General features: G+C 40.5%; 3 protein-coding genes and 1 long non-coding RNA gene across 7 annotated transcripts; 1 reads left to right on the forward strand and 3 right to left on the reverse strand.

The window, feature by feature from the left end:
• The first annotated feature begins 3147 nt into the window (after positions 1 to 3147).
• cdhr2 (cadherin related family member 2) lies at positions 3148 to 19836 on the forward strand. 2 transcript variants are annotated; one of them, XM_038700284.1, is made up of 30 exons: positions 3148 to 3211; positions 3321 to 3380; positions 3525 to 3664; positions 3762 to 3815; positions 3904 to 3993; positions 4347 to 4436; positions 4530 to 4652; positions 5407 to 5553; positions 5810 to 5885; positions 5977 to 6086; positions 7668 to 7880; positions 8023 to 8172; positions 8308 to 8469; positions 8557 to 8618; positions 8732 to 8975; positions 11621 to 11860; positions 11971 to 12040; positions 12113 to 12697; positions 12840 to 12911; positions 14044 to 14093; positions 14183 to 14334; positions 14776 to 14872; positions 14954 to 15042; positions 15174 to 15245; positions 15572 to 15707; positions 16684 to 16805; positions 16997 to 17110; positions 17186 to 17269; positions 17606 to 17663; positions 18596 to 19836. In XM_038700284.1, the coding sequence occupies exons 1-30, from the start codon at positions 3148 to 3150 to the stop codon at positions 18746 to 18748; spliced, it is 3879 nt and encodes a 1292-aa protein (XP_038556212.1). In that variant the 3' UTR covers positions 18749 to 19836. The 2 variants fall into 2 exon arrangements, with proteins under 2 accessions (XP_038556212.1, XP_038556213.1); XM_038700285.1 differs by having other exon boundaries at positions 3157 to 3211; positions 18599 to 19836.
• LOC119889351 (G protein-regulated inducer of neurite outgrowth 1) lies at positions 19813 to 23722 on the reverse strand. Of its 2 annotated transcripts, none has more exons than XM_038700287.1 (2): positions 23529 to 23722; positions 19813 to 22959 (listed from the first exon to the last, which is right to left on the reverse strand). In XM_038700287.1, the coding sequence occupies exon 2, from the start codon at positions 22932 to 22934 to the stop codon at positions 20733 to 20735; it is 2202 nt and encodes a 733-aa protein (XP_038556215.1). In that variant the 5' UTR covers positions 22935 to 22959; positions 23529 to 23722; the 3' UTR covers positions 19813 to 20732. The 2 variants fall into 2 exon arrangements, with proteins under 2 accessions (XP_038556215.1, XP_038556214.1); XM_038700286.1 differs by having other exon boundaries at positions 23455 to 23721.
• A 2582-nt stretch (positions 23723 to 26304) lies between these two features.
• Positions 26305 to 37448, reverse strand: sncb (synuclein, beta). Its single transcript, XM_038700337.1, has 6 exons — positions 37284 to 37448; positions 36129 to 36262; positions 32671 to 32700; positions 32348 to 32433; positions 28594 to 28680; positions 26305 to 27106 (listed from the first exon to the last, which is right to left on the reverse strand). The coding sequence occupies exons 2-6, from the start codon at positions 36247 to 36249 to the stop codon at positions 27077 to 27079; spliced, it is 354 nt and encodes a 117-aa protein (XP_038556265.1). The 5' UTR covers positions 36250 to 36262; positions 37284 to 37448; the 3' UTR covers positions 26305 to 27076.
• Positions 37449 to 38850: 1402 nt separating this feature from the next.
• LOC119888993 lies at positions 38851 to 50044 on the reverse strand. Of its 2 annotated transcripts, none has more exons than XR_005441979.1 (4): positions 49806 to 50044; positions 48010 to 48134; positions 47865 to 47904; positions 38851 to 39132 (listed from the first exon to the last, which is right to left on the reverse strand). It is a non-coding gene; the product is annotated as an uncharacterized LOC119888993 (long non-coding RNA). The 2 variants fall into 2 exon arrangements; XR_005441980.1 differs by lacking the exon at positions 49806 to 50044 and adding an exon at positions 48995 to 49207.
• Positions 50045 to 72089: the final 22045 nt, after the last annotated feature.

Here is a 72089-nt window from a genome sequence, read left to right on the forward strand (position 1 = left end):
CCATGGAAACATTCAGTCATTCACATTATATTCCTTTTTTAAACTTTGGTATCTGTTTACTGGAATTGCTTTGGCAGTGTATAATATTCCCTCCCATGTATATATTTATTGCCCAGTCAGGAGTGGCAGTGTTGCGTTCAATACTGTTAGTCATAAACCAAAGTCTAATTGGATTAGACTTTAGGTGTCTGTCATCCAACACCCAGATAGATGAGTATGTGAATGATAAATTGCATGTCGTTTATTAGCATGTATCTTTGGTCCCATATTCTGTTCAACTAACTGAAAGCTTGTCATCATAAACATGAGCTTCATATATCATGTATCATATATCACTACTCATCAATTTGACCTACTCTGATACTTCTTGTGACATTTGACACATTACAGGACAATTCAACAAATTAGCTATTATAAAGAACTACATTTTTCAGTAGTTCTTTAATCATTTTTCAATTTCAAAAGAGCAAATCATTTATAAAAAGACTCTTATCTTTCTTAAGTAGCCTACAGTTAGCATAAGAGCTGAATATTTTACAGTGAGTCCCAAGTACCTTTATGCTATATATATATATAGTTTTTTTTTTACTGCAGAAGTAATCACTTTTGTGGTATCAAAAGGATTCTTTCAAATTCCAAAGAACCCTGTTGAACTAAATAAGAACCGTTTGTTTGGAACACAATCAACATTTACTGTAGACCCTTTTCAGGCCGTGCTTTTGTTTTGAGGCAAATGTCTGATCATGAACGTTGGTACAAGTGAAGATAATCCTTTGTGTGATCCCTTTTAATTAGGAGGGCAGGCCGAAAGGGGGTCTTATTGGGAAGAGCTCATTAGTGAGGTACATGGGTCTGTGCTTTCTGAAAAACGCCTCGGTCCACTGATTGGTTCTGATGAGACACGTTTTAGAAAGGCCCCTGGCCACATCTTTCCACATTTTCTTAATGGAAGCAAAGAGACTGCTGACAACAGAGGCACCTAATCAAACAAAAGAGCAGTCCGAATGCTCACGGGATCTGGCATGGACACTGGTGACCCAGGATGGCACGATGCCATGTATTTATGGTGATAGAGCTGGCCAGCCAATGATGGGGAGAGGAGTTTGCCTGGCCCTGTCTCTCATTACTACCCAGGCTTCCATAATGTACCCAAGTGTGAGAGCAAACAACAGGTGGATATTCTGAGATTTGCAGAGTTGATGCATATGCGTTTTTTTTTAACAAACATACACAGGGAGGAGGTTTAGTGCTGTGTTATTGGCTGTGTGTTTCTTGCATGTGTTAATCATTTATATTTACAACTATGAGAAGATAATCACTAGGAGCAGCCAAAGGTCTCATCTAGACAGTTAAGGAGAAGCTCCTCTGTGAATGTCATCCGGTAAGACTGCTGTATTTTAAGTTGGATTTACATTTTTAAAGAGTAATCGTGATCTTTTTAGTTATATGGCATGGTTAATTTTGTTGTTTTCTCATTATAGTATGTGTGCTTAAATGCGCTGATGTTGAATAAATAGGAAATATGTGCTGGTGTTTTCAATCTGACATGGTCAAAGTATCTTGTATTATGCTGTTTAAATGTAGGATCATTTAGAGCTTGTACTCGTCTTTTGATAGATACAAATTAAAATGAAACTATTCTCAGAAACAGGGAGATACTTCAGAGTGATGAATCCTCTGAAACAGTTCTCATATTTATTATGAACTGATAAATGCTCATTTCTTTTGTCTTTACACCAAGTAGAAAGTCTAAGATAGCTTTAATCATTCATACAAAGATTCATTAACATAAATGCGGGGTTCCTTAAATCCTTGAAGGGGACAAGAATTACAGACTGATTTATGAAAGTAAAAATGCGGGTCTCCGTCTAATTACCTCTTCTTTACCTCTTAATAATATCAAAGAGGAAATCACAGGGCAGAAAGCTGGCGCTGCTCTCTCCATAATGAAACTTTCCAACATGTTATGGCACTTCGCTCAGTGATGTCACAGCAGGCGGTGGTGGTGAAACCAACTGCTATGATGTTGTTCATTTGGGTGCGGCCATATGCAATAAATTTCAACCCATAAAAATAATGACAAGAGCATTTTTTTCCCTCTGTGATTCCCTCCACGTAACCTCAAGTTTTTCTGTCCAGCTGCTAAACTGAATACATCTGGTTACGTCATACATGTTAGTAATATCACTTTCTATAACTCTGATCACATATTGTAGATAAGTGAGACAGATGAAATGATGAATGAATGACATGCCTTATGCAATAGGTAGGGCTGCAACGTACTATTATTTGCATTATTGATCAATGTATTAATTATTGTTTCAATTAAGCGATCATTTTGTCTATAGAATGCCAAGAAATGTTGTCACAATGTGACGTCTTCAGATTGCTTGTTTTGTCCAACCAAAGTCCAAAACCAAAAATATTCAACTTACAATGATAGAACTCAGAGAAAAGCAGCAAAGCCTCACATTTGAGAAGTTGGAACTTGAGTTTATCATCATTTTAACGGATTGCCTGGATGTCTGTTAGTTGTAGGCCGATCAACCACTTTGGGCCAGATATTAATACTATATCTGACTCATTTATTCACTATTGAAAGGATTCAACAAGTTTGATTGCCTTGACAGTTTGCTCGGACATTAATGGTTCCCAGAGGAATTCCAAGCACTTCAATGATCACCTGACGTTTTCCTCTAGGACCACCATGAGGTTGACCTTTCTGGTTTATTGTGAAATGTTGACTATTGGATAGACTGCCCTGAAATTTGGTACAAGCATTCATGGTCCCCAGATGATGAATTGTAAAAATCAGGTCACATTTGTAATACTTACGATATTCCCATCATTCACCGCAGTACTTTGTGTTTAGAGCTAGTTAGCAAATGTTGGCATGCTAACACACTAAACTAAATCAGTGGACATGGTAAACATGCTAAACTTAGCATTTTAGCATGCTGACATTAGCATTTAGCTCAAATGTATACGTACAACCCCACAGGAATCTTATGGTCTTGTTGCTTGATTATTGACTATTAATTGATTTTTAAAATAGCTGCCAGCTACATTTTGTGTTGATTGACTACGGTAATTGACTAATTGTATTGGCTCAACTTATTAGATTCCTTTTTCTTTTCATTTACAGACATGGAGGGGATGACAGGAAGTGTGTTGTTGTTGTGCCTGTTGTGCCTTATCAGCCTAACTAATGGTAAGTGTTCAGTTAATTTGATTGGGATTTTGTCATTATGTCTTTATATCACTACGTAACATTCTACTTAATAATAATATGCTGTGTGTTTTAATGTGTGTTTCTACAGCAAATACCAGTCCTATAATCCTCAATGTTATTGAAAGTGTATGTGAAGACATCCCCATAGGTATATACGTGTGTGTGTGTGTGTGTGTGTGTGTGTGTGTGTGTGTGTGTGTGAAATATTGTAAACTGTTTTTATTTCACTTGTGACATTATACCTCAAGAAATGATGAACAAATGTATAAATGTTCCTCTGATGTCTTCATAGGTGCCGTTGCGTTTACTATAAATGCAACAGATGCAGAAAATGACCCATTGACTTATTCACTCAGTGGGCCAAATGCCGCATACTTCAAAGTTGACAGCAAAACTGGGAGCGTATCAGTCATTAGGGAACTAGATAGAGAGGTATGGTGTGGTAGAAGAAGAGACCCTTCAGTTGTCAACAGTTTCATTTTGATTCTGTGTGTATGTGTTTTATCAATTTATTTTATTTTCATTCTAGGGGGGTGGTGATGTAATGACGGTTGGAGTTGCTGTCTCTGATGGTCTCAATGATGTAAGTGACATTTCAGTTGGTGTTAATTATCCATTTCATATCCTTTTGCTCATTATATTCATACAGCACATCATGCAATGTCTTTCAGGTGAAAAAAACGTTAACCATACTATTAGCAGATGCCAACGACAACAGACCCATATTTCAGGAGTCTTCATATGATGTTGAGATCCCAGAGGTAAGACAAACATATACAAATTAATCATTGTCTTAACCTATTTGTTTATCAGCTTCTCTACTCCAGGAAGTTATGTTAGTATATATAATGCAGTGGTTCTCAAACTTTTTCTGTCACTTCAGCTTTTAAAAGCCTAATAAAGTTTAAGCTCCCTGGCTCCGCCAAAAGTGGATTTCATTTTAATCAATCTTTAACAACACAGCAATAAAACAAAATATTCAGGTTAACGAAATAGCTATGCCCGCCCCCCAGTTTGAGAACCACTGATATAATGTCAGCTATGTACTCCAAGCCTCTGTGTTTAATTTCCTGTTTTTTATTTCTTTTGTTTTTATCTCCATCCACATCATCAGAATACCAATGTAGGGAAGTCTCTGTTTAGGGTGCAGGCCAACGATTTAGACACTGGAAATGCCGGTGTTATTCACTACAGCATTGATGAAGTAAGCTTTCTTTGTAAATCATGTAATTGATCAATATTATATTCTGATCTTCCATAAACTTTATTGAAGCATCATTTACACTGTATTTTCCAGGTTTCTCCAAATGAAGGATTCAGTCTGTTCAGCATTGTAAGCATAACTGGTGAAGTCAGACTTAGTGGACGTCTGAATTATACTGCATTGAACACTTTCTACCGGCTGAAGATTAACGCAACTGTAAGTATTATTCTTCAAGATGAGTTTGGCCGTTAATGACACTGAAAAAGAACAGTGATTAAGGAAAAATGGAACTTGTAGCAATGCATCCCTTGAAATTTAAAGATGTTAATCATCAGTTCAAGCAGTCCTGAATATAATCTCAAGGTTCCACTAGTTCATGATTTTGGGAAATGCGCCTATTTGTTTTCTTACCTAGAGTTGGATGAGAAGATCGATGCTACTCTCATCTGTCTGTGCGCTGAACATGAAGCAATATTGAGCACCCTGTTAGCTTTGCTTAACATAAAGACTGGAAACAGAGGCAAAGCAAGCCCAGATTACTACTCTAGTACATAATCCCTATAAAACCACAATGTGTACCGGTAGTTCTTTGTTGTTTGTATTAATTAAAATCATGAGATAGTGTGTGAGTGAGCTTTAGAGCTTTAGAGTTTTTTCCTTTGGACATGGCCAGGCTAGTGGTTCCCCTCTGCTTCCAGTCTTTATGCTAAGCAAAGATAACTGTTTCCTGACTCTAGCGTCATAATAAACAGACGGATATGCCAAATAACACTTAAATGTCATAATTTATCACGTAATACTTGGTTATCAAACCACTAAATGTGTAGATAGATTTCCCTGATTACTTTAAAATGTTTGATTTTTAATTATCACTTTACTACTCTATAATTATTACTGTGGTAAACAGAATTCTCTGGTACAAGTGGCATTTGATTTTTTTATTTCAATGTGCTTGTGTGTCCCACAACAGGATGGTGGAGGTCGATGTTATTATAAAGAAAACAAATTCTTCTCAAGCGTTGTTTTTTCCTTCATTACGGTTGTTGACGTCCCAGACCTTGACCCACTGTTCATTGGGCTTCCCTACGTCGGGAGAGTCGCAGAGAATTCTACTTTAGTGAGTGCTGATAGATTTTATTGAAGGTGCTGCATTGGGTAATGTGCCCAATTAGATTGATGATATGTAAATGTGTATATATATATATAATGTATATGTGCTACATACATGTTCTTGTGAGAGCCCAGGTTTTAAAGTATATTTTTGTCCATTTTGCGTGACAAAGCTGCTGCAAATCGTGGTGTGATGTGACACAAATCTACAGGCAGTTAAACAGCTTCTTCTGGTTTCAGAAAATACTTTTTTTCTTTGCCAGGGCATGTCTGTGTTTAAAGTGACTGCCATAGACCAGGACACAGGAGTCAATGATGTTGTCATTTATAGTATTGAAGGTGAGCCTCATCAGTTTAATTTAAAACACTAGCACAAATTGCACTGAGTGAGAAAGACATGTATTTGTTTTCCCCCCTCTTTGTTTGACAGATTCCACGCCAGGTGGCTTGTTTAAAATCTCAAGAGATGATGGCATCATATCTGTACTGTCACCAATTGACAGAGAAGATATTGGTGACATTGTTACCCTGACTGTAAAGGTAAAGTTTGATTAAGTAGTCAATTTTCTTTCTCTTTTTACATTTTCCATCACTTTAGTTTAAGATAAGATAAGATCAGCCTTTGTCTCACAGGTGAGAAATTTCAACATTACAGCTGCAAGTGGATAGCATTGAATAAAGTAAAGTGATAAGTGACATAGTCTCCAGGATAAGCACGCCAACATGCATATCTTCTCTTGCACTGTTTTATTTTTGTGTTATTATTATTTGTTTTATAATTGTAAAAATATAGTTTCTTTTTAATTTTAGTATTGTATAATTTATTTTTTATTTTTGATATTGTTAGTATGATGTTTAAAACAGATAAAAAGAAATTATAATATTAAACAATGCAAAGTGACATTGTGCATAGATTTTCCCTCAGTGTCTGAGTTGTGGTTACTGCTTACGCTTAACAGTGTTTAACACTTATGTACCACTGCATGCAAAAAACTTGTTCCAGCACATAACTCCCTGTAAAAAGAGTGTTTTTATGTGGATTAAACCAATGAGACATGACATGTTAATAAGGTAGCTTTAGATAGGCTGGTACACAGATCTTAATCATATTTCCCAAAATGTTGAGCTGTTCCTCTAATCAGTTTTGCCAAACCTTCACTGTTCTTTGTCCATTCCTTTAAGGCACATAGGCACAGAAGATTGGATTACAACAAGGCGTGATGTTTTTTCCTGAACCTAACTTGTAATAACGTTATGCTAGAAACACCAGCCTTCTCTCAATCTGCACATAAACAACAAACCAAAAAAAGATGCCTGCTACAGTCTGTGAAATGTAACCAAAAATAAGGGGTGATTTTACACAATCATGTACTGACGTTTCTGCCCTTGTTTTCACCCCAAGAACCTTAAAACATTTAAATAAAAAAACAAGGAAATACAATTTCATACAAGTAGTCCCAATGATCAGTTTTTTGATCACTGTTACCGTTGTTTGGCTTGATGCAATGTGTTGTCTGAGCGGTGTAGTTAGGGCTGGGCGATATGGCCAAAAAAGTTATCTCGATGAAAAAATTTCATACCATTAGATATCGATAATTATCACAATAAATGTCAAATCATTATTTCTTTTAGTTTACAGGCCGATTTTTGCTCCAGAGTTAAAATTTTTGAAAACCAGATGGTTAATTGTGGGGTTAAACTATTCTTTATGGTCAGAACGTGGCAAACACTGGATGCCAAGCAATGGATCACATCACAAATCTAAGGTAGAACATTCAAAACAATTTTGATAAAATAGTTTTTTCTAAAAATATGATTAGTAAATATTTTTTCAGTCCCTTTTCCTCAACAAAATGAACATCTTAATAGAAAAATTAAGTGTTAATTCATTTGATTTAATTCATCAACATTTATTGGCAATATATTGAACATTTGTTATAATGTTACAGGAAAATTATATTGTGATTATTATTGTTTTATTGCCCAGCCCTAGGTGTAGCCCATAGACGCAAAACTGAACTTTAATTCAAGAAAAATTACACCAAGTCTTCCCGAGTTTTGAGAACCTTTATTCTGGCAAATGTATAGACAGTGAAATTATTATTTTTTGTTTTATTTTAGGCAACGGAGTCTAAGACAAACATCCAAGACATCTATGCCAGCACCACAGCAAGTGTACAGATCAACATCATCGACATCAATGACAACAAGCCGGAGTTTTATAAGTGTGGAGACGAGCTCTCCTGTGTGAAGGCGACTCACTTCACGGGAGAGGTCTCTGAACACTCGTTGGGGACTGTTTCCATCAACATGACGGTCAAAGATCTGGATAAGGTAAAGAAAGAAAATCAGGAGGAGGAGAGAGGACAGTCTTCAACTAAAAGATGAGGTTTTCCTGTAATGTGTGTATAATAAGTGTCCAGTTCCAAGTAACATTAATGATAAAGCATGAACCATTTTTGTTGGCTTTTCACAGATTTCCACTACTGTACTATCCCTGAAGGGAGCTGACAAGGATGTGTTTTCTGTGGAACCCCAATCTACCATGTCGGACAGCATCGTTCAGCTTCTGGTCAAGCAGCCCCAAGCACTGGATTATGAATTAAAACAGAAAATGGTTCTTGAAGTAAGAAAAGTGTCATGGCCATGAGTCACAGACCATGAGTCTGTGATTATAATATTAGTGACATCCTTTATCTTTTGGTTGTCATAGATTAATGGCATTTTACCAGTCTAAAGTGTTTCCTGTGCTGTGGTGTAGGTGATTGCCATAGATCAAGAAAAACCCAGCTTCCAGTCCACTGCTACAGTTACAATTAAGATCAAGGACATCAATGACAACAGCCCTGTTTTTCCAAAGGAAACCTATAAGCTGAAGGTTCCTGAGCACTCTCCTGCTGGGACAGAAGTGGCAGTCATTACTGTAAGTCCTTTTTTGTCTGGATTCATGCTCAGTTTGAGCTTGCTTGTATGAAACTCTTGAATCAGAGGAGTTATCTTTTCTTCCCAGGCGGAGGATTCTGACACAATGGATCAAGGCAACCTCACCTACAGACTTCTTCCAGACAGCATGTATGTCTACACTTGAACCAGTTATTCTGGCTATTTGAACACATCCACCGTCTAGCTTTTGCCGTCATGCTATCTGAGACGACACAGCTGAACAGTTTTTATCTGTGTTTCAGACTACCATATTTTGACGTGGAGCCACATACGGGCAAAATTTATGTGAAAAACAAAACTCTGGTGGATCGCGAGGTCAGATCTCTGTTTTCAGCAACTCTGCAGGCCAGGGACACGGACGAAAAGCCCGGCACCACAGTACTGGAGATTATTCTAACTGACATAAACGACCAGCCTCCAGTCATTAGCAGGGACTCTTACCGGGAGTTTGTTAATGAGGGTGGACAGCTTGAACTTAAGATAGAGGTAACTGTGAGAGAGCAATATGACAACAGTAAATATTTCCGTCTCATATTTGTTGATGCTGTACTTGAAAGGATTTTTGATTTCTGTATCAGTAAATAGTTATAGCACCTAAATTCAACAGGTTTTGTGTTAATGGAAAATGAAAACACTTTGTGTTTTAACTTGGGTAAATAGAAACAGTATAAGTTACAGAAAGCAATTTGAAAGTCAAAACTATGGACTAATTTTTGTTATTCTAGGGATGGAAGGTGTGAACACCTCTGTCCACCACTGATGTAGCACTTCAAGAACATTGTCAAACTGGATGGTTTAAAAATCAAAATTGTGGAAGCAGAACGAAGGTTACGATATGGTAACCCTAGTTCTATAAGCACAGGCTCCGCCCTCTACTGGACTCTATGGGTACTACCTCCTCCAATCACACGCACGCACTTGCCCACTGAAATTTTATCGTGCACGTAGCCGACCAATAGGATGTTGTTACCGATATGTGCATTACGCATAAATAGCAGTGTCCCTACTGCCTCAGCATCCGACCGCCTCTTCAGCAGACGGCGTCAGAGCGGCCAGGCTCATTGGTAGAGGGCTCCACGAGATCCCGAGAAGGAGCCCGACATATCCAAGAGATAGAAACGCACAAACGGGCACAGTAAGGGCCAAGATGCCATAGTGCAGATCTCTTCGACACACACCCCGCTGAAAAAAGGTTCAGTTTCCGACTTCCGAGTGGAATGTGCACGCACCGCTAAGGGTGGGTCTGTTCCCGCCCGTGTACAGGCTTGGGAGATTCACTCACAAAGCCAGCTGGCCAGGCTCTTCTTGGACAGGGTTTTAATGACTATCACTGAAACAGACGAACAGCTGACCAGTGCATTGAATGGGGGCTGTGTGCTCTACATAGGACGTTAGCATAGCACACATGGACACAACAGATGCACTCTCACCTCCCTGCACCCTAAGTGGGGTAGGGGGGTAGAAAGCACCCAGATTTATTGTCCTGGACCTGAACATGCTCCTTATGTCTTAAGAAAAAGGAGGTGTGTTGTCTCAATCCGGCTGCACTGTGGACACCAAGAACCAGCATGCAGCTGGTGTGGACTGACAGGCACACAGCTCTTAGCTTCTTAGCAGAGGTGAGAGCAAGGCGCAGGGCTGTTCGAGAGATAACATTTTCAATGAGGACTGTTCCAGGGGCCATAAGGTGCAGATATTAGAGCCACCAACACAAGCAGCAAGTCCTACTGAAGCGCAGAGAGACACGACACAGGTCGCTGTCTTCTCACACCCTGCAGAAAGCATATCATGAGGTGGTGGGCGAAGACTGTTCTGTCACCAAACCCCCTGTGACAGGAGAGATAGCTGCAGCGCGACAGCCCCTTCTCCATCAGACCTTGTTTCTGGGCTGTCACGTCGTGGAAGCGGACCATTATGGCCGCGCGGACTTGGTGGTCAAGCTAGCGAAGTGGACGCCCGGGCCTCACCCACCCTCTCACTCGGTTCTGACCAGGGCGAGCCGTTAACTTCGCAGCGGAGTGTTCGACACGGCTAGCTCAATGGGATGGGGTTGGTGGTGGGGAATTAGCACTTTTAAGAATGTAATGTGTTTCTAATAAACAGTTTAACATTCACAAGCATCACCACAGTGTACACACAAGCAGCAAATGCTAGAACAGTGGCTTTGTAAACACAAGGCCGCAGTGTGAACCCTTAGCCTCACCTCAGGAGTTAATGTTAGCTCTTTGATGAGAGGTTAACTTAACTCTTTGAGGAATGTAAATTAACATGTTTTACTGCAAAAAAAAAAACGGTTTCCACATTCTCAAAAGCCTTACCGTAGTGTACACAAGCAGCACATGTAAAACAATGGCGTCTTGAACCCCAGACGAGGGATTGTGGCAGGGTCAGCAGGCCTCTCTCCCTCCATAACGGTCACTTGGCCAGTCGCTCTCTTCCCCAGCTGCAGGTTAGTGGGCGGGGGCCTGGACATGGGTCACCTCGCCCGGATGCAAAGATAATTTTCTAGAAGTGGCAACTCCATCCCTGGAGGTGGTGAATTCAGTGAGCAGGTGTAGGTGTCATATTCTCTTATTTATCCTATGCATTTGTTTTCCTTGTCAGAGCTTGGTGCTTACATTACCCACAACGCAACTCAACTGCCAACAGTGTGGTCAAAGATTCAGGCTAAACAGATCTGTTTCATTTTCAAACTTGTAGTCTTCTGCCCCAACCGACGTGGACTCAAGTGCCATCACTTGGGGCAATTCACCAGATTTTGCACACTTTGGAGCCACAAAAGTTTTTGCATAACCGTTCTTCCAACATAGTGGCAACCGTTTGGGTAGGGCCCTCTCCTGCTTCAACATGACAATTCACAAATGTGGAAGAAACTGATTAGCCTGCGCAGATCCCTGACCTCACCCCCATTGGGATAAACTCAAACCCCGTTTGTGAGCCAGGCTTTATCACCCAACATCAGTGGTCGACCACACTAAGGCTCCTGTGGCTGACTAGGAGCAAATCCCTGCAGCCAGGCTCTAGCCTTCCCAGAAGAGTGGAAGCTGTTATAGTAGCATATTAATGTTCAACAATTACATATAGGTGACCACATGCTTGACCATTTCTTCTACTGTTTCTCATTTTGACAGGCTTCTGATGCAGATGACCCAGGTACGGAAAACAGCCAGATAGTGTTTGGAATCGTACCAAGCAGGTACAGTGATAACTTCACCATTGACCCCAACACCGGCATGTTAAGAAACAAGGGTGAGCTTGATCGTGAGGCCATAGACCCGAAGCTGGATGGGAGGATCGAGCTCAATATAACAGCAACTGACAAGGGTATTCCCCCATTGTCCAGCATGGTCACAGTCATCATCAATGTAGAGGTAACTCTTCCACAATTTTAGCAAATGATTGGTGCTATGTTCCTACTGATGCTGCCACTCCTGATGAGGATGATGACAGTCATTCTTTGTTTTTTTTTTATGCATCCCAGGATATCAATGACAACTCACCACAATTTAAAGCCTCTTTTTACAATTTCACTGTTAAAGAAGGAGAAAAAGGTCAGTATTTATTTTTGCAAAGTGTTCATAACTGTGTGGCTGGATTTTAACTTTATTCTCCCATCCAATCAGGTGCATTTGTGGGTTCTGTTTACGCTGAGGATTTGGACCAAACAAGCACACATAACCGCATTTCTTTCAGCATCGTTAATGGAAGCTTCGGCAGCTTTATGATTCGCACCTTTGCAGAGGGTCGAGGTTACAGGGGAAAAATCAATGTGGACCAAGACATTGAGCTGAACTACGAGAGCACTCACAAGCAATTCAGACTGCTGGTAGAGGCAGCAGATCTGGAACAGAAGAAAGCTGAAGTGATGGTGCAAGTGAACGTGTTGGATGTGAACGATGAGAGGCCCGAGTTCAAACCGACCAAGCCCGTGACCGTGAAGGAGAACACCAACATCAATGGGGCTGTTGGAAAATTTACAGGGTATGACAAAGATGGAAACCACTCACTGGTCTATGAGGAGGAATCTATCAAATGCAGATGCAACGGCTCTCTGACACCCTGCAGTAACTTTATTCTGGATCCGACGGGGGAAGTCCGACTCAATCTGACCAACCTGGTGGATTATGAACAATGTGACCAGGTGGTGATAGAGGCTCAGGTGGTGGATGAGTACACAGAGAAAGGAGAGAAAAACAGTGTCACAACAGGTCAGTACCGGGTTGAGATTAGAAACAGATAATAAAAGCAAAATAAGAGCATCGAATAAAATCAGTAAAAGCAAGAAATTGTCAAATAAAGACCTACAAACACATCTCACATTACTTGACTTAATTTTCTATATTATTTCAGGACAAATGGTGATCAACATTGAAGACATCAATGACAATGCTCCAGAATTCATTGTGTCCAATTCTGTATTTGGTGAGTTTAAGTCTGAGATTGTATCACTCTAAGTATATTTTACCTAAAGTAGCATGTTTGTTTTTTGGCTTGTGACCCTTTACACTGAAGCCTGCCTACTCATGACCCATCGTCACTGCTCAAATACAGTATGTCTTTGGTTCATGACCAGGTCAACCAAAGACTGTTTTCCCCCACATTTTAATTTGAATAATTAATAATTAATTTTATTTTCCATTAATTATCAAGAGAACACAATTTGTCCCCCCCGTCCAGAGAATGTCTAAAGAAATAGATATAATTTTGATGTTTTTTTCCCCCTTGCCCTGTAAGTTGTCTGATGACCCCTCACATCCATCTTGTGACCCCTTGCAAGGGTCCTAACGCAAAGTTTGGAAACCACTGATCTAAAGGGACATTGTCCTACTCAATTTTAAGTTATGTGTTAGGTTCAGCTTACATCCTGACACAATGGGCCTGTACCGTGAAGCAGGATTTGAGCTTATCAAGGTAACTTTGGGGTTAACCCTGGGTTTTCAGTACCACGACGGTGGTTCACTTCTTACCAGGGTAGATCGCCATGGTAACTTATGCTGAACGGCTAACCTGCTCTGGAGAAGGTTATGTTCCAGATAAGAGATTAACTATAAAAATGCAGCCTACTGACCAATCAGCTCTCTTGGAAAATGACATCACCATCTGTAGGAGACACCACAGACTGTTTGATAGGCTGATTTATGCTTGCTGTGGTGATGTGCAGAAACTCTTGTCTATAGCGATTTAATCGTACAGAGGCTACCATAGGCCTACAGGTTTTTACAGTAACGGCTGGATTGGGAAACCCTGGGTTGACTTACAGAGTTGATAGCCAGCTTTGTGGTACGCTTATTCCAACTGCGATTGTTAGGGTTAGTTAAGCCAGGTAACTAAAAGATATCCTGGCTAGGTCCTATGTTGAACTCGCTTAATGGTACAGGCCCCTGGGACAGAATAGAAAATACAAAAAAAATTAAACACAAACACCAACACCCCAGAACTGTGACATTATCAGTTTTTTGAGCAAATGTAAAAATTGCAAATATAATTGATTTCATTTTTTCTGTTTTGTCAACATTATACCATTTCATAATGATTTTCTTTCTTTGGATTCTAGTTGTGGTGTCAGAAAGCGCAAGTAAGGGGACATCTGTTGCAGCAGTCACTGTGAGTATGAATGAAAAACAAATAGCTCCTTAATGAGATATGTGACATGACACCTAGACATTGTTGCTTGTATCTCTTGCTGCTCTCAGGCTACAGACCGTGACTCTGGAATAAATAGGCAGATTGAGTTTAAAGTAACAACAGTCCAATTTGAAGAAACCAACAATCATACAAGTAACATGAGGACGATGTTCGAGGCCGTCACCACACAGCAAAAGGACATTTATGTTGGAATTATTCAGTGAGTACATCCATCAGTATCATCCTGCTATGATGCAATCTGCTCTCAACATGTGCTTGGGATTTTCTAACAAGCTTTGGTGTTTACTGCTGAACTCTTAACCACAAAGAAACACAAAACAATTACAAAGTGGTGCAAAAGAACTACAAGAAGATGCAAAGTGACCATAAAGACACATAACAACAACAGAGAAACAAAACAACTACAATGAAACACATAGAGACAACAGAGATGCAAAACAACTATAAAAAGACACAAATCTACGACAAAGAGACACAAGACTGCCATAAAGACACACAAAATGACCTCAATGTCTCTCTTTCAGCCTGGGTGTCTCGGCTCTAGGAGGGATGAGGTGGGGTTATAGATGTCTGTGCCTGGGGGCTTGTTGTCTTGTAATTTGTTTATGGCTGCACTCATGATTTCCTCCACATTCCACAGAACTACAGAGGGGCTTGATATTACACTGAAAGGGAAGTACTTGGTAACAGTATCTGCAACTGACACCGGCGGCCTCTCCACAAGCACTGTGCTGGAGGTGAGTGACTGAAATCCTGCAGCTGGATTTTCATTCATGAACTGCAGAGAAACCTGTCTGTTTTTGTATTTTTTTGTGCAGATTTTCACAGTTGATGAGTCCTATAAAGTTGAACTTGAATTTACATCTTCCCAAGCTGATGTTGAAAAAAACCTCAATGAAATCAGAAGGTACAATTCTCCAAGCTATTCTGCGTTTTAGTAAAGTTTGAATCTGATGACAGAGAATTAAAGAATTACATTTTTATTTAGTTAACATTTTAGTTAACACTTGGTATTTTCTCTGATCTCTACATTTCCAGGGCACTTACTGCTGCCACCAAGTCCGCTGTTGAAATCGTTGCCATCAGGTCAGACACTCCTCAAGAATCCAGGCAAGTTCCTTTTCTCTTCACCTCTAAATGTTAATCCCCATACATCAAAATAAATTATACAGTCTGTGAACGCAGATACAGATAATAAATTATTGGCTGGTGCTGACAAGAACTCCAAAGTAATCTTCACTTACAGACACAGACTGTTGTCCACTAGGTGGAGCCAGTGTTCCTGTAAACAATCATACTGTTGAGAATAAATTATTTGCTGATAATTGTGGACAATAATTGCAGCATCTCAAAGGGATTTTAGATTTAAAACAATTCAAATAGTTAATTTAGGTTCATTATTTTAAATATGTGACTAAGTTGTATTCTTCTCGCAGGGATCCAGGTAAAACTATTATAGTGGCATATTTTGTCTACTCCAACGGGACTGCTCTTACTTCTAATGAAGTGGAAAAGATGCTCTCTGATCCTGAACATTATCCTGTGCTGGGGCAGCTTGGCCTCGCGAACATTGTAAGTACGAGCAATTTTAGAATTGAACGTTTATTTTCTGAAAGGGTCTCCTCTCTGTCACATATACTTTCTTTTAATTACATGATCAACTTAATTAAAGCAGTGTTACATGCCCCTTGTTCATTTTTTTGTAGTTTCCATCATTTCATATCTCACTGCTCTTGTTGCATCATTTTCCACTGTACTGGAAAAGATTTTATTTTATATGGGACACTGAGTCCCTGAAAAACAAGAAGCACAAGAACTGCTACTGTTAACTGCAGCTTTTTTTTATTGTCTTGTTGTATTTGACTTCCATATGTTGAAATCACTGATCTAAATGAATTGAAACAATTATGATCATTAGAAGTACTTGCTGTAGGAGGACATCTGTTTCTGTGAGAGATTATTGCAAATATTTAAAATAGCAAGCAGAACTACATACAACATAATGATAATATTTTTCAATTTTGCTGCATAGTCATACATTAATTTTACTTGAGAACACTAACAAGAACATTAGTATTATCACAATAATGATTATACTTAATTTTCCTTCTGGAATTTGTTTAGCTGAACTAATCAGGAGCAAAAGTGCAGCAGGGGAGCTAAATTTGGGGTTTGAAGCCCTAAACACTATTGTGATAAGTCATATTTTATTATTATTTTCAAATAATATTTATACAAATTTAATGACAGAAGATTTTGTTGCCTGTGACCCTGTACGCAGGATAAGCGGTTGACAATGGATGGATGGGTGGATGGATTTTGTTATATAGAATAGTTTTTGTTTAAAAAATAATCAAATTGCTCATACACAAATAAAGATACAATAAATTATTTTATTTTACCACTGTATGTCTATTTATTTTACTTGTACTTTAGTGTAATCCACAAATTATACTGTCATTAGATCTGACAACGACAAGTGTAAATCAAACCATATAGATCAACAGACAACTAAATACTAAAGATAGATTTCTTACTTTTGTTTCAGGGGACGGCTCCTGCGATTGAACAAGACACAGACCCTGTGCAGTACATCCTGCTGGGGATGGTAGGAGGCCTCATCATCATACTGGCCATCCTCACCACCTCCCTATTGTGCACTCGCAGAAAGTAAGAAAGGGGATTTAAAGGGATTAAAGTTAGGTACAGAATTAGACAGGACAATTAACTTTTAACTGCACAGTTTATCCCATCAAAGCCACACTTCCCATCTTCCAAAGTACCACTGATTAAACACATCCAACAGAGGTGCTGTGTCTGTTTACTAATCAACTAACTAATCAACTCACTTCACACTAAAGCTACAGGAGGAAGCTAAAGGCAGCTAAAGCCATGAACTCTGCATCCATGGTGACTTCTGACAACCAGAAAAGTGGTCCTGTGGTGCCTGGAACCAACAAGTACACCATGGAGGGGTGAGGAGACAACAGCGTTAAAGAGATAAATGATGAAATATAACATATCTCTGACTGCTCATTATTCGCTAACAGGGCTAATCCTGTTCTCAACCTCAACATCGACACAGCCATGGTCCTGGACTTGGATGAGGAGAGCTCAGATGTGGACAAAGTCAGGTAAAGAAAAGCTCTCTGTGACCTCCCCATCCATCTGTTGTTAGCAGTCATTTGCACGGTCAGCGCAGTTTGACTGGTTGGCGTCCCACAGTGACACACAACCTCTCTCTCCACTCTGTAGCAGGACTGGTTAATAGGCTGGGATAGTTTCCAGGTGAACAGTTTGTCCCAGTGTGCTCACTACAGCATGTTGTGATGGAGACACATTTCGGCTCCCATCCTTGACATGTGACATTTATTTAAATCAAAAACCTAAACACTGATTTGCGATTGTTAATAGTGCATATGCGGGTTACTGTATATTTTGATCCCTTTGTTTTTCTTTTCCCATTAAAGCCTCAACTCCCTGGACTACAGTGATGAAATGACTGAAAGGGATTCACAACCTATCATGGTGAGTTTACATTTTAAAGGTGCCATGTGTAAGAATTTAACAGATCAAAAACATTTAAAAAAAATAACTAACATTTTCTACATAATGTGAAAAAGTAACAGTTCTGACGTCAGGTCAAAGACGTCTGTGTATTGTGTTGCAGAGATATCTTCTGAAGTTAGCATGCTAACCTGCTAGCCCAGGCTCAGGTCTTGTAATACTGGCCTCATTGTGGTTTAAGCTGAGGGAGTTGTATGAGCAGGGAGTTTTGCTGTGTTACACAAGTTCTTTTAGCTTAATTTGTCTATTAAATAAACAAAATGAACTCACATGTCAAGAAATAAAATATTCTTACACCTACTTTCCCTATCAAACAGAAAAATACAACCAAACTCATTCTGAATTCAAGTTTCTCTCTATTGCTGAACTACTTGCCTTGTTAATTCACCTTAAAACACACTTCATTCAAACTCAACAGAAACAAAATAAAACTCATCAAACTGTTCACTCATTCACCGAGTTAGATGTGAAAATATTCTGTTGCTGTCTGTCCCGATTGAAGTCTCTCCTGTCTCCGCTGTGTCTCACTGTAAATCACCTTGGTACTGTATTCCCTGTTGTCAAACTGGCCTCTGCTGGTCTCAGAGGCTGTTTGGTCCCTGTTCACTGGGAGGCTGCTGAGCCCAGTTCAGTTGGCCGCTTGCCTGGCTCCCGTTCTGGTGCCCATTCTGGAGTCAGCTTTAAGGACTGCTACGTTAGGGTCACAGCTAACTGAGCTAACTACCTAACTGCAGTCAGCAGCATTTATGACCTGATATGTGAAATGCTATCCCTTTTTTTTTACTTTGACAGGTGGAGAGTAGTCTGAATTCTTACACATTGTACCTTTCCTGTCCATTTTCATTTGTAATTAGAGTATGGTCTCATTTCAAAGCTTGTATGCTACTCATTAGCAGATGATCCGGGAGGAAGAGGAGGAAGAAACTGGAACACCAGAGTACATTGAGCCTCTGGGTGCAGCACTGGCCCAGCGGGGGCAGGAGAAAGGCTCCAAAAATCCTCGGGTGGGTTTCAGTAACCCTGTGTTCAACACTACAGACCTATGATGGAAATGATGTGAAGGGAGAGACGCTGACCAGAGGCCTACGGTGGACTTTTGTTGCTTCTCTGTAATCACCAAAATACCATTTAAACATATTGATGGTTTATGGTTGGATGAAGTCCGCATGTCTTCAAATGGCCTTCTGTTCTGATTAATTGTAATGTATTACTGATATTATACACAAGATTCATGGCACCTAAAGTGATGAATTTGCTTTTTCCAAACATTCAATTCAAGGAAAAACAAGAAGTAAAACCAAAATGGGAGATGTCCAGAAAACAGTATAATGATATCATGGAATTTGGTTTGTTAACAGTTAAAGGAATAGCTTGACATTTTGGGAAATATGTTTATTCACTTGAAGTTCGATACCACTCTCATATGTGTCCAACAAATATGAAGCTATGGCCAGGAGACCATAGCTTAGCTTTAGGATTAAAAACAGCTGGTCTGGCTGTGTTCAAAGCTAACCAACACCTTGTCTGTTTATTCCGTACAAAAATATATAAAACTGTAGATAGACGCAGGCTTCATGTTTAGCCCATGAGAGTGGTTTAAACTTGGCAAGGAAGCAAATAGGCGTACTTCCCAAACTGTCGAACTCCTCTTTTAAAACATAAACCTTATCAAGATAATGAAAAATTGGAAAAATGCAGTGGGAAAGCAAACAAAACAATTGTTTGTTGCACATGTGAATCACTTTATTTTTGTTAATATATTAAGCCACAGTTTAAAAACTGTTTGGTTTGAAATAAACTGTATGATAAGGTATGTCAACACACAATGCTAATTTTTGTTTGAAAATCCAAAAAGAGGAAAGAGGATCTAGAGAGGAGAATATTGCATAATGTCAGTGTCTGAATGAAATCCTTATTTATAACTGCACATCAGCCAAAAGGTTTACCCTATTGCATGTTTAATTTGTCAGTGTTTGCGTTGGGTTTGAGATATGAAATAAAACCTCATGCAGTGTGATTTTGTGACTTCGTACAAGTAGCAAATTGAGAAAAAAAATGATTTCACTGTTTACTGACATCTAAATGAATGTATCACAAGTGCAATCTGTGAATAAAATTGACTTCTCCAAATGTGGATTTGATCCCACTTTTATGACATTAATGTATGAACACCAACATCACTGACACCAACAACTTCTGAATTAAAAAACATTTAAAATAGGTTTCATCACATACTTTACAACTGAATGACTGATCATGGCATTAAAATACAGTAAATAGTATTGACTAAAAATACCCTCATATCAGGTGTCATTGCTTTTCTCATATGATCACGATTGTGCTTGCCATCAGTACATTTTTATACTTTTCACAATACGAACAAGTCAAAACATTGTGCCAAATTTAAAAGCAGAATATAAGACAGGCAGGGACTCCTCTCACGCACAGATCAAGGCAACATTTAGATGATTTTAACTTCATTACTTTCTAAATAAAATGACCTTCAGATTCAGTTAATGACTGATCACGGGGTCATAAATCACGCTCAGAAACTGTCACTCTGCTATCATCTCTCTCAGCTGAAGCTGTGTTAAGCTTGTTAGCAACCAGGAGAAAGGTTACCATGGCTTCATATTGTCATAAAAAAGCAGTTAAAATGAGTCAGCAGACAACTGAATGGTCTGGATGAAAAACGTTAAAGGAGAAGCGCTAATGATGATATTGATATATCACCCTTATTCGTCCAAATATGGAAACAAGGAACACCAAAAAAAAACAACAACAAAACAACAACCCCATCTTATATGGCTGATTCTCAGTGATCAATGCTCCATGGTAGAAGTTGTTCTATTAAATGCTTTTGTGCTTTTTTTTGTCTTGTGCGAGGCTCTGATTTGCTTCTCACACTTTCAAGACAATGCCGTGCTGAAGTACACCAGTAAATGCACGTATCACTGCCACGTATGTCAGATGTCATGTGATTTTCCAGCACAGATTTTCTTTCTCCAACCAGCTGTTGTTTTTCTTGTGTCACTCAGAGGTATGAGCTTTGGAGCAACAATGCGGCTGCTGCATGTTCTCCATCAGCAGACGGAAGGGATTTCTTCTGCGGCGGCTCACCTCCCCATCTCGCTCACCACTCTTCCCCGCCCTGCCCTTACCGGAACCCCCTCGAGTGGACTCTGTAGAGAGGGGCATGGCTGAGGGGTTGAGCGGAGGAGGGGGAGGCATGGAGGGCTGCCTCTTCTTCACCTGTTTCTCCAGGTGTTTCTGGATGGCTGAGCCCAGCACAGTCACTTCCACCACAGCCCCATACACCTCCCACGTCATCCCCTTTTCATCCCAGCTCACCTCTTGTACCGGCTCCTCACCTTTCTCCTTACAATTTAGTGCATCCTCTTCGGCTGCTTCCACCATGTTCTCTTCAGTTTCTTTCTCCTCCTCTTGAACTACTTCCTTTTTGTCCTCCACCACCTGCTCCTTTTTATCCTCTTCTTCCTCCACTATCTTCTCCTCTATGCTGGCCTCCTTCCTGATCTCAGGAAAAGTCGTGGTGGTGGGCGTCCTCGGGGTCATGGGTGCTGTTGCGACAGAGCGAAACTCCACCTGCTGACCCACCTGCAGCTCAGCATCTTTAGTCTCTGCACCAACAGCTCCGCACCTCCCGACAGAGCTGGGGAAGTAGAAGGCATGGTCCCCCTCAGGAGGGGTCATGGGGCTGGTAGCCGCAGACTGACACTGCACCACCTCCAGGCTCACCTGTGTGCGGATGTTGTGGCAGCCGAAGGGAGCTGGAGATTCAGGGACAGGAGGCTTTGTCACAGAAAGGTCTCTCAACTCTTCACATGCACCTTTGTTTTCTTTGAAATCTGACTTTTCACATTTCATGTCTGTTGTTACTTCGTCGCAGGCAGAAACAGAGGATTCTTCTGTTTTGTGTTGTGGGGAGTTTGCGTTTAAGGTGTCCTGCATATGATCAGGAGCAACCGATTCTGTGGAGATATTTACCTTTCCATCCTCTCTCTTTACCTCACTGTTGTTTTCTCCTAGTTCCTCATATTCATCTATTTTGACCATCTCCGGCTCTGTGGGATAAAAAGATGACTCGGCCAGCTCTTCCTCTTCCTCCCCATTGTTGCCATGGTGAGTCACCAGGATTGTAATGTCTTGATCCATACTTCCCATCCTCTGCTGCTTACACTGCTGATTACTATCCTCCAGAGTTACTTGTGAATCTCTTAACCCAGCAGCAGTGCAGCTGGCGGAGCTCTCTCGAGATGCATTGGAGCTGAAGCCTTCACTCAGCTCCTTTGATGTGGTAAATTTCAAAGCTCCAGTTATCTCTGACTCAGACTCTGCTGGACTTTTTGTCGTGGTGAAACTCCCTTGTTGTCCTTCACTCTTTTTCACTATCCCCTCCTGCGCCGTCTCTCTCCCGATAAGCTCTGGGAAAGCAGTGGTCGATGGCGTCTTTGGGGTCATGGGGGATGTGGCAACAGAGCAGAACTCCACCTGCTGACCCACCTGCAGCTCAGCGTCTTTGGTGTCAGTACCCATAGCTCCGGATCTCCCGAAAGAGCTGGGAAAGAAGAAAGAATGGCCTGCCTCGGGAGGTGTCATGGGGCTGGTGGCTGCAGAGCGACACTGGACTACCTCCAGGCTGACCTGTGTGTGCATGTGGTTCTGGCCAAAAGGAGCTGGGGTACGTGGATCGGAGGGGACTGGAGTTGATGGTTCAGGCACCAAGATATTCTCAATTTCTGCCCCTTTTTCTCTTTCATAACCCATATTTTTATCCTTAGACGTTCCCCCCTGAATTCCACCATCGCCATCTCCATCACTCAGGAACTTATTAGAGATTGTGATGTTGTTCTGTGTAGCTGTTGTGTTATCACCTTCAGGCTGTTCTGTCAGGGGGATGGTGTCAGTCAGCTCAGAGTCTTTAACTCCTATAGAGTCTGATTGGTCACTGTTGTCACAAAGCCCTTCTGAAAGCACTTGATCTTTGGATATTGGATTCTTGTCTCTCTCTTTGGCGTAGCTGGCATTCATGTGAAGTGTTGGCTGATAGTCCCCATGAGTTGTAGACACTTGACTCGTTTTTATCTGAGGTCCCTCAGGCCCGGCTCTGCCATCTGAGCCGCCTGGACACTCTCCATCTTCACTCTCCATCTTCTCACAGGGCTTGTGGTCCTCTCTGAGACCTCTAATCTCATCCTTAAGACTTCCCATTTTGTCTCTGCCTTAAATGAAGTACCTGCGGGGCATAACACAGCACTGACACACCATGCAATTTGTAATCAGTAACTTTAACAACAAGGCCCAGCATGAGGGGGGGATTAAAACGAAGGTTTGTTTTTGTGATAAAAATATTCTGTCGTAAGATGTCAATATCAAGTATCCAGGCACTGACATGCAACCAAGTTACATCATTGCTACTATTTGATGGAAATTGATGCTTATTTAGTATAACAGGACACTGCAATCTAGGATATTTATTATTATTAAACACGTGATTAAACTGCATTTTAAATTGCTTTGAACATTTTACAACTGGTGTACTGATCATATCTCACATTTTACCTTTCTTCCCTAAAAATATATCCACATAGTTCATATTCCAGTTCTTTTTGCATCCATAATCACATAAGACTGATGTCATGCACAGGAATCCAGAGCACTTGTCAATTTTTAACTATGAAAACAAACAGGCTGAAACAAATTGTAGTAAAATCATGAGTAACTGACATACCTCAGCAGTCTAAGTCAGACTGAAGTCTCTCCATAACTCTCTCTCAAATTTGGGTCAAACATGGCAAATCTCACCGTTGATCGAGACCTGCATCTGTCCGTGTATCTCCCCTGTTGATTGATAGTGAATGCAGCGGCTACAGGTTTGTCTCTAGAAGAATCTATCTTAGGCAGTCCTTGCTCTTTAAGCTGTGGCTGTGTCTATTGAAAAGCTTCACATTTCCAGTTTCCCTGGAAACCACGGTCGGGTTCTGGCAGTGTGTGGTAATGACAAAATCTATGTTCAGCTCTCTGATCATCAGTAAATCATAGTAATTAACTGCAGTTTCTCATAGCAACACAATGGCAACTGCATGCAGAGAGATGAACTTGTGAATTGGTAGACTGGCTTTGCTGGAGACATATTTAGAAGAGTAAAGAGAAGAGAAGAGTTTGACTACGTTCAGTGTGAATAAATCAATATGCAATCAAAAAAGATTTTAAAAAAAGGCACTTCCCCAAAACTTTGTTTTGTGGAGGCAGATCACTTTATCTCTATCTCTATCTTGATCTCATTACAGGACCAGAAAAGTAATGCAAACCCAGGTGTTTTGTCGATGAAATGTGTGAAATATTAGTAAAAGTGAGTGTTCTGCTGCAGCAATGGAAGTACATGAGTGGGGGTATCAGCTGAAGGAGCCTGGAGGAAGCAGAACTGCAACTCCCACACAAACAAACACCTGTGAAACCACCACGTCTTTTATAGTCATTCCACCCACCCTCCCATTCTCTGGAACCTCTGTGATTCTGCTCGCCTCAAGTGATTGTAGAGGATATTATATATATATATCACAGATTTTTGAGAATCTTCCCTGTCTCGGTTTTACTGTAGCAGTGGGCTGCATTTGGCCAGAACATTGTGTACTGACAGAAGTATTCTCACAGTTAATTCAAAGGCATCCACCAATCCCCGGCCGCCAGAGAGCACTGTTGCCTAGCAACCACTGTAGTGTGTTGGAGGGAGGCGTGCTGCTGAGGGCCAAGGTAGACAAGCTCTGATCATATTCTCATCAGGAGCCATCGGCCTGCCAAAGGCCATCTTTTCAGCAATGTGTTGGTAATAATGACTGTGGTGATGTGTTGATGAGCTCCAAACAACAGGATGCAGCACAGACAGAGTACTTCTGCAGCTGCTAGCAGTGTTATCTCTACTGTGTGTAGCAGGATATCACATTTTAAAAGCCTGAGAAACAATTTGGTATCTGTTTTTATTTCCCAAAATAGTCACATATAATGAAATTATATAATAAAGCAATAAACATAAATGGAAAAAGGTGAGGGGAGAGTAAAATAAGAAATAAAAAGACTATAAAGATATCTTTTGGAATGTTAGCTTTGGATATATATATAGGTTTCAGGTTTTCTGATGCCAACATTCTTCCATCCGAACATTATCTCTATGGATGGCGAAACAAGTTGACTCCAGTGTTTCAGCTAGAATTGTTCATTTTTTTCAGGGATCACTTGGTGTCCATTTTCTGTCCAAACTCCTTGATGGTGTCCGTGGCCTTGTCCGCAGCTTTTCCTATGGCTGATTGAGTCTGTCTGCCAGCTTCTTGAGCAGCTTGAAAGAGTCAGAGTGAAGCAGAAGATAAACATTCAGAAAGTGAAAAACAACACAAATCATTAGGCTGAAGAAAGCTTGATTATCAAACTTCTGTTATCAACTCACATGCAAACTTAGGTGTGTAAGCATATATTTTACGTGTGTATATCTAAAAGCCCATATCCAAAACATTTAATTTAGGTTATCATTCCATTCCTGCAGCATTTTGAGGATTCAGCCTCTAAAAGCACTCTCAGCTGAGCTAAATTTGAGTGAATGAAATGATGATGATTATAGTAATTCCAGTATTAACTGAGAGATGAGAGCAGCTTTTTTAAATCCTCTGACAGCTTGAGTTACTCTAACTCCTATCTACTCATAATAATATATCCATTGACACATAATGAAGCTTCAAAGATAGAAGAGTGTGCACTTTACCCATGTTGGCTGTTTCTTTGGAGGAGTCTGCCACCTGCTGCACAGCCTCTTGAGCTGCCTGCACTGGAAACACAACACATGGATTTACAGTGTCTGACCTCAGGGGGAGGGAAACTAGTGCAGTTACCGCTTTTGCTTTTTACGTCAACTCATTGTAAAAACTCTAAAATGATCTCAACGTCCTTTAGCCTACATGTTAAAGAAAATTGTCCATGATTTATCGTTGTGTTTAATCCATCAAGTTCGTTTTTTAAACTAAGAAAGACAAGCCATGGTAAAAATAAAAGCCTTTTCTCTGTCTGCCAGACTTTACGGCTCTGTGTTATCTTATAACTGTAGTTCTGTACCTGCAGTGTCTGTGACTCCCTTTGCGGCCGAGTGGCTCGTGCTTTTCAGGCTCTCAAAGGACTTCTTAAACGAGGCCATGGCTCCTGTCTTTGTCCCTGCACACATCCGTCTGAGCCAACAGCAGCGGGGTCTGCTGTTTAATACCCTCTGTTTGAGCCCGACACAACCGAGCCTGCACGTTCCAGCCGGATTAACCCAAACAAAACCCACCCAAAGAGGCCCGATCAGACTGGCATCCCAACTATGGCAGCGTCCTGCCAAAGGGCCAGAGCCCGCTCAGCAGATTTCACACATCCTGTAATCAACTCCCAGACAAGAGTGAGCAAAAAAGGAAACATGCGAGGACGATGCACAACAGATCCTCATTTAGACCAACAGGCAGAAAAAAACAGAACTGGTTACAAGAGGTTTAAAATCTAATGAGTTATCAATGCCAAAAGTGAGTTTAAATATTATCAAACAACACTAACAGGTGGTTTCTTTTTTTTACTTTTTATTTACAGAGGAATGTATGTCTGGCTTAACACATAAACCTTTATATTGACAAGTCCTGCAATTTAAAGCACATATTGATGTGACAACCATTATGATTTCAAGACATAATATATTGACTTTAACTTGTTAAAATCTTCAGTACAGATAATCACACACACGCACACACACACAAACATGTATACTCTGTCCATTTCTAACAGATAGTTTACTGGAATGATTTCACAAGCAACTATAAAGATACAATGTAAAAAACTCTTACTTCAAAAATGTTTAAATAAATCTCCAAAGAAATGCAAAAAGAAAGAACCCACAAACAGGCATTGTCGACACTTAAGAGGATATTACTGTTTTCATATCTGCTTGCAACCGGACATATTTATTTTTTTCCACTCCCAAGTCTCATTGGAAGATGATGAACATCTATTGCACGTTTCTAAATACAGATACACACAAGCACAAAGTCACAAGCCCTGGCTCTGGTCTCATTTCATTGGGAGGGAATCAAGGAAATGAGACAGAGAGGACAAATCTTACATCTTAATAAATACCTACACCCGACACATTACATTAATAACATGACATTTACAATATATAATAAAAGATTTGTCTTGAAGGAAGAACATTTTTCAGTGGGAATGCTTCTTTTTTGTTGTTTTTTTGCAACGGGAGTATAATTGTAATAGTTTCAGCGTTTGTCCTTTTTATCTTTAGAAATATTATTGTGCTGCTGGTTGGATGGTGGCTTGGACTGATGCTTTTATGCTTCTGGCTCGTAGTCCTGGCTCTCCTGGGAAAAAGCAGAAGCGATATTAGAGGAACAGGCAGGTCATATCTGCAGCACAGAGAAGCTCAAGGTTAAATTTAACAGAGCGAGGCTGGAATTACAACTTAAACACATGAAATTCAACTTAAATCAGTTTAAGAAGAATACATGGCAGAGAGCTTATGGTAACACATGATGTCACTCCATCACAGCTGTAAATTGCTGATTCAGTATCTCTCTCAAGCCTGCAGAGGGCAGCACAAGCCTACACCAACACCAGGAGTCGTGAGCACATTCCCAGCATCCTTGTAAACCTGCATACGCCTCCTCCACGCACATGATCATAAAAAAAAAAAAAACACAGCCTCCAGGAATGTGCTATAGTCTTAGGTCATCTGGTGAAACCAAGAGTGATACTGGGTGAGATGGATTTTTATCTCCAAATCCTCCCTGAGAAGGCCTGCTTCACTCTGCAGCACTCTTGACTCCATATTTACAGCATTGCAGGGAGACCCTGACATTACCCACAATGCATGGAGGCAGAGCGCGTCATCACCACACCCATTCAGACGGCGCTCGCATATCGCTGGTGTAGCAAAGGATGGGGGAGGGGCAAGAGATGCGGAGGAGTAGGGGAGAGATGGAGGAGGACATGGATGACCCAAGCTACTGCCTCTGAGAAATTCACTTTTAATTTGCATCTTACGGAATATCTCCGTTTTATTCCTTTAACGGATTAACGCAATAATCCACTGATGGAGGCTGTAAGCAGGAATGGAAAGAAAATCCGACCAAATGCACTGAGTAAATTGAACATTATTAGGATCTCAAATGAAATTTTCCTTAAACTGAAAGCAGAATATTCTGCGTAGTTTAATATTCGGTGAGAATACAAAAGGCTTCAAAAACATAACTTGTGTTGTGCCTTAAATCATTTTACATACTAGTAAACAATCCTTTCAACATTCTGTGCATTGTGTGATATTTTTATTTACTCTTAGCTATTTAAAACCTGTTTTCAAGGCAATAGGTTATGCACAGTGTGTCTCGCCCCTGACAGCCAAATTCCAAAAATAACCATCTGTGTCAGACTCACATCCTTCCTCCACGCACACACACCGACACACAACCAATGCTCTGTGTAGGTAGGTGGTGCTATATTCACTGTACTTGCTATGTGGCAATTGGCTTGTTAAGCTCTCTGTTGTCATTTTCAGAATTACCTCAGCGTGAGAGGGAATGTTTGTGTGGGACAGAAGTGGAGGCCAAGTGTGGAGCGCTATTCAAATGCAATACAGCTGAAATGTGTGACCATGCACAGCTGGTGAATACTGATGAGCCTCCATCTACTGTAAGTGAATGGACTCCTCCCTGACTGCAGTACTTTTTTACAAAACATACAAAAAGCTATTTGCAATAAAACCATATAGTTCAATTTAAACCCAGAGACACAAGACGCTTTAATGTAGAACAGAGACATGTATGTGCTTTGTGTCGCGTAGGCTGATTACCTGCTGGGTCTCATCATATGTCTCCCCTTCTGGCTCCAGCATTGCCTCTCCCTGGCCCTCCATGGCCTCCTGCCCATACTCCTCAGGCTGCAGAGAGAGGGAGAAAGAAAAGATCTACTGTAACAGAAGCAACTATACATATTTGTAGTAAACATGAACTTAAAGGATAAGGCTGTTGTTACTCTGGGTTATATGCCTTTCATGTTTCATCATTGCATTCGTGTCACAGAGCTAAGCATTCAATTTTCTGAACAATAAATACCAGACGATCTTTGAAAAACCCAGAAGGTGGTTTAACACCTCTGTTCTGAAGGTTTTCTCAGGATCTGTCTGTTGCACATTAATAAAGATTTTTTTTATTGTAGTTCCTAATCCAAAAAATGGAATATTATAGAAAGTAGCATCAATATACACAAATATAAGTGACATAAATCTGTATGTTAGAGCAAGGACTTCTGTCATTTCCGGCTACCATCTTTATTTGGATTCGGAAACAGAATTGCAACTGGGGAACCGGGTTAAAAATCTTTTTTATTGTGCAGGTAACAGAATATTCTTTCATTCAGAGGATCCAGGAAATACCTTCAGAACAGTAACAAGTGTTGTTAAATGACCTTGTGGGTTTTAGCTCTAGGGATAGCAATGTCTTTTCCACCACTCCAGACTGAAATATCTTCTTATTTCCATAAAATGTGGTACAGACATTCATGTGCCCCTCGGGATAAATCGTAATAACTCTGGATATTCCCTTTTCATATGGCACCATCATCAGGTCAAAAATGTGTTCAATATTTTGATTTATGTTCAAATGTGTGCAAACTAATTAGCAAGTGTTGGTATGCTAACATATTAAACTACGATGTCGAACCTTAACATTACACCTGCTTTACATCAATTAGCATTTTCATTGTGAGCACATATGTTGACATTTAGCCCAAACACACACAGCCAAAGTACAGCCTCACAGAGCCACTAGCACGGCCTTGTTTGCCAGTTATTTAATATTTGTAAAACCGGATTATGTGATAGTAATAGAAGAAGACGCAAAAACTGGGGTTAAAAACACCAAAACCAGTCTCTCAGTAAGTCTCGCACCTATGCAGTTAGTTTGAAGACGTAAGACTTTAAAAATAGGTTCATAAAAAAAACAGGAGGTAATGTGTTATTGGGCACTATTTTTAGCTACAGACTAATAGACGTTTGGTGCTCTAGAGAGTCTCTACAGAAGCAGGACGGTGTATGTGGGTTGAAGGAGTATGTCACCAAATGCAATGTGGCTCACTAATGTGTCTTTTGGACAACAATGGAAGCACACAGGAATATCAGGCTTTGGATAAGAAGACTTGTTGGGAGGATCAAATCATTGTTGGTTTGGGTCTTTTCTTGGTTTTCATTGACAATGAGAAAAATATAGAATTTCACCAACCTTAATATTTAGGTAACACTGAAAACCTAATCTAAAACTCTGATATCTTGACACTGTGCATTAACCACAGTAGGTGTAAACAAACTGTGTCTCCTTCTGAGAGTTCCTGAATCAGACAGTTCCCCGTTATTGCTATACCTGCTACTACAAGCCCTGAAAACAAAGCTAGTGGGTCACTGGGACCGCACATTTATTTATAAACCCATCACTAATCAAGTCAATTAGGTCAGAGAAGAACAGACCATAATCCTCTGTACTGTATCAAGCTGGTGTGCTTTAGGCCCACCGACATGATTAGCATGGCCTTAAATGCTAACAATGGGAAACAACCATAAAGACCTAATCAGGGGGATCATTGCCTGAGAAAACGTGAACATGAAAAAGGCTGTTTATGTGGTTATAACAGAGGAGGAAGTTTTGTGTCTGATTTGAATTCAGTCAAGGCTTGAGCACAAGAGAAGCCTCCTGTTCAGACCATGTGGTCTCACTTAAAAAGATAATTTAAAATCATGTTTTTGTAAAGTGAAATATATTATTGTGTGAATGGTTGAGTAAGTGCAACTTTAAATTGCAAAAATACTGGCCAGTGTGTCTTTAAAATACCTGCAGCATGCAGTTTATCAGTGTGGATGTAGAGCCCAGGCTGAGCTAGAGCTGAACAAAAAGTAGCGCTGCACATGTGCTATCAACAGTTTAACAATCTGTTGTCATGGTGTTAAAATGAATAGTTTTATCATTCAGACAGTGCCTTCCAGAAGCCTATTAGAGCAGGCTATCAGATTTACTAGATTAGAAATTAAGTGGAGAGGGTCCAACTCTGAAGGATGAAGGCTTAGGACAGGATGGGGACCTCTGTCCTAAGATGGGGACAGTCTGACAGAGATAGACAAAATGTCAACATGCTGACATTGCATGAACAGACCATTTAATAAAGATCACTCTAATTTCCAAGCTTGGTCTATATGTTCATATATGCTATGTTCCCATGCTCTATGTTTGTGGAAAGCCAAAATGTTCCAGCTCTCGCCTCGCATCTACAGCATCACAGTGTGTACAAACTGATGTGAGATGTGACATTAGCAGAGATTTTTAGGTGGTCAGATTACAATAACAGCACAATTGAGTGTTGAAGAGAGCTGATAGTCCCGCAGAGAGATAGTTTAGACAATTTAAAAGCACCTGAACAGTTAAAGAGGCTATGTATATTATAGACTGTGTGCAAAGCAGACTGTGTGGAGCAACAATTCATCCTCAGGAACTCTCAAGATTCCTCCAATAAAACAAGTGTAAAACAAAGCCTTAATCCACTTAAGTTTTCCGTTTATATTTTGAAGCAGAGTCACGCAGTGGAGCGTTCTCTTCAATTCTTGCGATAAAGCAGAGATGAGAAACATGTTTTTAACTTGACACACAAGTAAATTACTGCAGCATAAAAAAAAGATCCCGTTTCCTCTGGTAAGATACATTTAGGTACAGTAAATGTCCTTGCTGACAGCAGATGAATAAAACAGATGATATGTGGACTAGTAACTGTTTTAGAGTAACGCAGATTCATCAACCTTATTCCTGTTGTAAATCTGGCTCGGGAACAATGACCATGCTGTCCAGACTTTAATGAACACAACATACAGCAAGTAGCCAACTGATGTTTCCTTTTGTCTTTCACTGTTTGGGAACAGGGTGTTTACCAGGCATGGACCTTATAAAGAAAGACACCATTGGGTTGCATTGTGGGGAATGTAGGATCCTCTGTTTTTAGAGCTGCACTGTCACATCTTTGTCCTGTGAGTCACCAACTTTGTGGAAGTCAGACATTAAATTGCCGAAATGCCCTTTTAAATAACCATTTGTCAATTTGGAGCACAAAGGATGTCTTTGAATGCCTCTTGTTATTTAGTATATCTGCAGCGCTACCATATCTTTACATTATATAAGAAGATGTATGGGTTAGGTAAAGTTGCAAAACCATTATTGTACTGTCTATGACCTATTATTACCCTCTGAGAAGGTTTAAAATATTTAAAGTATTAAACTGAAGCAATTACTCAGATAAAATAGTTACTATTATATCAATCAAAAATATATAGATGGATGCAGCCCTAGTTGTATATACTCAAAAATCCAATAAAATGCAATACTGACCACAGATATATATTATATTAAACTTTTAAATATGCAAATTTGCAACATGTCAATCGCAAATCATGAGGGCCAACTGATTTCCTGTGGGTGTGCATGAACACACTTAAACACTTTGTCTGATAACAGGAACACACTGATGACACTAAAACGGTGTGGAGCTGACCGTGACCGGAATAATGTACGTACATTCATGTCAGTAGGGAACTCGTCCTTTTTCCCCAGGCCGGTGGCAGCAACAATGTTCCCAACTGCTCCAGTGGTCCTCTCAGCCACTGCAGAGACACACACACACACACAATCATGTACACACACGCATGTAACATTATCTCAACAGATTAAAAGCATGCACATGATGTTAGCCCTCTTTTGTTTCTCAATTGATTATCGTACATAATCACTCCTTACACATACCCTCTACAACACACAACCCCCCCCGGCATTTTCCAGTTAGGAGTACGTGTCTCATCACTGTAATGAATCTAAGCTTCTTACTGCTACAGTTCACTCACCTGTGCCCACGCTGTCTTTGGCCTTGTTACCTGAATTAACAACAAAAAACAACGTGTTAGAGAAGGTGTGTGGTTTTTGTCTGTACTTCACTTGCCTGAAACTAACCACTGAAGCACTTTTGTTAATTTCATTGTGAAATTAACAAAAGTATTTGCAGTCAGACTTGGAGCCTGCCTTGCACCATTTCTGAGCTACCAGCTATTTTTCCAGCTTGACAGGTTAAATTTCATCTACCTGACAGCATGAAACACTGATGCTACAGTAGCCCGACATGACAAAATGCAGTATTAATTCAAAGATACAGCACTGCAGCATCCTGTTCATAACTGCTCAAATGATATACTGTGACATGTAACATGATTAACTTTGAACTGTCAACACCAACCAGTTAGTTTTCAAAAAAGTAATACAATATCAATTTTATTTCTTTTATTCAGTTGGCCACAGATCCATAGGTACTAGAGAACAATCCCAGCTGCAGCACTTTGGTTTCTTGGTACTTTTATTGTGAGGAGTTATCAAACTCTGCATTGTTCTGTTCAATTCTCTGACCTTTGGCAGATATCATCAAGCTATACTGTACTCCATCGAGCTGTTTGGGCAATCTACTGTATGCCCACTGGTCCTGATCACTCAAGCCTTGTCATCCTCTCTATTGTGCAGCAGTCGCATGCCTTATAGGTCCTTAAGGGCCTTTAAAGGCTTACCGAGGAGAGACGAAATGATGATAAAGTGCATAACTGCCACTACAAAAGGCGAGCCTCAAAGCAAAACATACATCTGAGGAATGCATCCACTAAGCATCGGCTTTGGTGAAATGCTACAGCACTATGTCGACAGTAACACAAATGGATAATAGCTGCGGGTCAGAATTTGGTAATATTAATAATTACAGTTTAATTTAACAAAGATAGTATTTTAATGATAATTTTTATTTCAAGCTCATTAGGATTGTGTAAATTAAACTGTACAAATGAGCTCTTATGCTGCCGCTGTTATGGTGTTACAAAAGTAATAACATTCAGTTTAAAGTAGCACTGTGTAAGTACTCCACTGTGTTATAGTAGGCAGAGCACATAGATGCTCAATGAATTACTTGTGACATTAAATGGCATCTCGTACAGCAGGGTTTTCTCACTTCCGGCTCTCATTCTTGCCTTACTCAGGCTGACTGCTCAGCTCAGCTGGGTGGGCGGACTGCAGCAGCGGCAGCTGTCAAAAGGTAGGCCACAGACCTATCAGATCACTCTCACCCCTCCTCCAAGACGAGCCTTCAAGCAAATCATACGCAGCTTTCTAGGGCACCACCATGCTCAACAAGCAGCACAGAGAAGATACAGAAACGCTCCTTTCCCTCCCTGTGTCACGAAGGCAAAAAGCAAGATGAGACATGCCATCGAGAACACCAAAATGAGCCTGCACGTGTTTTTGATTGCATCCTGACATGTTTTGGCTCTTGTGATGAGTGACAGGCACACAGTGTTACATTTGTAACGTTACTGGATTTCATCTCAATGCAGATACATCTGACAACTTCTTAAACATCCAACACACTTGAATGCATCCAAAGCATACTGTGAACCACCAGCAGGGGTGTCACAGGAAATCTGGGCACTCTGCCAACAGCTCAACAACTGACAAAAAAAATATCTGTAATGGCTGGCAGGTTCCAGGGCCTGGGTCCAGCTTTGAGACCCCTGAGTCATCTAGCACTCCACCATTCACCCCTAACAGAGCTGGCCAATATGGAAGACATGATTTTTCACAAACATTGTGGTGTTTCGAATTATAGATATGCAGTTGGTGAAATACATAAAATCACATTAAATATAATAAAACAAATCATGTTCATCACACTTTATTAACCTTAGTATCTCAACTGGGGCCATTCTCTGCTTTTTTTTTTATCTTATGCAACTCTTTGGGATTTGGACTGTTAGTTGAACAAAACAAGCAGCCTCCATGGACTCCATGGAATGTGATAAGAATTTCTTGTTATGTTCAAACATTTTATAGACTAAATGGTAAATAATCAATAAAATAATATATAGATGAATTGCTACTTAAAATAATCATTAGACATATTAAGACCTAAACTAGAGAACCCATATTAAGTTCTCTAAAATATGGTCGATATCATTGAACATTTGAATTTATGGGGCTTAGTATAAAATATTTAGACAAAAGAACTGGTTAGCATTGGTTATAATGCCATTACAATTTCATTTTTTTCATAATGATTTGACACCATTAAAGAGTAATCGTGAATTATTACCCAGCAACACAGATTATTAAATTATGCATGATACTGCCTTTTAAATGAAGCTGTGAAAAACAGTAATGTGATGACTGTGAAAGTTGGTCTTTTTTAAAAAGATGATCAAAGAGATTGAAACAAGGTTTTTGTCAGTTTCCACCGTACCTTTGCCCAGCTGCTTGCTAACCTCGTTCTACCTCCATGTCACATGTCTTTATTTAAATTTAAAAATGATCTAAAGAAAGTGACATAGACTGGGCCAGTGATCTAAGGCACACACTTGGCATTGTATTGTTAAAATTGTGACACAGAGGCACTAATCTGCACAGATGTCTGTATGGGTGTCCATTACAACTCGAGATGCACCATAAAAGACAAAAACAGAGACCTTTATCCAGTTTGTCTCCAGGAGTCCTGCCGGCTGGGACTGTTTTACAATCTGCTGCTGATTCCAATGCATGGACATGTTGCAAAAACTGCTCCGACCATCCTACTGCCCCACCCCCACCCCTGTTCCAATCGCCTGCCTGTAGCCTAGTCAAGTCAGACGAGAGGGCATAAGGACATTCGGGACCTCATCATCATCCACATGAAAATAACTCCTTACCCTTGTATCCTTTATAAAACTACACATAAATAACTAAAGTAATAAGTAAATATTAGATTGTTAACTTTGATACAAAGGGTAAGATAGCTGATTCTTTAAATATGGCATCAGCCTGCATAAGTAAATCAAAGATATTCATCAACTGTCAGACTGACTGATTAATTAAGTTACAGCTGTTTTAATATACTACTCTTAATTTACCAAAGGAATGCATTCAGTTGTACTTATCATGCATGTACACACATAATTTTCACTTACATCACACATAGTGTATAAAATGACTGTAGTTATACTGTGGAAGGTGTAATACTGTCATCTAGCTGTATTATGACGGTGAACAATGAGGTTCAAAACTAAGCAATACATGCAGCCTGCTGCCTGCTATTTATTGTGCCAATAAAGGAAAGGTTATTGTATAATTTCACCATTTGTTCCAAGACATATGTGAATGCTGCATGACCTAAGCCATAAAATATTCTCTCTGCTGAGTTGCTGCTGCTCCTGCATATGGCTGGAACATTAGCAGGCTCAATGGGCCTGTGTATGATTTGCACATAAAATAACCTGCAAACAGACATTGGTGATCGTCTTACCTACAAACATAACCCCTTCTTTAGTCTTTTCAGCCGCAACAGCAACTCCTTCCTTGGTCTTCTCTGCGGCCACAGCCATCCCCTCTTTCGCTCTAGACAAACCCTTCATAAACACATCCATCTTGGCCGAGCTGCTGTGGAGAGATGGACCATACCTGCTGTCAGTCACCATCACTGCTGTCACTGTGTACAGGTGCATTTGATCTTAATGATATGCATGTGTGACATCTAATATCTCTTATTCTTAATAAGCAGTTGCCCTATTGTATTCTCGAGTTTTTCTACAAAGTTCTATGGATTTCTGTAGTATATTATAAGATCCTCCATTAGTCAAAAAAGGCAGCACCGCCTCATGTGGTAGATCCTGCCAGCTGCAGTCCAGCCATCAAGCTGTAGTAAAAACCCTTGTTCACTCATGCATTCAACCCCCTTTTCACATCCTCCTCAAAGCATGAAATATTCAAAGGCAAAATCATTTCAATGAAATGGTTAATTGTGGAAGCGCTCATTAATTATTGCTCCCCTGTAATGCTACTCTCGATGGCGGCGAGATGACAGGGCTGCCCATGGGAAAAAAGGCGCAGGCCTTTTTAACGGTCGGTACAGCATATTATACTGGAAGGTGGCATGTATCGCAAAGAGCTACACAACGTTGCTGGGGGAAGGGAAGCACGATCTACACTATGATATTTGCACGCGTCACGGTTTTAACGTAGAATAGTTTGGATGTGTTTTTTTTTTTGTCCGATCACAATAGGGAAACATCAGAATAAAAACAGACAAGGCTGCAGACTAACTCGAATTAAATTCTCGCACCAGACACTCATCCGTCAGTCCCATCCTGGATGATGCAGGTCAAGTGTTAAATTACTACATGTACCACTTCACGATGTGGATAATTTCTCAAGCTTGCATCTGTGCATGCATTTCTTTGCCTTTACATTATCTCCCAGACACAAATATAATAATAATCTGATTCGGAAAGCAAGAGAAATATACAGAATGTTGGTCAAGAGCTTTAAGTTATTTTAGGCACGGTGCAAACCAGTGCCTGCCAATGACGACGCTCACATGCATGGTCCTCAAATGGTGGTGACCTCTATATGTTTCCAAATAACGATAAGAAAGGAATGCGATGGAAAAAAGAGTCCTTACCTATTTACAATTCGGTTTCAACGTATCCCCTTATGATTCAGCCGCACAGTCGCGTCACACTATCGTCTAAATGGGAGATAATTTCAAATGATCACTAGGTGGGCCTTCCTCGGGCTGATCTCCACCAACAGGGACGGCCCCCTTCACGGTGCGGCTGAGACTATCACGTCCCCCCACCCCCCCACCCCCACCGCCTCTCTCTCTCTCTCTCTCTCTCTCTCTCTCTCTCTCTCTCCCATCATCACTGGCTCCCTCCACTTGCTGACTTCTGGAATGAAGTCAACTGCTACAGCAAGGAAAATAGTATTAAAGAAAGAAATGTCATCAAGTACAATAATATGGACTTTTTGTTTGTAATCTGGATGCAATTAGTTGTACACACTAAATACGTGAGATAATGCTAATATGCTAATATAAATGAAAATAAAACTAGCATGTACTTTAGACTACTGGACCAACTTGACTGTTGGGTTCTTGTGTGTCTCCATTTTGAATTCAGCTTTGATACCCCACCCCTTGCACCGAAAACTGGCACCACTCTTTTTGGCTCTCATTAAGAAATGTAAGCATCATCCTATATCTGTGTATAATATAGTCATATAGCTTATTGCAACAGTTGTTTTATAAAGTAGACTATAAACTCTCAGGAGGTGGAAGACGTTTAAAATCAACTATCCCACTTCTGTGTGGTGTGTGCAAAGTGCTATTAGTGACACGCATAGAACTGCACTGAAACAGGAATGTGATCAGAGGGTGATACCATTTTGTGTAAGAGATGGGGGTGGGTTGATTCAGCTTTAAGCATTAAGACTGTGTTGTATTGATTTTTTTGGACCAGCTATAGGGAAGTTAATGGCTGCTTTGAAAAGACAGATGTAGGCTATAAAGTCAGTCGATCCAGTATATTTTATACTAAAACAATTCAACAATATCAGAGTTGGGTTACTTAATGTTTGCATATTTTAAACACCAAGTGTCGGTCCTTGGAGTCACAATGGGGGGTTTCTGGTCTGCATATTTAATTGAAATTGAAGGATAAGCGGTCACGAGCCCGTGAGCTGTTGCCCAGCGAACGTGCCTCAGCCAATCAGAGCAGCGAACGTGCCTCAGATCGAATCGATTCCCCTCGTGTAGATGATCGAACATTCTATGAGGTCATCGTGCTTTCTAGAGGACCAAACTAGAGCCAGAGAAGGTTAATACACGTACATTGCGCTGATACTACACGCTTCACCGTACAGACTTACAGCTTCTGCAAAGGGTTAAGTACCGCCCCTTCCCTTTTTTAAACCCCCGTCTGACGTAAGCGCAGTGACGTCATCCTCGTTGTCGTGGGCGAGTGATTGAGAAACCCTCCTTCTTCTCCCCCAACTCCCCCGTTGAGTTTGAGGAATTCCCAGATAGCTGCCCCTCCTTGAATTGTCATGTACTGTCTCATCTGGTCCCAGCGAGCGTGAGTAGCCAGGATGTGGCTTTGGCTTTTGGATCTGGCCACCATGTGCCAGGAGGAGGTAACTTATCAAAGTATGACAACCACAATGTCCCACAAAGACAACATGACAAACTGTAACATTCACCTTACATGTATTAGTTTCTTCAGGAAATTGACCTATGGCTTTGTAGGGCAACATGGTGTAAAACAGTCCTCTTGACCTTATTTTTCACACACCCGTTAATTACATACTTAGTGTGACTTGTGAGTGACCACGAATGCATCTTATGTCCGCTTTAAACAGTAAGTAAAAAGCTTCATCATCCACTGAGTCCCAGCCAGGCGCTCTCCAGGGTCCTGAGGTGAAGTGTGTCTCTGTCTGTGGTGCTGATCTCCTGCAGCTGACATTACATAGTCCTGCAAGGGTAGGGTGCGAGAAAAGAGGTCAGCAATGTCTTCCATCAACACATTTCAAGAAAACATTACATACAGTTAAACAGTTGTCTTTTACAGCCCAGAGGTGTAGTGGATGAATTTAGTGTCTTGGTTTGTACTTGTGATCCACATCTGCCCTCTTGTGGTCTTTTGTGATAAAAGTATGCTAATCATTTAGCATTTACAGCATCCTTCACTGAAACTGCATATGAAAATGACACGTAAGAGCTGTTTGAGACCAGTTATGCTCTTATAATAATACAGATACAGATAGGAGCATTACCATAGCATTACCCAATTTATCTGATTACTTAGAACAACATCATCATTCATTTATTATTAATAACATTAATGGATGTTTGCACATGCATTTTAATATAAAGAACATTGAGTTTAATTTTAATCAAATGTGCTATATACACACAATTGTCTAGACCCGAAGAGCTGTTTCAACAATCATTACCACTTCTATGTTGATGATTAGGCTCAAGGAATAACTAGTATTTTTCAAAATTATACCACCATTTCCTTATCCCTAGTTAACCCATCCCATGCACTTGTAGAGCTGAGAGGGTGGAAAAAATGTTCATAGCAATGAATCATAGTCAAAAAAATGCATAATGTACTGAATTATAACTAAACCAACATTTCACATTTAGATTCTAATCTTCTTCTTAAAATACTGCGATGAAATAAAAAGAAATGTAATAATGTGCTAGTTACATATTCACTGTCAAAAAAGAAAGACAAAACATTCTTTGAGCTAGAAACAAAACTAGGCTAGCCTACTTTATGTATTTTAGAATCACAGGACGCAGCTGAGCCTCAGCAGCAAGCAGGGGGTCTGCAGATTCATCGAGCTGTAAGTTACTCTCCTCAAAGTAAAGTACATATTATATGCCCCCCCCAAAAAGGTCTATGGTCTAGGTCTAAAGGTCTCTGAAAAGATGTCAAATCTAGTGACACAGTTGCTAAAATGTAGAAGCCCTACTGCGTTGTGCATGCTCCTTTTAACAATGTGTGTCAGTTAGTAAAAAACATTCACTCTCCTACACTTTAAAAATGACTCACAGAGTCAATTTACCAGGTTCAATACACGTCATAAATATTAGGTTATGCCATATTGACTTGTCTTAATAGATTCCAGTTCCAGTAATTATCTCAAGAATAATTTTCAGGTTTAGTCACACACATCCTGATTAGTGAAGCTTTTGATGAGATATGAACAGCCACATTCAGATGAGCATAAGTAGACTGTACATCTGCGGCTAAGGTGACTAATGATTGTGGGAGTAAGTGTTGAAATGGATGCTAAGATCTCAGACCCATGACTCAGCTAAGATACATTCATGAAAAGACACGCTACAAGTCTCCATCATGTAACTTCATTCAAAGGATTCTGGAGTGTTAACTCAAACACAATGCATGCTGGGAATACTGGACAAAAGCATTTGCCAAATGAATGTAATATCATGTAAAGCATACTAAGAAGCTAACAAATGTTTGCAATGTAATCACAAGTTATAATTGATTGTGTGAATTTACAGTGTTCTACGTCAAAGTGTCTGTGTGGCCGTTGCCTGATAGAAAAGCTGCCCAGTCTGCATCCTTAAAGCAATCAGTATCTTTAGGGCCTTGTATCGATAGCTTTTATAGATGATTCACGAGACATAACCATAAGCATTAAACCTCATTTCAGTTTAAATGGTTAATGTTAAGCTTTAGAAAAGTTCACATTCATGGGACTAATTCCAGTAAACACTATTGGACTTGTTGCCTCTTGGCTCCCCTCTGTGAAAAAATCCTAAAACCCCAGTTAGCAGGATTTTAATGATCAGCACCTTGTAAAGCCGCCTCTCAGCAGGTTTACCTTACTTGAATTAGAGGAGCTTGCTGTTTGTTATTTAAGAGTCTGGCATTCAGCCTTTGAGGGCTTGGTTTTCCAATCCATTTAACAAATACTCTTTTACTACACTACATTAACTTGCACAACACTTTTATAGAAAACAACCCATAGTGAACTGCAGTGCATCTGAAATCAAAATCCTGAAAATTGAATAATAGCTGCTGCTTAACCTACAGTTTTTGCAGAAGATATGCTCAGTGGTCCATGGCAGAAGAGTGAGGTTGCACAGGTTGGTGCCCAGTTGTTAAAGAGAGAATGAGTAGCAGGGCATGTCTGAAGTAGACAGTATAAGATCCACACATCCAAAAATAAAAAGTGATTCACCATGTGTTACATTCTGGGAAATAAAATGTTCCCCGTGCAGTTCCAAAATCGCTAACACAGACAGATTTTTCTGCGTCAGTCGGCAGTGGTCCCTTCAGCCCCCAGTGAACCCGCCTTTATCTATCACGGCTTCTTTACGACCCTGAGCTCCTGCATGATGCTTTTCCTTTTACAGATCCATTGAGTGGAGTCAGTCAGTCACGGCAAGCATTATATAATTCCAATCAATCTGAGTTATAAAATCTTGACATAGGCCGAGGCCGCGCTACAGCTGAAATTTACAGCTGTTTAGATTGCAAGTCATTTCCCTGTGGCATGTGCATACACAGTGCATCTGCCTTCTGGAGCCGAGTGAAAATAAAACCCTGCCTGTGAGACTTCAGACCTGAGTTTTACGCCCTCTTTGAAGCAATCATGAATGTTTGGGTATATTTACTGCATCAGATTGCATTAATATTGTTTAGTCTACTGTAAACTGTAAAAAAAAAAAAAATAAGGGAGGGGGAGTGCAGGCTGCAGGTCTTTGAGTAGAAAACATTCTTGACGTCTTTAAGAATGATGAATAAACCAGCAAAGCGGCCCTTACTACCTCAAGGTGGCAGCAGAGACTGTTTATCCTCTCAAGGGGTGTGATTACTATTCACAGCACTAACCAGGGTACATATCAATCCAGGACATTCATGAATCGATTCAGTTCAATGTATACCCACAGTTCCAGAGAATGAAATGTTTACTTGTATGTGAGAGTACCGTTCGGAGCTTGAGCGTAGCTGTTATTAGACACTGCAGGATGCTGCTGTCATTACCTTAAACAGTCTTAGCTCTCTCTCTCTCTCTCTCTCTCTCTGTGCGTCTCTGTGCATATGTGCGACCAGCAACTTCAGCATCAACATCCAAAATGGCTAAGACTGAACTCCCATCTCATATTTAAGACACTGATGTAAAAGCTAAATTTGTTTATGTATTTGTCATCACGTGTACTGTCAACTAATCTCACTATTGATGTCATAATGTACCCTGTTTACTGCCAGAAAGGATTTGCACTCAATTTGTGCTTTGTTTATTACACATGTCTGTATTTGTCACAAAGAACGTTGCTGTGACCTTTCCCTATCTCTTAATAAACACACACGCTTTTGATAATGTGTGTTAATTTATGTAATATTTGTTGTTAACATATTTGTTTAAGTGATCCTTTATCCGCTGCATGCATTATAAACACTGTGGGCATGTGTATAGTCTGCTGATCGAACTATCCTTTGGGTATAATAACAGATATACTAGAATTAAAGGCATTATGCTAATTGTACATACAAAGTGCTCAAAGCTATTCTCCATCTTCTTTATGCATGCAGGCTTAATTCAATGATTCTGTGCGAGAGCACTTTCACCAATGGTTGAACTCAATATACAGCACCTGAATGTAAGCCAAGCTATACAGATTAACAATGTGACATACTGGAAGCCATATTGCAATTATGTCATAGCAATTTGTTAAACTGTCCCAGGGCTGACTGCATGGACAGAGGGATAACTTATGGTTAGTGTGTGCCTGCATGTGTGTGTTTGTCTGTGTGTGAATTTGCTCCTTAGAGGAAAGGTTGTACATTTTTCTTTTCTTTGTCAATTTTTGCCAGTTATATAAACCCATCCCAGCTGGCTGGTTGCCTGCACAATTGCCTGCTATTAATGTTGATGCATAATTGCATTACATAATGTGTTGTGCTGTCTTTTAGAGGAGTAAAACAGCTGCGGCTATTGGCTGTCTCTGCTGTGCACAGAGTCAAGCATTCTCCTCTTGTACACTGCCAGACAACAGCCCAATCATAAATGGGAGCTGTCACAGGTCGTTGTCAATTTTAAACCATATCAATGGGGCTTTTGTAACTGCTAAAGCACTTCGATATATTTTGTCAATGAATTGTAAGATTTTAAGTCTGGGGAGATTCGATTCATTTATATTCCTTTATCAGACTGCTGCTAATTTAAACACAGCAGTCGTACAATGTCATCAGTGACAGACAGAGAAATCAATCTTTGTTATAGAGAGAGAAAGAGACAGAGAGGAGGGGACCGAAGGAGAGTCGAGTATTTGCTGCGACTGGTTTTGCCAGTTGGTTCCCCAGCAGATGGTAGTGCAGCATCACAGAGGAGCATCTCTCGGAACAGGATGAAAATGGTGCAGGAGACGAGCTGTCTGAAAATGAACGCTGCAGATTCTGAGGTACGAACCTTAATGGGATAATAGGGTAATATCTTACCTACACCATCACTTTGCAAGGCAGCACATTAAAAAAAAGAAAAGAGAAAAAAAAGACAGACTCACGAATGACAGCAGTATATCTTTCAACATCACCCATATGGTGTACCCAGGGGGACGGTTAAAAGTGGAGCACATTGATAGCCGGGGTGCAATGAACGTATGTGCGTATGGCTGCACTTCTGAATCCAGTCACTTAGGTAAATGAATCCAGGATTGAGTGCAATCATAAGATTCAAACTGCAGTTTAAATACTTGATACGGCAGGGGCAAAGACATCCAGTTGGGTTTACTGAAAGCAAACAAGGAGCAGAGCAAATGTCAAATGTGCTTAAATGTGATAAGTCAAAAGTGTTTACAAGGGCTTCATTTGCATCACAAAGAGCACGCAGTGGGATTTGTGATTTTTTTGTGTGTGTCATCAAACACTGCTTTGTTGTGCATAGTGCTGGCAGGTGACATCACAGTTATTTTCATGTCAAAAATATAGCATTCTCTACCTGTTACAAGGCTGAACCACTGCGATTTCAGATTTGGCCTTTTCAAATTTGCCACACCGTAAGTGCATGTTGAAGCGAGATCAAAGTGGCTGATTCATCCGAGTTTCCAATTGCCTTTGCCCCTAAACACGAAGTCAGGTATTGTTTCTGTGCTGTATTGCATGCCATTTGGGAAATATCTTGGCTGTCTTTTAGTTCTATACTGGAAGGGGTGCACTCTCAAAAGTGCTTGAAGACAGTGAAGTGAAGAAAGTTTGTCATGCTGTAGCAAGTACAAAATAGGCTCAGAACAGCGATTGGCCATATAAAACAATGAATTCAGCTTAAGTTTTCAGTGCTCACTAAAATGGAAGTAGAAGGCAGGATGTCACGAGCTGGTGATGGAGGTTGTAAGCCAAATTTATTAACAAGAACAGAGGAGTTTTTAAGGTGGAACATGTCTCGCCATATATGTTCTGACAAAAAATATCACCGCTGGAAAAATCAGCCACAAGTTCTAAGGCAAAACTGTCTCCTTTGAAGTCCTGCAGAATGGCTCTCATCAGATGAGAGCTCGGCAGACTGAGACATCCAGCGTATAAAAAATGCTGTGATTGGGAACCTGGTAAGCTAATGAGTTTGCACTTCTATCTTCTCAATTTGTACAGGCTTTTGTGCCAGGGCCTTTGAGGCTTTTCTGTGCCAAGTTTTGTAATAGTGTTCTCATTGTTCGCCTGAGAATCTGACACTTTTTTTCATGAAACTTAGGGGGAATCCATCTCCAAACTTTTTCACATGGGAAAGACAAGGAGGCCGAGAAAAGCACTGTGAATTATGGATATTGCTGCAGTGAAATTAAGATGACAAAGAAATGGCAGGGAAAAAAAGAATCCTGTCTTAAAAGGCTCCAAAGGAAGGATATTTCACAGCTGCATCTGAGCTGCAATGCGGCGTAACAAGTCATAAGTAGTTCTTGTTAAAGACTTATGAAACCATATTGCTCATTCCTCCTTCCCCTCTCCCCGTGTCAGCCTGCAATACTGAACTCCGCCAATCTTATTGCCAATAACCATCTGTAACTATTAGCAATTGGCTCCTCAAATAATGTGTACATTACAGTCACATTTTTCCTGTCAGAGTTGTTGCTATAGAAGTGAAATTATTTAAGGCTGGTTGTGTCTCCCTCCCGCTCTCTCTCTGTCTCCCTCTTTCTCTTCTGGTTTGTCTCTGTCTAAGCAGACCGCATAACCATCTGATAAATGAGCTACAAATGAGAAAGGGGTTTTTACACGTGGGAGTTGTACAAATTATTGGGAGGGCAGTGACCACAGTGCTTATTTGAGCTTAAGATGCAGGCTGTTGAGATTTGCTGCGAGCAAATCTAGAGGCTGGTTGAGTCTTCAGGCATGTCCAATCCTATCCATTCAACCATTAATGCCTGAGAGTAGACCAGAGGAAACATTACAGCCCTCAGATCAACTATAAAGCAGAGAGACCAGGGTCCCTTTACTCCTCGAACTCACTGCTCTCTTTTCCCAGCCTTGGTAAAAATTCAATAATTCTTACACATGACAGGGCAGTACAGAACACTCTCCATATCCTTCTCCTCGCTATTTTAAACTACTGTGCACTCAGCAGTTTAGTTTTTTAATTATAGCTAATATTGATGTAGTAATCAGCTGTCTGGGGAGTTTGGGCTAAACATGCAGCACTGAGCAGATAGCACACATTATCACATTATGCACTTTGCTTTGTATGCAAATATCTCTTTACCGGCATATATTCTATGGGTCAAACTACTGAAGAGAAAGATAAAATTAAAACAAATGCCTCCCATATAAATGTAAGAATTCTTTGGTACAGTACAGGAGTACAGTACATACAGACCCCACATCGCTGTCTGTGATTCACAGACACACACATAAACATGCCCAGTAATTCTATGAGGCTCAAGGTTGTCGTGCTTATTGAATATATCAACTTAACCACTGATGTCATTGATCAAAAAGCCAATTCCACTTCTATTATTGTGTTAGAGGGTAAAACAATTGCCAAATGACTTTGTAAGGTGCACTCACTTGGTAAACAGATCTGAGATCCATTAAAGCCTTGGAGATTATCAAGCCTCAGTCCAACAATTTGTGGAGATTGCTCTAAACACCTTGCTGGTGACCTTCCTCGTCTGGTTGAAAGTCAATGGGAAACGTGGCAAGGAGCCCGCCAGTGACACAAGCGCCCCCTGCACTTTAATTACACTGCACCTCAATGACTGGCTATTTCCTTGTCCCCTCATCTCCCTTATATCACCATGTGTCCCAATCAATACCTCAGACCCACCTATATAGTCCCGATATGCCATAGGCTTAATACCCCGCGATACTGCCGGCCACACTTAATCAGGGTATCTTTGCTCCATGATTGATATGGCATAGCGTAAACTCCATCTCATCAATATTAATGTCAGGACTTTGCTCCATGCTGTACTTTGTGGTTTACTGTAGCTGCCTCTCGCTGACCTCCGAGTGAGGAACGTGGATGTTTTCCATGTGCTTAATCATAATGCACAGTGCCTACTGCATTGATAGGTTAATGTACCCGAGAGGATCAATGCAGTCTTGAGGACGTCTAGTACAACAGACATTTAAAGGTTCGGGAAAGGCTTTAACAATGAGTGCAGTCTGTCTATGTTAGGATCTCGATCCAGCTTAATTAAATGGGGTTGTGTAAGGTCTGGCGACTAGTCTGATGAGTTACTGCAGATAATTGGCGAAAGCAACTGTTCTAAAGAATGCAAATTCAACCCGGAGCTCATTGAGAGCACATAAACAATATTTTCTACTGATTATGGAAAACTTATTTCTAAAGATCAGCGTCAGTTCAATACTTTCTGAAAAGCAGGAGCTATAATGAATGTTTGCAACCTATGGAGTCCTGAAACAGATTAAACTCAAAGCTGTTTCCATCACAGTTATATAATGTTTCAGTGATATTCAGGGTATTTGAAGATATCTGAGCCCGATCCTTGAATAACACTGACTGGCAAGGGATCAACAGTCGAAGCATTCTTGTACTGGTAATCTCCATAAAACTTTATGCAAATATGCTAAGGAAAAAACGGATAGGCTTTTTGCCTCACATGGAAAACTCAGCAATAATTGAAAAACAAGTCAGAAACTATTTTCATCCCTCTGTGTCAAGTTAATGTTTTCAATCTGGTATTTGAAGGGAGTGTGTGTGGTGTGTGACCATTATAACGTGTTTCTTTAGCTCTTTCCAAAACATTTTTAAAATTACACCTGGGTAACTGTATCTTTGTCCTCCGAAGGGGAAGAAGTCTCCGCATGGATACAGAGAAAAACATTTGCTCCCAATGAATAAATGATGAAAGGAAACGAGGTGCTTGCATTAATTTGCCAAGCATAAAATGCAGAACATTTCACAGAGTTTTAAGCCAAGGTTTTTTGGGGGATCATTTACCTCACGGCGAGGAGTTACAATATGCAGCCAAATATAGCAACACTTTGGTCAGGAAACTTTAAAAATGCAGTGTACTTGACAGTAAATGAAATGGAAAACAACCTATAACCTTTTTATTTTTTAAGAGATGGTGGTGAATCCAAATGTAAACCAAGAAGAAGTAAGAGGAGTATGTTTTAAACAGAAAGAAAAATAATCCATAAGGAGTCATCCAATTCACATAAATTGAAGAAATATGTTCTTTTCATTCTTCGTCTGTGCATCTTACCTTTTTCTGAATCTGTGTGCATGCCAATGTTCATATATACCTGTAAAAAAAATCACACTTATATGTGACAGCTTTACTGAAATGTTCTAGTATAGTGACACTGTAGTTCCTGTACTGCTGCAGAGCCGATGAAGACAGTACTCACACAATTTACAGAAGACCACTGAGCATCTGCAGGACAATTGTCTTTTATTTCCCAGTGCCTGGCAAGCCACAGCAGAGCTTTACGGTCCAAGAACTGGAAAGCTGCTGCCTATTCTTGGTGGAGACCTGAAAGCAAACACAGTCGTGTGCCAGTGGCTGGTCAGTGCGATGTGGTCATTTATCTTTAGAGGACAAGCCATATTGTAAATCTGACTATAAAGATGTTGAATTAGATCTCTTGCTAAACAGCACTGCACAATAATAATTAATATGTAGCCCTGGGCCTGTGTTTTAGCAGGGGTTCACACCTATGTTGCCAGTGCAGAAATGCCCAAAGCAGACCTGAGTTAATTTGCCTGCAATATTGCATTATCTCAGCCTGAACAAACAGCTGTGTTCCTGTGCTTCAGTGCTGAGGAATATCTTTCTTCGGACAAAATCCTGATAATGTAGGTAAACATTTTAACACCCTTTTTCTTGGCAATGGTTTGAGAGAGCAGAATAAATAATAAGAGCAATGATCTGTCCCACATGGAAAATTATTTGTGACTATGAAGTATTACATCACTTAACGGTAAGACTTAGGAAAAAAAAAACTTAATTAGCGCCTCCAGAGAGCAGAAACAGATCCAACATTTCAAGGGTAACACTCAGCCAAAATCTCAGCCAATATATTATCTCTCACATTAGCTGGTACCCTGCTGCAAGAGAGCACTCTTTTCATTTAGAGATATACAATATGGCAGGAGATGATGAATAAATGTAAGTCCTGGTAGCAAGCCCAAATGTTTTCCATGTTTAATTAACCAAGCTGCCAACGAGCTACTCATACTCTACTTTTACCCGAGTCAGGCTTGTGTCATACCACCATTATGTGTGTTCACGGCTGCATTTCATGTCAGAAACTAGAGGAAGGCAGCATCTTTGTTTTCTATTTCTATTACTTTCTATTACCAAAGGGAAGAACTGCTATGGTGCACGCTGACCTTTTCAAAGTGGGACTTCTATGGCTTAGATGTGTTTCATACGGCTCCTGGTTTGTCTTAATTGGCATGTGATTGCCTGTCATGAGTCATCACAGGAATGCTGAATGTTCTTTCAGTGTCAGTCTCTGTGTGCAAACACTTGGATCCAACAGATGGCAACATTGTTCCTTCATCATCGGAACAGGTTACTTGGCAAACTGCCAGTGAGGTATGGGTGCATCGACAAACCCTACAAAATAAAAACAGCCATCAAATACAAGTGTGGGCGATGACGATGTGACTAATTGTTGCCATGGTGATCTGGTCTTTCAGATAACGTCTAACAGTGAGGGAAAGGGAGAGAGCTGAAAAGTGAAAGGAAGCGGGGTGAGGGGGGGAGAGGGTGAAAGAAAAAGAGCACTTATGTTCCATGTGGGAGAGGAGAAAGGAGAGAAGTGACCCTATAATACAAAGTCAATTCAATGTCCACCCAGTCAATTCAGTGATTCAGTGATTCCTTCATCGTGTCAGAGTCTCACTTCTCATTCTGCAATCACCATCACCAAGGTTATTGCTAGTAAGGGTTTGTCTTTGTGTTTTGCTTTAGCTCTTTGTACACCAAATGAGTCACAAGTTGCTAAGATGAAAGAGCCAAGACAGTGTTTTACATAAACATAAGTTCAATTATATTTATGAAATGCCTGTAAAAGTAGGTAAATGTAGGCCTATCCAAAATGATCACAGTCAAAAAGCCCTCTTGTACAATTTTTCTAAAAGTAAAAAAATGACAGGCACATTCTAATTCTAGCTGACAAAAAAAATGGATTTATACCTGCCACAAGCTGCAGTTTGCAGAATGCACTTATCCCTTCAGTCACCTCCAGGATCCTTTCATCAGGCTTTGTCTACGACCGAGGTAGCATGGCTGGCGTGTGTGCGCTGCTCGCTCAAGCAGTGTTACCCCACAGCGAGTGCCGAGTCAGTGTCTGCGGTGTTAATGTTGTGCCAGGGAGAGACGCCTGGCCACAGAATTTTGCATCAGCCATTCCTTTTGTTTAACAGGACAATGAACACTGGATGCTAGTAAATGCAAGACAGAGAAAGTGAGGGGGAAAAGATAGAGAGCATAAAAAGGAAGAGGCTCTTCATTTCAACAGCATAACGTCACCCCTGTCTTTGTTAAGAAACTGACTAATCCGGTTTTCCCCGTGGCCAAGGTCAGCTCTTTAATAAGGCAGATATAAATCACCACTGGGTTCACATTTCCCCTGGGCGCTATCTGAGACCCTGCAGCACTGTTGTCTTATGTATTATCACAGGGGAGCTGCCAGTGGTGTGGCAAACTACTCGGAGCTGTGGCTTGTCACAGCACTGTGTGTCATATGACAACCTGCTACCTGGCAATAGTTTCCACTGGGGCTGAGCGATAAGAGGGGTGCTGCAGATAAGATGTCTCCTATTCTGGATGTGCCAGGAGCCCATGCCATTTACAAGGGAGGAACTGATCATTTTTAAAGAAGTGTTAGGACTGCCAGGACACACAGTCCCACAGCACTGGCTGGATTTGTTTTTCACAGCATGGAACTGCCTTTGTAGTCTGTTTGATGGCACTCACCAAAAATGTCATTAACGGCAGAAATTTCCAGTTGCTATTACTGCTTTCTTTTTTAGTGGCGACTGGTGAATAGCAGCCGCCACTGTACGTGACTAATCATTACTCACTCCTCCGACTGCAGTGTGCCTGATAACGACGAGGGAATATGGACTTGTCTTCACTCCCACACAGGCTGTAGCTAAATGACAGTGAAGTGACGAGTCCTGACGATTCTGACATGATACATGTCGTCTTTTGCTGAGCAAAATTCGTCAGTAACACTCGTCAACGCGACACTTGTCACGGTGCTCCTGCTACTCATCGCTGTGCCTGTTGCTGTGATGTTGCAACAAAAAAAGACAACCCCATTCCCTGTTCTCCTAAATGTTTCTATCCAGATCCCCTTATGTCCTATATAATGTAAAAAGCCTCCATTTTGTGTATTTTATAACGCAGGAAAATTGTTGCCAATGTTTTTTCCAGACACATCATGCTGGATGAGAATGTGTTTTTGTCATGTAATGCACCCCTGAGTGTGCTCTCTGCTCTCTCCCTATGTTTACAGGACAATTTGTTTCTGCAACAACCTCTCAGCAGGAGTGTGTTAAATTAGTGGGGCGTGTGTATCTGCTGCCTGTGTGGGCACATGTGCATCGGACTGTTTTTCTCTGTATGGCTTTGTGTATAGCCTATGTGCTTTCATGTGTGCTTCACGTAAGCTTAAACTAGGCAGTTGCGAGGAACTCCACGTAATAGCAATCAGCCAAGGCTTCATTAAAATGTAAATTCCACCCGAGCCTCTTGTGAGTCTTTACAGCGCTTCCAAAATAACCGAGCGAAGGCCTTCTGGGGACTTAACGTATGATCTAATCTGTGTGTCTTATTTGAAACCTCCCTCTCTCTCTATGCAAGCAGAATTGGAGCACCCCCTCTGATTTGGGGGGAACAGAACACTTAGAAGCGATGCCTGGCCGGCTTTCAGACCGTCCCGCTTTCCCTGTTTGTTTGCTTTTCAAGAGCAGCACAAAGCTAATTAGACAGCTGGTGTTGAGCCAATTTGTGTCCCTCAGTCTGTTGTTTACCCACTTTTTGCATAATGCAGACTTGATTGTTGACATTGTACGATGCCGCTACATGGCCACAAGTGGCCATTTGGTTCACTTTCCTTGGTGTAGCCTGAGTGACAGGAAGTGGGGCCGTCTTGGGTTTGGTGAGGCACATGTGTGTTGATTGTGTCTTTGTGTCCTGAGCATTTACCCGTTTGCAATTCAGGCCGATGCACAATTAACCGCCATCTAAAGAGATTACACTGCCATTTTAGATCAAGTAGCTGCAGGAAACCCACTGACCGCACTGTGGTCACATACAGCTCCAGTTCAAATTGGCCAGTTTTCTGCACTCAAACTAGAGCTCACTCAAAATCTTGGAACCAATTTTCAGTATTTTTCAGAGAAGACTGACTACTATAATGAAAAAACACCTGCGAACGCAGCAAATTTTTTGGGATCAATATTACATTTTGTGATTGATAATTTTCTTGAATTTCATCCAAAAACTGAAACGCATACACATAGCATGTAAAGTAAAGTATTACATTCTACCAGAAGTGGAGGTTAACTATATAATTGTGCTAGTAATTAAGTACTGAGTATTTCACTTCAGGACATTCCACTTTTCTCCACTATAATAATATGATAGCTGTAGTTAAAGTTACTTTAAAGATTGTACATGTAAAATATATGAAACTATGCTTAAACCAAAATTCTTTACTCAACAATAAATAAAGTCATTAGAATTAGGACTAACTACCTCATTAAAATGCTGCTTACAGGTCAATGCAATAATCTAACACAAAAAGTGGACAGTCTGACTAATGAGTACTTTTAGTTTTGATCCTAATTTTGAGCTAATATATCTAATACCGTAAAACTTTGAATAATAGCCTGGGCTTTTATTTGCTAAAATCACTGAATTGACCCTGCCTTGATTTGGGACAGGCGTCCACATGGGACAGGCCTTTAATTCTTTTTGCACAAAACTGAAACTACTATGAAACAGTTTATTTATTTAAAAAATTATCAAATAATATCAAATACGTCATTCATTTGATCTAGCTCCGACAGACGGCTTATGCGCTTTATTTTGAAGGCAGCAACCTCACGAAAACAACAACACGGTGCAGGATGAGAGAAGTTAGTAGACAGAGAGCGATGGACTTCACATGACAGGATTCACAAATTGGTTTAATTTGATTCTTTTGATGGGTGGATCCTTACAGACTAAAGAAATAATAGTCAGCACTTTTTCCCCTTTTCCTCTCTTGTAGCCATGCAGGTTACACCGGTAAATGTAGAAGAATTAGACTTTGGGTCTTGTTGTTTCCGTTAAATGAACTTAACAGTGGTATTGTGGAGAATCTATCCGATCTAACAATGTTCAGCATATCCATATTGAAATAATGATCATACGTTTAAACATTAATATTTGTATTAACAATCTAAGCAGCTTAGAAGCAGCTAAAGCCGGTGACCCTGCGGGGTTTAACAGGTTTTATACATCCAAAGAACTTCTATGAAAACCAGACCAGGCATTTAATTAAGGCAGGCGTTTATTTGTCAAAATGTGTTCCCACACCAGGCCAGTAAAGGAGGTAGGTGGGTATTTGGGACTCCGCTATTAATTGCAATTTTATGGTAATACATACATTCTGAATGCAAACATGTATCTGTAATGGATCATTCCCATTGTGAAAATGCTACTTTTAGTTGAGTATGCAGCTGAATATCTTCCATTACTGTATTCTGTACTGTATATTAATCAACTCACTCTGAGTGACTACAAAAGCCTCTGGATTAAATATCATAAACATTGCTAAAACGCAGTCATTAAGTGTTGGAAGGAAGAATCATTTTCTTGACTTTCTAGGTGTAGAATATTTGAGCTAAAAGTTTTGTGAGCCTAAGAGGAGCGCAAACACAAAACATTTGTTCTGACTTTCATTTCCTACTTTAACTGCAGAAGTCGTCTGTTCCTCTCACAAATGACACTGTGATTTTATTTGACATGTCTGAGTGATGTGACTACTTCTCCAGCCTCTCACTGATATGAATCAAATCATTGCACACTGACATATAACATCCATCAATCCATCTTCTATATTCCTTATCCTGTTCAGAGTCTGAGCTGCGGCCTAAAAGTGCTATAACTCTGCGCAGGTCACCAGTCTATCACAGGGCTAACACGTAGACAAACATGTTCACACTCACAGTCACACCCACTGCAGGAAATTATGAGTCTCCAATTCACAAGACCTGCATGTTTTTGGACTGTAAGAAGAAAAAGGAGCAACAGGAGGGAACCCACGCAGATACGAAGAGAACATGCAAACTTCACACAGAAAGGCCCCAGCTGGTCGGGTTGGGTTCTTGCTGTGAGGCGACAGTACAAACCACTGAGCAACAACCGGCACAAGCCAAATAAGTTCTTCTCTAAATTTTTTGTGCAAAGTTGCAGACTGAATTAAATAAATAAAATAAATTACAAATTAATCCCGTCCATCAAAATAGGATTATTGTTCTTGGTTGTCTTTTCCCATGTGGTTCTTGTACCATGAATTGTAACTTGGATATGGAATAACACATTGCAGGTCTCGATTTTTGACAAAAGAGCCATAAGGGATTCATGTCATATAATTTTAACTGTTTGCAATATATCATATTTCATTTAAAAGGGGTAGACTATCACATTTCTGCTTTACCGACCTCCTCATTGACAAACTGGACAGAGGCCTGAGCGTGTTCGATAAGAGGAGGACACCACTTGGGAGTGATTAAAGTTTGATGAAGCATGCGTCTACTCACAGATGGGTTGTTGCACTGTTTACTCTGCCAAAGTGACATAAAAAAGCACATTCACCGAGTAAAGGTTCCATGCATTCATCCTTGATGCAAAATAGTGTAGCATGTTGTGTTCCAAATGTGCATTTTTAAATATATGTAGCAACAACTTTGTTTATCCCTGTAATCATTTCCAAGTAATTTAATATGACACAGTGACCTCCGGAGAAAATAAGATGAAGGTATTTGAATAAGAAGCAGGTTTATTTCTGTAAATCAGAGAATTAGCTAAAATGCTCTCAGTCACATTGCACTTAAGGTGAAGATTCTTCACTTCAGAGAAGAGAAGTATGACAGAGCAAATGAATGAGAAATGAGAACAGTCAACAAGTTGAATGACAGTACTTTTATTTATACATTTCACTCTATTTAAGTACATCCAGTCATACAGCATTGATATACAGTTCTAGCTGGACTGTTGTGTATAAGTTCTGGTTTTGGAGTGTCAGTGGTAGCACACAGTCAAGTTAAATTCATTTGTTTTAATTTGACTGTATATTTCAGTAGAGATAAAGCAAATAGCAGTTTGTGTGTGGAATGTGCTCATGCTTCTCATTATTTTCAGGCTAGGTTGGGTGATGTGACAAAATATACTGTCAGATTATATACATTTGTCTACTGTCAGAGATTTTGCCATAATGTTTTTACTGTGTCTCTTTAATATCACTGGGTCTAGATGGGCTAACATTGCATGCTTTGATTCCTTGTATTCACTACTTTTAGTTTTACTTTCATTTACTACTACTTTTTAATTTACTTAACGGCCAAAGACAAAGATGTCTCAATTAATTTTCCAAAAAATGTATGATCACGATCTATGTCCACATCATAGCGTGACATTATACATACTGTGATAAAGGATTTAACATGCATTGCCCACCCGTTTCAGTCTTCAGGTCATAGCAACAGCTAAAGTCTTTTAAACACCTGTTAAGAAATACCAATATCTAAGCAATAATATATATCTAAGATAGAATATTGATCGTCCACAAACACACTGAGACAGTCCTGCCAGATACCACACTGCTAGCTGGTTCAAAATTGTGAAAATTGTGACAACCAAAGCTAAATATGCGTACAGCTTTTCCCCAGTGAAAACCTCAGTTGCATCAAGGCAGATAAAGAAGACTCTTATTCTCCAAGGGTTTCATGCTGCAGACCACAAGAAGCTTTTGATGGCAACAACAGTTACTGTGTGTTGTATTCTTTTAGGATATGCAGCTCTTCATTCAGTGAAGAATACTACTGCTACTCTTGAATTGGTCATTCCAACCTGCAGGACAAACTCCTTTCCTTTGTATAAAGACTGAATTTGGTAGACCTGTGATCAATGAAGCGCAGTTGTACTGCATTATATAACACGCTGCTTGGATACACATAGCGTGAGAATGCAAATTGTATTCACTGTATTTTGATCAAACTCTAGGTAGTCTCCTGTGGTACATGATGGCTGTTCTGCTGGACCAAGTGAACCAGTTATGTTACTATGTTTGTTTTTTGTCTTTGCTTCACTGCCCCAAACACAAATTTATATTACGTTCACATTACTGCACTCGACTAAACCTTTGCAGTGTTTTCAGAAGTTCAATTGTGCTTGTGAACAGAACCATTTTTTTTGTTATGTATGAGCCACCAAATGCGTAAGATTAGAGAAAAAAACCCTGAAACTAGAAGGCATTCACAGAGTGCAGATCTCCAATAGGCCAGTCTTATATGCAAATCTGCAAGTGCAACTACCATGTATGTCTAGACATATTTCTAAAACTCTTAGAAAAAGAAGTCCAAATATAGTTGTGCCTAGCTGAAGGCTCATCGTAGTTTGCGCAGGTTGGAAAATTTGGAATTCCAGATTAATCCTGGAAAAATCATATCTCTGATGGCTTATTACTTACTTGCCTGCAGCATGTGTTTCTACAGTGATGTTTGAGATGTTATGTTTTTTGTATGTTCAGTCGCAGCCAGGGTCATAGTACTGGGTGGGAAAAGGGGGACTGACTATACAGGGTTCTCATGTGAGCAGGGCCCACAAAGATACTAGAATGAATAGCTGTGAATGCAGGGAGGGGACCATACAGAATGCTTATGGGTCCAGATTTTTGGGCAACGGCTTCATGCATGCGCAACAAATTCAGTAAGACCAGTCCTACAATTAACGAAGCTCTCACCAATATCCAGGACCCTCTTGCTTGGTTCCTGTCTTTTTGTCTTCTTAGCTTCCACCGTTAACGTCCTGTTCGGTCTCTTTGCCTCTGGCATTAGACAAGTTATGTCCACTCGCCTGGCTCCGGCACAACACTGGCCCCGTTCTACCCCAGCTGTTACTTTATGGCACAAAAGTTGTATAATGTTGCTTGGTCACTCGCTGCTAGCTCTGAATTGATGAGAGTTGATGTTAGCAATCTTGCTAGATAACACACTCGGACAAAGTTACTATAAGTGTTCCTGTGTTGGATGCTGCTGTGGCCAAAGAAGACAGAGAGAGCTAAGAAGAGAAAAAGACGAAGCAAGAGGCTCCCTGACGCTGGTCAGAGCTTTGTGAAATAAAAGGCTGCAAGACAGAGGTTACTAAGTAATATTGTCTTGTGTTGTCGCACTTGCTAGATTTTTGGCTGTGTTTGAAATGTTGTTGGCTAGTTTTTAACCATAAGTAATGTAATCATGACTAACGCATACGCACAGCTGTAGTTATGACAGCGGCGAATTACACTCTTACAGTATGTCCGCCAAATCACACAGAAAACACAAGAAAAGAAAATAGGCAAACAAACGGCACCAAAAACATAACCTCCTCTGGTAGAGGTAATAAATAGTTAAATAGTGAATAACTAACTGCCCTAGACCAAAGCGTGCTTGGATAAAAGTTGGCATATCGAGCTGCATCAGACAAGGGAGTAATTGGTTTCTTTGGGACATGTGGCGGAGTGTCAACTGAAAGGTTACAAGACGCCATCAGACATGCAGCTCCCTACACCAATGACAATTTTTAAGAATCCCTCATCATGTCCCATTCACATCACCATTATCCTTACGCCAATATATGTACAGGTAGCACAAATCAATGGTCGTAAAGACTTAACATGGGAAAACTTCCCTTTGCTTCAAGCTTTTACATTTGATATAATTAAAGATCAAAAGGTAACAGAATAAAAGTTCAGTGCAGAGGGGGGTCAGAGGCCAGCCGGGAAAAGAAAAAGCAATAACCTAAAGTAATAAAGGATGCACTGCTCTAGAAGTGGGTGCTGATTTACTTGCCTGTGCTTTTGGTTCGTATGCGTGTCTATGTGTGTGCATATTTTCCTTTCATGTGTCTCATAGTCAGACTGAAAGAGATGAAAGCTGTGTTTGGATGGTGAGCTCTTTGTTTAAATGTGACTCTTTATTTCCTTTTTGGGGGGGGGTGTCCGATCACGACCCCGTACTTCTGTCAGTCATCCCTTCAGCCCAGAGGGGAACAGTCTGTCTTCATCACGCAGGCCTTCCATCCACTGCTGTCCTTTTGTTTCACACTCTATTCATAGATCATGAAAAGAGAGACATCTTTCACATTCCTCTCTCCCTCTTTAATCCTATTTTTGTCCTTGTGCGGCTTGATTAAGTTGTCATGTGCGTGGCTGTATCCTCTTGCAGCCTATTCATCCTTGCAGTGTAATAATTATCAGAATGGATGCATCTCACGCCCACATACACCGTCCCTGGGGAGGCTACAGGTGGGGAGCTCACGTCTCTTATCATCAACAAAGAAAATAAATCAGTGATCACGTTCTCGGTGAGTGCGCCCTTATCAAAGTGGAGCAAAACTGGGCTTTGTGTGATACTAAGGCACGATAAAAATGTCTTCATGTGTCTATATTTGCACACGTGTCCACGTATCTGCGTGTTTGTCTGCCTGGTTGCACTATATGCCTGTGTGAGCCATGTACAGTATCTGCTCCCAGAGTACTTAGCCAGAGGAGCTGTCTGCTGTTTGAATAAGGGCAGTCAGTCACCGGCACTAAAGAGAACATTCATCAAGCACTTTCACAGCTTACACCTGTTTCCGCTGGCTAAGACAGACAAGCTGGGACGGCTGCGGTGCCACATCACTCTCCGCGGCTCTCTCAAGTGTTCCTGAGGGGGCTACACACACATATTGTTTGTGATGCTTTTCGCATTAGCTCCCCGCAATGACCATCACCATTTATAGGTAAATAAAGCTAACCCAGCCCGGCATGACAAGGCGAAGGCAAACGAGGACACAGTTATTATTAACTGCACCTCGGCAGCAGTGGTGCATTTCGAACAACATTACAGCATCGTCATCCCTTGCGGTCGACTTATGCTTGACTTCACCAGGGGGGATTTGACCTCAGGGACACACTGCCAGCGGTTTTATGCAGTTGTTGCCAGTAACAGCGGGCATGGAGGCCCCCTGCTTAGCCTTGTTAAACTGTAGGACTACAGCGCTGCATGCTTAATATCCTACTAATTTGACAGCTGTGTTCTAATCATCATAAAGGGCCGGTTGTGATGTACGAGGACCCAGTGGCCTCACCTTGGTGCTCAAAGCATTGCTCTCTTTCAGTACTCTGCTGCATCACACATAATTGCCTAACTCCGTTCTGACATGGCCACTCAGTGGAATTGGGCCTTTCTAGCGTCACATATCACACTTCTCTCTTCGGTGAGGTGTGTGTGTATGCCTGTCACGGTTTTCTGCTGCTCACTTCAGTGTGCTTTTCCTTATATGGAGAGGAGATGGGCATTATTATTGCGATCCATCAGAGGATATGCGTCACTCCTTCATATTTTCTTAGCTCCCGCCTAAGGTTTTGATATTACACTCTTATCTCCTTCGCGCCCCTGTTGTCTGCCGTAGTGCAGGAAACAAAAAAACTCCACTCCTCTCGCATGCAGTGCACATTCATGGCTTTATCGATTTCCTTTAAAATTGTATTCGTGGAAAACAGGAAGAATGTGGGCTTTAATATTTCCTACTCTCTGCAACACCTGGTCTGAGGTTGCTAGGTAACACGTTCCACGGCAGTGTTTGATGTGTGTGTGCTCTTTGCAAATGGCTTTGATCCTTAGCACACTGACAGACTCTCCACAGTGTCCCCCTTCCCCTGGTACTTTTGGCACCTCATCACACCATGGAGACTAAAACATATCTGAAAGCTCCCAAGTGAAATGGAATACCTACCTTGTTAGGCAAAGTAGAAAAGGGAAGCTGCCCAGAAAAGTTTTAGCTTTAAACTCTTTTCATTTTGAACGCTACAGGACCAGGCTGGCGGTGCCTCCAAGTTATAAAGTCACGTGACAAAGGAGACTGCAGTTCTCTGAAAGCAACAGACTGCATGCACTCATCAAGGAAGATTTAACATAATAGACATCCAGAGTGAAATGTTTATATTTGAAGTAGACTACCGTTGCATTGAAGTGACACAAAGGCCAGGTAGGTTAATGGCAGTATCCTTTAAATGTGATGAGATGTGGGACATCAATGTGAGACTTACTTATGTTGCGCGTAATTAAGCAAACACTTTCTAAAACACTCCCTGCCTGACATTTTATTTCTACACAGTGACATTTAGTAAACTCTAATTCTTATCCAAGCACAAGATAAAGCTTTGTTTTTATAATGCATTTTATTGCTTGAAAAAACACACATAATGGCATCTGTTTTGAGGCTGATGAGTAAAGTTTTAGTGGAAAACCTTTCTGAGGATAATCAAATGTTTTAATGCACGATTTACAGAAATTATTTCCAGTGCAAGCAATGCAAATCAGCATATATCCATCTCTCACTGCTGTTGTAAATACTGCCAGTGTTGAAGATCCAAGTTAATGTTACATTTTGTGTAAAGTCATTTATTTATTGTCCACCAAAGCGAGCGAGCTGAAGGGTAACTTTTGGCCTGTGACGAAACCAAAACAAACAAACAAAAAAACACTTTATGAGTTTGCTTAATTTTAAGAAATGAAAAAATGCACTTTACTACAATGCCAAGCCATGTGAGCTAACTTGAAAAATGTAGTTTCAGGTGGGTATATTTTCAAATTAATCATACTCGATTTGCTGTTTGCACACAATCCTGCACAACACTTAGATTTGGGCCAAAGGGAGAGACGGAGAGAGAAATGGGATGTGCAGCGGCTGGCCCTGCACACGGGTGCATTCGAGGTTGTGTGAGGTTATTACAGGTTTGATTATTGCGTTCCACAGGGCAATTGGCTCAAATGAGGGCTGACAGCTTTGGAGGGCAGCAAACAGCTGGAGAGCTCATCTCTGCCAGCAGCCATATTAAGACCATTTCACTCCCAGGTGCATCAGCTGCTATGATCTGTGATTAAGGCATAACTAATGAAGAGTTGATGAAAGTAATCAGGTGCCACTGCAACAGCAGACGCTTTCAAGATGCTGGAACTGTAACTTCCTAGCTTTAGAGAAAAGTAAACACAAAGCCAGCCAACAGGGAGAATGTTAATAATGAAACTAGATTTAGAATTTAAGGTGGAAATCCTGTATTCAATTTATTCTTTACAAGCTCCTCATACTGTCATTGTAACTTGACTGATTACAGCACAGTAGGCTCATCTGTCAAAGCCATCTGGATAAGCGCCAATGTACGTCAATACAGTGTCACACAAGTGTCACTCCACCTTATTTACCAATTCATATCTGTAACCTAGCAACCAATCAACACATGGCAGCTAGGCAACCCAAACTAACCAGCTTCATGGCTTTGTTCTTCTGTGTGAAAACACTGTGTATGGCACTTTCATGTAATATTTCTTAATTGTTACACAAAATGAAATTATCTTTTGAATTCTTTATTGGGGGGAGGAGGGTAGGGGGGTTGGATTTGGCTGAAATCCATGTGCATCAATTTTTGAGTGTTAAACTTACTGCAAAACGATGTCAGAGTCTGGTGGAAATGAACTGACATAATCTTTCCTTAGTGCAATATGTATGAGCAACCACTCACCGTGGCTTAAGAAAATCTGGCCCGTTGTAATGCACGACGTGGGTGTTTGGACCCCTGAGCAACTTGTAATTGCATTTCATAATGGTTATTTCTTCCTCTTTACCCTTTTCTCTTGCAGTATGGGAGATAATGGAGCAGTGAACATAAAGGGAGTGATGGGGTGTTTACTGGGTTCAAAAAATGTGTGTGATTTCACCTGAAACTAGCATTTTGACTTTGATGTAACCGAATACACACTGACAACCTGTCATTTGGTAGGCAAGGAGCCCATGACACACACTGATAGTAGCAGTAGGTTTCATTCATCATTTAATTCTTCGGAGATGTCTCATCAGCCTGTCACCTGTTGCGTTGGCAGTAAACAAGAATGAATGATGAATTACAGAATTCAATTAGGTGACAGCAGCTGTCACCGAGGCTAGTTAAACTGTTTGCGATACTAATCCTGTGAAAGTCTGTGGAGAGTTTTTCTTTCCTACGGTCCTCTTTTTGTGGTCTAAGCTCCTGTTGACAAACGCTACATCATTGTAGAGGACAGGAAGCCGAACTGCATCTCAAGGCTGTTTCCATGTAATATTCATTGTCATCTGAAAACACAGCGGCCTCAAGTTTAGATCAAAAGCATTTCTATTCAGCAACAAGGGAAAGCACTTGAAAGTGGAGAAGGACTTCACAAAATACCCTGGTCTGCCTTTGATATTTCTGTTTCCTATCAGACCTTTGCCAGTGAAGGAGTGCAGTCCGTGGACTGTCATGCTTATGATAAAGAACTACATCTTTGGGAACCTACAGCATCTGGTGTCATGAAGTTGCATGATTTGTCACTCAGGCTTAGTGTTACTTAAAGCAGCAATATTTTGTTCATGTTCTACCCACAGTGAAATGTACATTATGTGTATAGCATTGATCTTCTTTCCTGGCACAGTGGTGCTTGTTTGATGCCATTCCTTAACATAGACTTGCTTTCAACATCCCTAATGCTGCCATCCATTCAACTACAGTAATGCTCTGCAATGCTGCTCAACACACAGCTGTGCCAAAGCAAAAATGTGTTATAATTGTAATCTTAGACATGTAATCAATGTAATCAATCACTGAGACACTAATTTGCCACAAAACTGAGACAAAACTGGAGCACTAACAGGTGAATTGGAGATCTTTATTTCATTTTGCATCATCACAATATGTGATACTAGTATTTTGTTTAGTGTCAGTGCTCACTATTGCTACCAGTCCTCAGAGTTGTCTCGCTAACATTTTGCTTCAAGCTATGACTAGAGATATCTAAATTTAGGCTGCAGTATGTGAAAACCATGTGAATTTTAAGTTCATGGGTTCCTTCTTTAATGCTTTTAGACTAATACCATTTAAAGCACATATACAACTCGAGTATTCCAAAACAAATGGACAGTCTTATCTTTGTATCTCGGCATACATGCAGTGCCATCACATTAGTTTCACCCTCCATGGTAATGTCTGATCAAATGTAAGATGTGAAGTACTCTACTTATGCATAAAATTCTTTGTGGGAGTTGACATTTTAGACTCGGTGGTCTAATTTAAGACTGATGATAAGATAAAGCACATTCATTTCTTGACCAACATGATTTGCCTTCTACAACCCTTTCTTCCTCCCACATTTGTGCACATTTTGAAGTGATATATTGTAGTCCAACCCATTCATTAAATATCCATTTGTAATTTCCTGAGCTTGTGCAGATAGGTAGTCTATTACATATTTAGTCGACTCCGCTGATGTACAGCACAGAAATCAATGTGCAGGGTGATGCAAAGTGCAGTAGCCAATGTGAGGACTCCCTCACCACATTTATACATGTTTTATTACGTTTCTCTCATAGTTGATCAGGAGCTCTTCTGATTAAGGCTTAGAAGACGTCTTTTATAACACTCAAAAAGGCATCAGAAACTGCTGGCACAGAAGATGAATAGGTTCTGAGGTGTCATTGTACAAAGAGATACCAGCACGAAGCTCAGCTGGAAGATCAAACGTCTTAATAATCTGATAAATCTACGCATGGATCCTTCACTCTGGACAGGATCCATTTTATGCAGCTATAAACATTCTTTTGCCTTTGTTTACTGTACCACTGAGCATAATTTATTCATTATTCATACTTGCAATAATGATACAAATATTTTTCTTTGAGGTAGTGGTCAGAAAAAATGCTTGAAAACATAGCATAGCATTTCCCAGGAGCAAACAGCCAGACACCTTAAATGATGATAGCCTCTTCACAAACCCATGTTTAAGCTCAGGGTACACACAACATCCTCCTCGGCAAGAGAGGAGTAGCAGGCAACACAGCTATACACATTCTTTTTTTATCTTTTGTGCACACCATGATTTGCATTTCAAAGGAAATATTTATTTTGAGAGCCAACAGTAAAGAGATTCTCCAGCAGCACACACAAGAGTTTAGCTTCTCGGAATGGCAGCACAGAACTCACATATCACAAATGAAGACATAAAGTAATGCATGGCATTGGTGTAAAATTAGAGTTATTCTATACGGGGATGGTGAAAACATAACGGCAAAGCAGCAGAGATTACATGTGCAGAAAGATACTAACAGATGGGGAACTAATGAAAAACAAAAGGCATTATTATGATTTAGCTTATGGAAGAGGCGGCTCATTCTTTTGCGCTGCAGGGAACACCAAGGTCTACAGTACTGATGATACTCTAAAAGTGTTAGATTGATACTTGGGCCCTGAGTGAAACACACCATTTATAACAGCCTGAGTACAGCACGTCCCTGACAGCACAAACTCACCCAATAATCCTTGAAACCTGAGACAACCTGACTGCTGCGCATAAACGCCAAATAAATGCTTTGGAATGGGCGAGAAACTACCTCATGGCTTTATTTATTTTATTTTACAGGACTACTTTAATGCAATACATTTATCTTTTTATTTTATTACTATAAGATATTTGTCCTTTTCTGTAACTAAATATGTCACAATGCAGCTCACTGTAGGACAGGTACAAGGTACAAAGTTAAATTGATGGGTTTATGTGTTCCAGAAGATTTAAGCTCAGCGTGAGCTTCCTTAGGTCTGATGAGCACGTGTGTGTCGGGGGAAGGTCCTGTCTTTTTGCGGTGCATAATTATTTCATGTAACATGCTTACTTCCAGAGTTAAATTCTGCACTTCACCAAGTCCTGCGGGACTGCGGAAGGCCAACTGTTGTTGCATCTCACGGCTTTCTCTCTGGAAAGTAGGGTTATGTAGATAAGCTTGCGTTCCACTTTGGTCGGTTCATCCGGTGTAACGCCAGCTGTGTGAAGGATATAAAGCAATACCCTGACAAACCCTGGCAGTTCAGCCAAGAGAAGAGGGGAGGTTAATGGGAACCTCTCACATTCCCATGCTAATATCTAATGAATGCACTAGGGTGAAACAAAGTTATCATCGATGGCATCTCTCAATGAAAGTCATTTAAATAATTCTAAGATGAAATTTAACTTCTGTGAGAGCGAATGTGAGTGTTGCCAGGCAATCAGCCCTTGTGGCAGTGATGGCTGTGGTAATAGCATGCACGACCAAAAGGGACTATTTCGACAGTGCTTGCCCTGAGCTGGATTTACAAAGCAAGCAAATAGCTGATCAAGTCAAGAGTGCCTCAAATATGTGTCATGTAGACGCAAAACCCACACAGTCTCCTGCTCTCCTTAAAAACATAAGAGGGAAAAAGACATCTATGTCAAAAGCAATAGCTTTTAAAGACAGGTCAAGAGCCTTACGAGTACACAAATCTACGATATAATATAACATTTACCCTGGCTGTGCACTGGTACAGAAGGTATGAGCTGACAGTACTGAAAGTCAGATATTATCTTGGAAAAGCAGAGAGCCAAAAACAGGGCAGTTTAAGATACCACAAGCAGACCTGCTGAATGCAGTAGTTCAAAAACAGGGCTCATATTGTGCATCTACCAGTACAAGTACAGATCCCAAGAGAGTATGATAACACTGAACTGGTGTCGGCCAATGTGTGCCTTTAATCCAGGGGGTGCCCTGGGTGACAATCCATCAACACAAATATAGCACACTGTAAACACAGATAGAACTGTGATAGATAGAAACAGACCGTACTGTTAGACCAATTATTCCCTAATATAAACTTCTTAATAGTATGTAAATACAATGCATATCACTATGGAAGGGCATAGTGTTAGTAGTCAGGTGTAGTCTTACAGGGAATAGTAATTAAAAACAAAAACCCCTTGTTATAATGAGTCATATTAAATGAGAAGCATTAACATATCCGGGACTTACCATTCCTATAAATTCCTCATTCCATTTTGAAATGATCACTACATAATCTTTAAACATTAATCTATAAACATGAATTTAAATAAAAATACATTAATTTGTATCCAATAAAACATTGACAACAAACATGTTCATCTAGTAGTTCTGTAGTACTCTTATACTCTTATATATATTACTAATATATTCTATGTACACAGAGAACAGATAAGTTTAAAACACAATGCATTGTTAAACATTAAATGGTTCTCGACCTTTTTGGCTTGTGATTGTCATGTTTCTGGTGTCTATGAGCAGTTCCACAAAAAGACACACAAGATTAGAACATTTTACAATAATTTACAAAAAGCCATTGTATTGTGCTTGTACATGATGTAAATACTTTTATGTATCACCACTGCACATAAGCAGGAATCTCTCCTATGACAGTTTATGTTTAAATTTAAATCCAACTCCATGAGCCATTGCAAGATATACAGCAGGAATTCAGAGTAACAGCAGCTTGAGCATATCGGCAAAAGTTGAAATCTTGCAGAGTTCAAGAAACAGTGAAGTTACGAGGGGCGGAGGTAAGCACAATCCGTGTTTGCTGCTGCACTGGACGGGGCAGCAGGCCAAGCTACCTTGAGGGAATTCACACCTCTGCGGTGCATTGAGAAAGATGGGGGCTGAGCTGCCATCTGCAACTCGTCAGGCGCATGACGTTTCTTTGAGCGAGGTAGGTCAAAGCTCTCTCGTCAAAGGGATCACAACCTGCAAGCAGGCCTGTCAGATGAACTGGGATGGGACTTGGCTGTCACAGTAAAAGCAGGCTGAGGACTGCACAGAGGCTACTGTGGTCAAAAGAGGTGGGTCTAACTTATCCAACATTTCACTACAAGGGCAGCAAGCTCTTTGTGCATCACCACACTCATACCTCTCATCCAGAGAAAGCTAGCTGTGGCATTCAATGCTTTAGAAAAACTATCAAAGCACTGCTGTAGGTATTTCTATCCCCATGTGGATGCAGTGGCAGTGAAAGGAGGGGGTTACCCACAGCATGTTGGACATTTGCCAAGCTGACACAGACCAGGCAGATGGAGAGTGTGCCCAATGAGGAGAGGCTGAAGTAACAACCTGAACACAAGCTGCCTAAACTTACTAGTGCTGCCTGCCTGGCGAGTCATACAAAATGACATTGCTGGCTTGCAGCGAACATCTAAGCACAGCAGAGCACCTGCAGCAACAAAAGGTCAGCAACAGAAACCAAATTCACTCTGTCGTAATACTCCTGCAGTGGAGCAGCTTCATCACAGTTGAAAATAATAACTGTAGATATGTTTGAAACTTTAAATCAGGGCTGTGACTGTGTTTCATTAGCGATAAATCCATTAAATCATTTGGTCATTAAAAAGTCAGAAAATACTGAATAATGGCCATCAGATGCCAAAGTGACGTCTTCAAATGTGTTGTCAAAAACCTAATGTACTCATTTATTATGATACGACAACAGAGGAAAGCAGAAAAATCTCACCTGAACCACAGAATCACCTGCATTTTACTTTAAAAAATGTCACTTGAACGATTATCAGAATAGTTAATAATTGATTTTCTGTCAATCAACTAAACAACTGATTGCCACTTTACTTTAAATCAGTGAAGGTGCTGCAGGTCTTTGCATTTTAACCAATTCTTTTGCATCGACTACAGTATGTATTTTCTTGGTAAGGGAAAACAATTCCCTCAAATGTAAAAATGGTGTTTGTATCTTTTAAAGTATCATTTGCAGTGTAGCCTACCCAGTTATTTGCCTGAGAGGAAACTCTTTTTATCTTTCCCTAATCTGGGCACGCAGTATGCACATGCATCTATGTATGATGCTCCTGTGGGTTAGGAAGCTCTCTGTATATGACCTGGATTACAAGGATGTTACGTCTCGGCTGAGAACAGGTTCTGCTTCAACTGAGCGATTTAGCCCTTGGTAGTTGTCAACTGCGCTTCTAAAAAGCTTAATATACATTTACGACAACCTTCTCGATTTATATACTCCGCAGGCTGTGTATTGGAGTGAGAGTATGATTTTGACAGATGGAGGAGGAAAAAAATCTGAAGAACTTCCCTTGGGGACATCTTAAGGGGATTCATTTTATTCTTTGACTGCATTTCTAAATAGAGAGAAATGCAATGAGCTGACACATCAAACATTATCATGGCAAGTTAAAAGAAGAGTTAAGCTTTTTATGTCTACCTCTCTGATTTGAAGTTTGGTGTTCAGTTCTGTGAACTCATTCATGCTACATTTTGATGTGGCTGTTCCCCATCATATGAGCATTGTCTTCTTCTTTCTTGCTTCGCTTCACTTTCGCTTTAAGTATGTTAAATCACCATTATCACGCATTTATGAAAGCTTTCTACTTTACTTCCCCCCTGAAAATACCTTATTTATTAGTCGTGTAACCTTGAATTGCAACAGAAAGCAAAGAGTTGCATTGTAGGGCCTCCATAGAGGCTATAAATCAGCCATAGTCGACTAATAACTTTTGCAGCATTTATCTCCTTGTCAGAAAAGTGAGGAGAAAGAAATGATGAACCTCTACTGCTGTTCACATTACACCATGGATTTCCGCTGCCCTCAGGCTAAGAGGGAATGTCAAGGGGGGAATTTTAAAGGAGCAGAGAGTGGATGGAATAAAGGCAGGGTCTTGAGACAGCATGCCAAACAGAGAATAGAGCTGAGGCCTTTTGAAAAGTCAGACAGTTAACTTCTGACTGATTCACTTCATCTCTATCGGCATTGTTTATTTATGTGGCAGATGGGTTGCATAAATTTCATTGTGGACCTCACCGTTATAAACTTCAACTCAATTAGCCAGCCGGGGTGTTAGCAGACACTTAGCCGTATCCATTGCAGCAAATCACAATGGGCAGATGGGTGATATTTTTCATTTTTGGTGGCTAAGGTTCAAACCCATTATTTTTCCTTGTTTGTGTGAGTGCCTGACTCATTGAATAATCAGTTTGATTAATAAAACCAGTCTCCCTAGGCGTAATGTTTTTGGCTCACGCTGTGGTATGGAGCCCAGTGTCTCAGTAGCAAGACTCTCTAGTACACTACATGTTTACGTGCTGGGTGAAGTCTTTTAGTATTTTTATGCTCTAACACTGTTATGGATAATGTGACAAATTATTCATTAATGTGCCGAGCTTTAACTCAAATAAATTTGGCTCATCATGTTTTCTCTGCCTGTCGCCCTTTGTCTTCCACTTCTTACCCCTCATTACTTTTTTTCACTCCCGCTCTTTCCCCTACATTGTCCACCTACCTGTAGCCTGCTTAATAGATTCTTCTTTCACTGTCCATCATTTCTCTTTCTCATTTTAAATATTTCTCACGTCCCCACATCATCTACATACCAGCCTCCTCTCCCCGCCTCCTCATCCATCGCTCACTTCATATCTCCCTCCTTCTCTCCCCGCCAGTGAGCCCACCCTGGCAGCCTTGGCCCTCTTAAATGCATCATTTCTTCCAAGAGATATCCTTCTGCACTGACCTCTGTGCTAGCTGGCTGCTGCCATCTCCACTCAATGGACTCATCAATCCATCTTGGTTCTTGGATGGCCTTGATTTTATTGTCTCACACAGCCCTCTGTCATCCTGTTCATCTCTCATCCTTAATGTCATCCTTTCAGATTTTAACATGTCTGCATTTTCTGAGCACACAGCGTTTGATTACATTGAGCTGGAATGGCCAGGTGGGCTATTGTTGTCAAGTCCTTGCCAGGGCGCTGGATTTGCAGGCCTGGATGTACCATTTGCGAGTTAATCATCAGGTTGTGAACGAGCGGCTACTTTGAAACTCAATTCATTTTTCTCCTCATTACTGATGATTGATTGGACATTTTACTGAATTGATGCTTTACGTTAAATGATGCTTGCACATACTTATCGATCATGTTAAGCTGCCAAACTCACAGGCATGGTAGAAAAACAATAACTTTGTTGATTTGGGTCATTAGACTTCCTCCTCAATAGTAATGAAAACGGCACAGAGACTCTGGATGGACTGCTATGACCTGACCCAGTCAGGGTCATATGATCGATGGACACAGCCAAAAGGTGTCAGTAGGCTAGGTTTCTGCAGCCCTGCCAGCTTGTCTACTTGTGCTGTAGGAGATGGTAAACGGTGAAGAAGCTCATAACACAACTGTCCTTGATAAATGTGTAAAACTTTCTACAGCAATGATAGACAAACAGTATATCTCGCTGGTATACTGCTGTGACCATAAATTATCATGATTAAATGCATGACCATGGAGGAATGAGGCAAATGCAGATCAATAAGTGCTCTGCCACGCGACCTACACAACAACTTACAGGCAGGTCTGGGAATTTTCTGACATATATCGACATGCTAAATGTCAGTCGTGCTAATCTCACCTATTACGTTTGTGACTGTCATTTGAACAACGCAAACATTTTTAGTTATAGAAACTATACACATGAGAGAAGCCAACCTCCCTCCAAAATGTGTCAGTGTATTCATTTTGAAAGCAACTGTCATGCAAACACAAACATTTAGATTCGGAAGTTCTATAATCACAGAATTTTTCTTTAAATTCTTGGGGCTGTAGACCTGCTAAACACTTCCAGCATCTCTATCTGGTATGTCTAGAGAAATATCAGATAATGAAGAGGACACACCCTTATGCCATTGTAATTGTTTAACATATAAGCGTTACTTTTAATATTGAAATATTAACTAATTAATAATAGTCCACTGTACCAATTTTTCAAATAAAAAATCTTGTCAAACCCACAGTCGGTGTGATCTGTAACAGCTTGCACAGCCAGTAGTAGAGCTGTATAGAGTACGCTAGTGGTAGTGCTAGCTCTGCTGCCCCTGTTCCTCATGTGAATCTCGCCTTGCAGGCTGCATCGGTTCATCGAGAGTCTCCCTGAAAAATCTCTCAAATCTACATAGTACGCATGGGTCTCTTGCAAATTAGGGTTTGCCACATTATGGAAAATGTTTAAGCACTACCCAAGATCAACACTCAAGATATACCTAATATGCATGAACAAATTTCTATCTACTATCTGTATTTTGCTTTCCTCTCTGGGTGCACGTGGCCATAAGGAGAATGAATAAATGCATGACCATTTACGCCTTGTTTCTTATTTGCTGAGAAATGCCTTGATAAGGCAAATGCAGATCAATAAGTTTCTGCCACACTACCTACGGGACAACTTACGGGCAGGTCTGGGAGTTTTCTGTTATATATGGACATGCTAAATGTCACTCATGCTCTCGAGGGCCATTATGAGCATTTGCTCTGCACTATTTATAGAGAGCCTCAGCATGTTTAGTCATGAAACACCTGACCCTTCAAATCAGAGCCACTGAGTTGAAATTTGGAAACTTGCTTGTATCAAATTTTTTGACCTCCACAGCAGCAGCAGCTTATGGCAAGCAAAACATTTTTAAATTAGGTGAGAAAAACTTGCAACCCTGCAACCTTCACCTTTATCTCTCATCAACTTTGCATCAAATTCTTCGCCTGTCCCTCTTTCAAATCTGCCTTTATCTCCCTGTAGGTCTTCCAGCTCCTGGCGCCGCTCCTTCACAGTTAAAAGTCGAGACTGCAGCACACACACAGAGGAGCGTGTTTGTGTTTCTGCCACCGACTGAACCCTCAGGTTTAGACCTTACCATCCTCATATTCAGTTTTGCCAGCGACCCCGCTGTGCTGAGTAAACTTCACTGAAAAGGAACAGAGATGGAGTGCACTCACTGCTCGCACACTCAAAAGAGAGCCTCCTTTGCTTTTAGCTTGATTCAAATCCTGTTCACTCATAAAATTATTTAAAATGTGCTCTTGGCATTTTCACACCCACTTTCAGTTTGAATGTGACTACACACTTTTTTTGCTGGAAATGAATGGCAATAATAAAACTTGCATACTGTTACAACAACCTAAATGTGTTTTTTCTGAGGGTTGCATGAAAAATCTATGAAAAGTTACTTGTAATCAAATCACAATTTTCTGCAGATGCATTGCATTGGTTTTGTAATCACCCCGTCAGTTATTTATTTTTTTTGCCTACAAAGGCAAAATGGCATTTAATTGCTATTGCAAATGTACATCTGTGTGACTGTGAATATAAATGAGACTGCAAGGCCTCTTGTTCTCATGGTAACACAAGTAGGATGTGAAGTGCTGATTGACCTTGGGGGTGTGGTGTTTCCTTTTCCACATGAATTTCGCAGCAAGGTAAGTCTCTGGGTGTCTGCATGGCAATGGTTTTGCAGTTTGTGGTAGTGATCCTTCAGATGTTGCGGTTTCCGCTAGCTAATTTGCGCTCTCTCTCTCTCTCTCTCTCTC

This window comes from Micropterus salmoides, unplaced genomic scaffold (assembly GCF_014851395.1).
Source record: "Micropterus salmoides isolate LMB-PRFRI ecotype aquatic unplaced genomic scaffold, ASM1485139v1 Ms_hic_scaffold_5, whole genome shotgun sequence".
Taxonomy (NCBI): domain Eukaryota; kingdom Metazoa; phylum Chordata; class Actinopteri; order Centrarchiformes; family Centrarchidae; genus Micropterus; species Micropterus salmoides.

Excerpts from the sequence above, each read along its gene's own strand:
- cdhr2 (XM_038700284.1), top strand. The coding sequence starts at position 3,148 with ATGGAGGGGATGACAGGAAGTGTGTTGTTGTTGTGCCTGTTGTGCCTT. Across the intron at positions 11,861-11,970 it reads CAGTCATCATCAATGTAGAG|GATATCAATGACAACTCACC; the intron begins GTAACTCTTCCA and ends TATGCATCCCAG. Across the intron at positions 14,335-14,775 it reads ATTTATGTTGGAATTATTCA|AACTACAGAGGGGCTTGATA; the intron begins GTGAGTACATCC and ends CACATTCCACAG.
- LOC119889351 (XM_038700287.1), bottom strand. The coding sequence starts at position 22,934 with ATGGGAAGTCTTAAGGATGAGATTAGAGGTCTCAGAGAGGACCACAAG.
- sncb (XM_038700337.1), bottom strand. The coding sequence starts at position 36,249 with ATGGATGTGTTTATGAAGGGTTTGTCTAGAGCGAAAGAGGGGATGGCT. Across the intron at positions 32,701-36,128 it reads AGAAGGGGTTATGTTTGTAG|GTAACAAGGCCAAAGACAGC; the intron begins GTAAGACGATCA and ends TTGTTAATTCAG. Across the intron at positions 28,681-32,347 it reads AGTTCCCTACTGACATGAAT|CCTGAGGAGTATGGGCAGGA; the intron begins GTACGTACATTA and ends CTCTCTCTGCAG.